This window comes from Nicotiana tomentosiformis, chromosome 8, assembly GCF_000390325.3.
Source record: "Nicotiana tomentosiformis chromosome 8, ASM39032v3, whole genome shotgun sequence".
Classification (NCBI taxonomy): Eukaryota; Viridiplantae; Streptophyta; class Magnoliopsida; order Solanales; family Solanaceae; genus Nicotiana; species Nicotiana tomentosiformis.
In genome coordinates, this window is record NC_090819.1 from 33334667 (window position 1) to 33406755 (window position 72089).

Sequence of the window (72089 nt, forward strand, 5' to 3'; positions counted from 1 at the left end):
TTCAAATTTTGCACACAAGTCATAATTGACTTAATGGATCTATTCCCATTTTCGGAATTGAAATACAACCTCATTATCAAAAATTCACCCTTCGGTCGGACTTTTCCAAAATCTTATATTTTTCAACTTTCGCCAAAATGTGTCGAATTGTCCTACAGACTTCCAAATCTAAATTCGAACATACGCCTAAGTCCGAAATCATCATACGAAGCTATTGCCATCCTCGAAATTCTATTCCGGGGTCGTTTGCTCAAAAGTCAACTCTTTCCATTTAAGCTTCTAAATAAGAATTGTTCTTTTAATTAAATTTCGAATCTTCAGTAAATCAAACTCGACCACACCCGCGGGTCATAATATATATTGCGAAGCTGTTCGAGACCTTAAGCCACTGAACGGGGCGTTAATTCTTAAAACGACAAGTCGGGTCGTTAAATTCTCCACCTCTTAAACAAACGTTCGTCCTCGAACTTTCTAAGAATTATTCTGAGGTTACTAAATTGATGATTTTACTTTTACACATACACTCACGGTTGATTCCACGCTACCGCATTTGAGATAAGCTCGACAACACCATCTCATTTGAGATTATTTTTTTTTCCATATTTGTAAACTTTAAGACTAATTTCTTACACTCTAAACCTTTTCAAAAGGCTTGATTTTCACAACAACGCATGGTTTTAGTTTCAACCGACTATAGCAACTCGTGCCTACGCACGCATCAGCTTTCTTGATAGTTTGGAAGTAATTCAAAATATTTCTAGGGTGTTACATTCTTCCCCGCTTAGTATCATTCGCCCTCAAACACATAACATAATTTATCTCTTCTTTCGCACATATCAATCTCCCAAATTTTGTTCTAACTCCCAAATTTTTAGAAATTACGGTAGAGTCTCCCCTGTAATTGGGCCTAACCACCTACTAGAGTAACACCAAAATAACTCCTACAACACATCTGTAACCCAACAAAATACCACAAGATATATATCAATAACACTAATCTCAACATTGCATTATCATAATGATATCAGGACATGAAGCACATCATATGTATGCTCATCACCATATCTCTGGTCTTAAATGCTGTTCATAATTAATTCCAGCATCATCAATTAATCTCATATTAGCCACCACCTCGTTTTGAATTTTCACAACACTGACAACAGAATGTGAGGCATGAAGACCTCATGATTACTTACTCGGATTAATGAGTCATATTTAATGCCACCTGGGCACTCACCTCATAGGCTCAAACTCAATGTTTACAACACAAAAATGGCTGAATATGAACAGAAAAATATACAAAAATTATCAAATAAGCCTAACAGGCATGACTCCCTATTAATACTATTGTACAAATTAAATTTCACAAAGGGAGAATTTAAACTCATAAATATTTCACCACAAGGACCTCATCCTTATATAACTTCCACCGCGGCTTGTAGCCCGATTTAAATATTTCACCTCATATAAAAATGCGAGGATCTCGTCCTCAACTCTGAATCACAAGTATTTTGCACATTGTGCCAACTGAAATTTCAATTTCCTTTCTTTCTTCTTTTAAATAAATTTCGTAAATATTTTTCATAACACATAATGAACCCTTATACCAGTAGGACATATAATTCATAAAATTGGAATCATTTATTCCGAAACACATCAAACCCACTGTAATGAATAATAAAAAGTTGCTTTTGGACTTATAGTCCTCAATGGTGCCCAAAAATAAAAATGACAGACACAGGATCACATCTTCAAATCTCCCAACATGGATAAACGTATAAGTGGGTCACAAAATTATGAAGTTCACCCATACGCAGAGCATAATAGGAGGACTCACCTAAATATTCAAAACCGAATCAAATTAAGGGAAAATATCTTCTTTTTTTAACAAAATCAGGATCGTACCTGTAACGTCACCATCTGGTGTATTGGCCTCGGCCAAATCATAGCGATTATATCAACGGGTCGGGTCTCCACCTCTTAGGTGCCTACTACCCGCATGTCCTCCACCTCTAGTTGACTGTGCACGTGGAGTATCAACTGGAATAAAGCTTGTAGCTGGAGTGTTCTGATGAAATCCACCCCTCCCATGTCTGGGACAACCTCTCATGATGTGCCTAGTATCACCACACTCATAACAACCCCTCTGAGGTTGTGGTTTCTTGTACTGAGTCTGTGACGGATAATTGGAATAACCATTATAGGAATCCCATGCCGGTGGTGCATCATAAGAACTTACAGGAGCACTCCGAGTAATCTGATGTGCGGACTGAGCTGGCCGACTGCTCGAGCCTCCGCTATAATGGGTCCTAGCTGAAGAGTAAAACCCACTAAACCCTCCAGATCTTCGAGACCTTTTGGCCTCCTTAGACTCCATTTCCTCGACTAAAACACCCTTAATCTTTCTCGCAATCTCCACTACTTGTTGAAATGGAGTATCAGTTTGCAACTCTCGAGCCATGCATATTTTAATATCATAATCGAGCCCCTCAATGAATCTGCGGACCCGCTCTCTGATTGTAGGAACCAAGATAGGTGTACGACGGGCTAACTCACTGAACCTGATAGCATATTTTGACACTGTCATAGTGCCCTGACACAACCATTCAAACTTTGTGCGCCACGCATCTCGGAGAGTATGGGGAACAAACTCTTTCAAGAATATTTCTAAACATTGAGCCCAAGTTGGTGGTGTTGCATCGGCTGGTCTACCTTTTTCATAGATTTTCCACCACCGATATGATGCGCCTGACAGTTGAAATGTAGTATAGGCAACTCCGCTCACTTCCACAATACCTATGATGCGGAGAATACAGTGATAATTTTCTAGAAATCCTTGGGCATCCTCTGTAGCTGTGCCACTGAATGTAGGTGGACTATACATCTTAAACCTTTCAAGTCTCTTTTGTTCTTCTTCTGATGCCTCTGGCCTGACCTCAGGCCGAACCGGAATAACAAGTTGTACTGGTACTACACCCGAAACCTGACCAACGTGAACCTGCTGCTCTGGAGTTGTGGTAGGAGTCTGAGCTACTCCCCCAATCTGCGAAATATTTGGTGCAACAGAGATCAATCCCACCTGAGTTAATGTACCAAACATACTCAGGAACTGTGCCAAAGTCTCCTGAAGCCCGGGAGTAACAACAGGTGCTTCTGGTACCTGTCCCCCAACTGGAGTTAATGTACCAAACATACTCAGGAACTGTGCCAAAGTCTCCTGAAGTCCAGGAGTAACAACAGGTGCTTCTGGTACCTGTTCCCCAACTGGAGCAACTGGCGGCTCCTCAACTATTGTTCTGACAGGTGCTCGAGTCGCGGCACGTGCCCTTCCTCGACCTCTGCATTGGCCTCTACCTCGGCCCCAACCTCTTGCAGCCTTAACAGTATGTGCGGATGCCTGCTCAGCTAACCTGGTAGTACGCGTTCTCACCATCTGTGAGAGAATAGAGATACAAAAGCTCAAATCCCACAATCAACAAATCCGCACGACAGGAATGAAAGAAGTGGAAATTTTCTAACAGTTCTGTAGCCTCTCGAAGATAAATACAGACATCTCCATACCGATCTGCAAGACTCGTTCGTAACTCGTAGAACCTATGAACCTAGAGCTCTGATACCAACTGTCACGACCCAAAATCCTACCACAAGCGTCGCGATGGCACCTAGTCTCTAAGACTAGGTAAGCCGATTACAATTACATTTCAAGCCATTTTTTTTATAAACCAACAGCGAAAATAATTACAAATATAACAGCCTCCCAAGACTGGTAGTACTGAGTCACGAACTCTAACCGAATACATAGAATGATCACGAGGACCGAATATACAGTACCGTTTGATTAAAAATTAACAGTACAATGAATTGAAAAGACTCCAAGGGACTGCGATGACCAAGCAGATCTACCTTGAATCCTTGCGATCCTACTCTAACTCTGTCCGAGTCTGATACCTCTAATACCTAGCTCTACACAAAAATGTGCAGAAGTGTAGTATGAGTACACTACGGTCGGTACCCAGTAAGTATCAAGACTAACCTCAGTGGAGTAGAGACGAGGTACAGTCAAGACACTCACTAGTCTAATAACATGTGCAATATAGTATACAAAATAATAGAAAACAAATAACAATAAGGGAAACATAAAACAACCAGTGATGTGCACAGTAAGACAATAAAATCACCATTAATATCGCTCAACAATTGATAAATATAATTACACTCAGTTAAATCAAGTTCTTCAATTAAATATCTTTCACACATAACTCTTAAAAATAAAACTCTTTTCCAAACATAATTTCCTCAAATAAACATCTTTCGAATATAAAATTCTTTCAATAAATCTCTTCTAATATAATTTTCTCAAATAAATATATTTCAATTACAATTTTTTCATATAATTCTTTTTGAATAAAAATCCTTCCAAATAAATATTTTGAATATAATTCTTTCAATTAAAAAGGTCACCACGTGACACCTCATTTCATAGTCATAAAAATACGGGTCTCAGCCCATTTTCATATTTTTCGTAAACACGAGTCTCAGCCCATTTTTCATATTTCCATGGCATTTCGTGCCCATAATCAAATCATATTATTTCCCCGGCACCTCGTGCCCTCATTTCATATCACAACTGCACGGACAATTCACGTGCCAATATCCTCATTATTTACTCACGACACCTCGTGCCCACATTTTATTTTATAATCTGCCTGAAAATAGCCACATGCTCCCAATTTTAACATAAATCAGATTATTATCAATTTACCAACAACAAGACAAATTGCACAAAGCATAAAAATAAACACAAGAAAATCACAACATCATATGAAAATCACCAACACCACAACTCCACATCGTTACATATCGTTCCTGACAATAGTCACCCTTATCGCTTCTATTGCTACCCTTATCGCTCCTATAGCCACCCTTATCGCTCCGCCCAGACAATATCAATAGCCACCCTTATCGCTCCGCCCAGACCATATTCCAACAAACATAATCACAGTAAAATACCACCCTTATGCCCATATAATATCAACGGTGAAATGCCACCCTTATATCCTCAAAATAATAATTAACACAACACAATAATTTACACGAAAAATTATCACAGCAACATTACAAAATTAATTCATATCACAATTTGCCCAATGGCCACAACCAAATTCCAAAGCTACAACTAAGTCAATTAATTTCACAACAAATAGCCAAAAGCTTCACACAATGTGTACGACACCCAAAAACAATCAATAGAGATAGAAATTACTTAACATAAAATAAAGTTTTCATTAAATTCAAATTTTCAATAATTATATAAACACCTCTTCTTAAGCTCATTTAATTAATTATTTGCAGAGGAAAAATCCATAATGAAATTAAATTCCAATAATTATCAAACCACCAAATTCACGGAATTACATAAATAATCAAGTAACAATCACATCAAATTGTCATATAACAACAGATTCAACAACAACAAAGATTTAGGGACGACAAATAGATGATTAAATATGTACCAACAATTATTAAATTTACCACATAATATGCTCAAGACTTTAACTCAATAAAATTTACACATATAAGCCGAGTACGTACTCGTCACCTCGCGTACACGGCTTTTCACATTTCATAAAAGGCACATAAGACTCGATGCCTAAGGGGTAATTCCCCCACTCGAGGTTAAGCAAGACACTTACCTTTTTGAAGTTATGCCGATATTCCAAAATCTTCTTCTTTCTTGAATTGACCTCCGGACCGCTTAAATCTATCCAAATTAATTGCATAACTTCATTAAAATTCATCGAAAATAATTCCGGATAATAATACGTCGACTTAAAATTTTATTCCAAAAAGTCAACACGAGGCCCGCCTCTCGGAACCTGACATAATTTTACGAAATACGAACACCCATTCCGATACGAGTTTAACCATACCAATTTTATCGAATTCCAATAACAACTGGACCTCCAAATCTTAAATTTTTCGTTTTTGAAAGATTTTGCAAAAAACTTAATTTTCTCCATTTAAATTCGAATTAAATGATGAATAATCATGGATTCATGAAATATAAACACTTTAGGATATAGAACACTTACCAAAGTCAAAGTCGTGAAGAACTCCTCCAAAATCGCCCAAAAACCGAGTTCCAAAATCTCAATCGAAAATGACAAAGTGACTGATTTTTGGTCCTTATGTTGCTGCCCAGTTTCGCACCTGTGGTACTGTTCATGCACCTGCTGGACTGTTCACGCACCGGCGGCACTGTTCACGCACCTGCGAAAAAAACAGCAACTGCCTAGAAATTCCAGCAGCTTTTTTTCAAGTCCGAATTGATCCGTTAACCTTCCGAAATCTACCTGAGGCCCTCGGAACCTCAACCAAATATACCAACACGTCCCAAAATACAATACGAACTTAGTCGAAACTTCAAACCACGTCAAACAATGCCAAAATTACGAATTGCGCATCGAATCGAATTATAAGTTTTCAAATCTTCCAACTTCTATATTTTGCACCGAAACGTATCAAATCAATCCGGAATGACTTCAAATTTTGCACACAAGTCATAATTGACTTAATGGAGTTATTTCCATTTCCGGAATTGAAATCCGACCTCCTTATCAAAAATTCACCCTTCGGTCGGATTTTTTCAAAATCTTATATTTTTCAACTTTCGCCAAAATGTGTCGAATTGTCCTACGAACTTCCAAATCTAAATTCGAACATACGCCTAAGTCCGAAATTATCATACGAAGCTATTGCCATCCTCGAAATTCTATTCCGGGGTCGTTTGCTCAAAAGTCAACTCTCCGATCAATTCTTTCCATTTAAGCTTCTAAATAAGAATTGTTCTTTTAATTAAATTCCGAATCTTCAGTAAATCAAACTCGACCACACCCGCGGGTCATAATACATATTGCGAAGCTGTTCGAGACCTTAAACCACTGAACGGGGCGTTAATTCTTAAAACGACAAGTCGGGTCGTTACACCAACCCATTTAAAATCAAGAGAAGTGCTTTCTTAATATAAGCACATTTTTTTTGCTTTCCACTACCAATATGGAATATTTTCTCTTTCCAAAGCATAAGGTAACAACTCACTTTCCCTTCATATTTCTTCCCTCCATTTTCCATTCACCAACTTCCAATTCCAACATGGTGGATTGTGGGTGGTGGTAGTATGGTGGTTGTGATTGAGGAAGGTGATGGTGGGTGGAGGTAATGGTGGGCGGTGCTGGCTATGATTGTTGATGGTGATTGGGTGGTTAGTTGAGGTAGTTGAGGTGAGTGAGTGTGTGATTGTGGCTTAGGATGATGGTAGTGTGGGTGGTGGGTGGGGGTAGTGGTGACGACTATGATTGATGATGGTGGTGGTGGTAATGGTTGAGTATGGTGGCGGTGCTAATTGATTATGGTAGACGGTGGCGCTAGTTAGTGATGAATGTGGATGATAGCATCTTGATGAAATTAAGTATACATTATAGATCTTAATTATACAGACCTATTCAGACCCATTAAGTGGATGTGAAGTAAAAAAACAAACACACTTAATAATTAAGATCTCAATGATTAAGATTCCAACTTTAAAAATAAACACACTTAATGTCTGAGATCTGAATAATTAATATTTAGACCTCTATTAAGTGCAAACAAATGAGGTCGAAGTTTTTGTTATATATCTTAATCATACATACTTATTCAGACCCATTAAGCAGTTCTGAAATAAAAAAAAAAACACACTTAATGATTAAGATGTGAGTGATTAAAATACAGACTTTAAAAACAAACACATTTAATATTTGAGATCTGAATAATTAAGATTCAAATCTCCATTAACTACAAACAAATGAGGCTTAAGTCAAGCGTAATACGGGAGTCCCGGGGGAAATGAAACATCTAATAGTTAGCGATTTTTGTTGAGTATAGTCGAAAATACAATGCTCCATTAAATGCTGCAAAGAAACAAGTCCATCAAAGGCCATTGGTGGCCCAGAAGCGTTTTGCAAGAATTTCAATAAATTAATTTTAAAAGTTTTTTTTATCCCCCCTAACAAAAACTCTCATCTTTATTTTCTGGAGTTCGAAACCGTCGATATGATTTAGAGTGCGTCAGCTCTTATTCGGGCCCACTTCACAGAAAGATGTGAAAAGGATTCCAGAAATTATTTGATAGAATAGTATGATTATACCACTAACTAACTAGGAAAGAAAAAAGGGAGAACCGATGGGAACTAACACACAGGGTCGCCGGCTCAATAAATATGAAGGTCTAAAGCAAAAATTTAACGATAGCTCTTTTTTTATATAAAATAAAAAATTTATATATAATTTCATTTAAATTCTATATTTCATTCTATATTTCTAGTTTTTCATATGCAAAGTTATTTCTAATTTTATCTAATCCATTTAATTTCTCTTGAGATATACACGTTGTGAGACTGTATTAAAGTTTTAACCTTTTTTGAGTTATGAATTAATAATCGAATCTTTTCTCAATTTATGGTTTAGAGAGTGATTTTCAAAAAGATATTTTTTCTCAATTTATGATCAATAATTTAATCCTAATTTTTTACTATAAAAATTTGTACTTTCTCATTTAAAGCATTAAATATTCTTCTAAAAATAAATTAATATATAACCTATTAGAAAAATTTGAGGCCCCAAAAATTATGAGGCCCAAAGCAGCTGCTTTAGCAGCCTTACCCTTGGGCCGGCACTGGCTACACAAACTGTTGAGAACAGTTCTAGAGCTGGTCCAAAACTAACAACGATATCAAATATATTACGATCATTGAATTCAAGATTGGTAAAATGACAAAGAACCTCCGCAAATCTGAACCGTTACTAAATTATTATAGTGGCAGTAATTCCAGTGGTTGCACAAATTCTCCGCAAAATATTTAAGGATGCACCGATTTTAAACTAATGTGCATGATTTTTTTTGTGGTAGTTGAAACTGTCGCTAAACCTATCTTTAGCTGCCGCTATTGGCAATATTTTTTTATTGTAATTAAGTTGTGGTCTTTTGTTTCGGTTTGTGATTTTTAAGAATATATTGGCGATTTGATTTTTAACTGCCGCTTCTTCGTTTTTCTTGTCTATTTCCTTTTATTTTGTCACGGCTTCTTATAGGCTTTTTTTTCTTCAGCTTTTTTTCTCCTTTTCCACCTTTTTATAAACACTTTCGGTGCTTTATTTTTTTTGTTTTTATCTTTCACAGTTTGTTAATTTATTTAATTGGAAACCTTATTCAGTTCATTAATTTGTTCAATTTAGTGCTATTCTTGATAAATTTAACAATTAGTAGACAGGTTATTAAAGCAAAGAATCTAAGAAATTGAAAGACATTGAATTTTAAAGCATAAAAATTAAAGACTACGCACGCAACGACTACTGCCAAAGTACCGACACTAAAAAAATTGTGTCTATTAATACTTGGATTACTCAGAAGTTGGTATGGACACGTAAAAGATGGTAAAAGAAAAGGTTCACTCATCTGTTTATAACTGTTATTAATCGTAGAATGGTGTGTAATTTTTAAGTGGTAAATTCTTAATTTCACCACTATTTATTTACGAAATTGATAGTAATCTGAAAGAGATTTCAGTTGTTTAGTTCTTCAAACAAATAGATATGTACTCTTTGGTGAAGGATTATGATCGTAATGCCTGTACAATGATGGTACCGAGGCAGCTGGTTAACAAGTTAATTGTTTTGCCCAATTTTAGGAAATGCTTTGTGTGTGATGTAGCTTTGTTAGAACTTAATCCCCAAATTGGTTCATCACGTCTTTTTGTAACAAAAATGAGATGTTTGAACTTATAGTCACATATGTTATTGTTGGGATTTGTTTATGACGATGGCTTTCGGGCCATCTTATACACATCTTAGCCGTTGACAAAGACTTATACAATGTTTTAAGAAGCTTTGGAGGTTAATGTACAATGTTTTAGATTTTCATTGCTTAGTAATTTTAATTTTTTACACTGAGTAAAAGGTAAGAAATAATTTCATACATTTTGAATAATTCAAATATGAAGTAAAAGATTACCTAATACATGTTTTGTTTTTGAATTCTCATTGTCTATTGATCTAACTTTTTACCACTAAGCAGAAAGTTAATTTATACATTTGAATAGTATCTAGTTTGAAATGAAAAAAGAGATTTGCTATAGTGCCATGACTAGAAGGGAAAAATGGAGGTATGAAAGACGCTAATGCAGGATTTTCACTTAAAGAAAATCTATAGTTCGTCCTCTACCTAAAGACTAACTTTAGCATAAGAAGGAGAAGCATCCATTTTGAACATCAAGGACGAACATATAGTAATGGATACGTCGGAGCCACCGATTCTTAACTTAAATTGCAAAAATTCTTAAGAGCGTATTATACGTATTCAGTTTTGAACTCATATTTTTTTAAGCAATACGCATGAATAAGCTGCTTCCGAAGCGAAGCAACCTTACTAATAAATTCTGAAGAATCATGCTTGTAGATATATGATATAACGGGTTAACTTCACATGGAATACATTCTAACCCACAAGCACAAAAACTAATGTCTCTCGGCATGGAATATAATATTGTAGGATCAGAAGAACTTAAAAAAATAAACGTGTTTACCCATAAATATTAGGGTCCCATTTCACTAACATTCCATGTGACCTTTTTCTAGGGGCAAATGAAGTCATTGCCTTAGCCCCCAAAATATTAAGTGTAACGATACGACCGATCGTTTTGAGGTCTAGCGCGTCGTTCGGCGGTTTGAGGCCTTGAGTAGTTTCACTTCAGGTATTATGACTTACACGTATGGTCGGAATTGAATTTCGGGAAGTTCGGAGTAGTTTGGAAAGAAAATTCTAATTTAGGAAGCTTTAAGTTGGAAGAATTGACTAAGATTTGATTTTTGAGTAAACGACCTCGGAATCAGGATTGGAAGGTTCCAACAGGTTCGTATGGTGATTTTGGACTTGGACGTATGTTCGGATCAGATTTTGGATGACTCGGGAGCGTTCCGGCGCCTATTGTGGAAGGTTGGCATTTTGGAAGAATTTCATAAATTTGGGTTGAAGTGCATTTTAATATTATTGATGTCCGTTTGGGGTTCCGAGTCTAGAATAGCTCCGTATGGTGATTCTGGTATTGGGAGCGCGTCCGGATGTGAATTTGGAGGTCCGTAGGTCATTTCGGGATCATTTGGCAAAAGTTAGAAATTTGAAGGTTTTTGAGAAGTTTGAGCGGGAGTGGACTTTTTGATATCGGGGTTGGATTTTGATTCCGGAAGTTGAAGTAGGTCCGTAATGTTGAATGTGACTTGTGTGAAAAATTTGAGGTCAATCGGACTTGATTTGATAGGTCTCGGCGTCGAATATAGAAGTCTGAAGTTCTAAAGTTCATTAAGCTTGAATTGGGATGCGATTCATGGTTTTGGCGTTGTTTAATGTGATTTGAAGGTTCGACTAAGTTCATATTGTGTTTTAAGACTTGTTGGTAGGTTTGGTTGAGGTCCCGGTGGGCCTCGGTGGATTCCGGATGGTAAAAGGATCGAGTTTGGATTTGGAAGAATGCTGGAGCTGCTGTCATCTGGTGTAATCGTACCTGCGAGATTTTGGCAGCAGGTGCGGAGCCGCAAAAGAGGCCAGGGGGTCTCAGAAGCGGTAGCTGGGCTGAGGGGGAAGGCCGCAGAAGCGACATATATGTGCGCATAAGTGCATGCACAGAAGCGCTTGTGGCCCGCAGAAGCGGGCCCAGGTGCGCTACCTTGGGCGCAGAAGCGGGGGACTGTTGAGCCGAGCTGGAGCCGCAGAAACGGCTATTGGACCGCAGGTGCGAAGATCGGGCTGGGCAGTGTGCTTCTTTAAAATGAGGGTTTGACTTAATTTCACTTCATTTCGTCCATGGGAGCCGATTTTGGAGCACTTTTGGAGTGCCATCTTCATCAACTATAATGGGGTAAGTGCTTTCTTCACATTGTGAGTTAAATACATGATTTATATACGGATTTAAGCATGAAAATTAGTAAAAATTCAGAATTTTAATAGAAACCTAAAAATTAGTATTTTTTGATTTTGACCACGAAATTGGGCATGGAGTTGAGAATAAATTATATATTTGAGTTTGTGATGTTACAGGTGATGGTTATCTTCGAATATTTTTGGAATCCGGGCATGTGGGCCCGAGAGTTGCTTTATCGACTTTTCAAACGGAGTTGGAAATTTATTTAAATTGATTTGTTATGAGTATTAGAGTATATATTTATGGGTTTGTACATTATTTGACTAGTTTTGGAGCGACGGGCATTGGTTTAGGATGTTAGAGTGGCGTTGGAGCCGGATTATGAAACGTCGGAGCGAGATAAGTCTCCTGTGTAACTCTGTGAGGGGGAAATTACCCCTAGGTGTTGTATATTGATGTGTGCCACTTGTTGTGGGGGCTACGTACGTGCGAGGTGACGAGATCCCGTACGAAGCTACATTCATGTTATTGTCCGGGTAGGCTTAGGTTCACATCATGCTATAACTGTATTGTTTGAGCAGTCTCTCGCCTATTAAATTTCTCTGTTTTACATTACTACTTGAGACTAGACTTGCTATTGTTGAGACTTCACGAGTTCATGATTAGTCTCCGAATAATTTTACTCCTCTTACGACATGTTTCCGTGATATATATGTTTCATTGAAAGGTTTTTGTTAAAGAAATTACAACTCACACGTTTATTCGTGAGTGAGGTCAAGCACCCGTCAAAGCTCCTTATTCTAATGGGATCGGGCCGATCGCCTCGGCAGGATTATGTACTTCTTATTCTAATAGGAACGGGCCGTTCGTCTCGGCAGGATTTATGTACCACACTCTAATGGGATCGGGCCGTCCGCCTCGGCAGGATTTATGTACCACACTCTAATGGGATCAGGTCATTCGCCTCGGCAGGATTTATGTACCATATTATCATGGGAGCGGGCTATTCACCTCGGCAGGTTAATAGATGCATCTATGGTTCGTGTCGTTCGACCCTCGGCAGTGCACAGATTATGATGGGATCGGGCCGTACGCCTCGGCATTTCTATAAAATATCCTCATGAAATCGTGCGTAACATTTGGCAAGAAACCAGTGTATCTGTGAGTTCTTCGTTATTTGAAGTATAACGACCCATTTTGGTGAGGTCCACTATATATTTATATATATGCTCCGGTTGAGGAGGAAATTTGCTAATTGAGAGCTTGAGCCTATTGTAAAGAGGGGAATTTGTACTACGTATTTTGTGCTTGTTTATTTTACTTATTTACTCTGCCTCATATTTATTTACCTCTTTACTGTACCTGATATTATTGGACCACTAGTGAGTGTCGATGTCGACCCCTCGTCACTACTCCTCCAGGGTTAGGCTAGATACTTACTGGGTACACGTGGATTTATATACTCATACTACACTTGCTGCACATTTTTGTGCAGGTATTTTTATGTCCGGTGGTCCTTTGGGCATGGAGGCACAAATGATGCGGGGACTTGCCGCGAGCTGCATTTCAGGTTACGATACGCAGCCAGCAGAGTCTCCTACAGGGTTATTTGTATTTTTTCTGTCTAATTTGTATTCCGGACAGATACTGTATTTTATTTTACTTCCTAGTTGATGCTCATGCACTTGTGACACCGGGTTTTGGGGGTACTTACGAGTTGTTCAGTATTGTAGTTGGGGAAACATTATCATTTACTCTGTAAATTTTATTCCTGATTATTTAATTGAAGGAAAATTTTGATTTCCAAATACTAAAATGAATAATCGAGTTAAACTTTTATTGTTGGCTTGCCTGACAGTAGTGTTAGGCGCCATCACGACCTTTAATGGATTTTGGGTCGTGACATTAAGGGCCCCAATTAGGGGTATTCGTCGGTCGGTACATTATTTAGATATTTCGATTCGGTATTTTCGGTATTCGATTTCTTAAAATACTATACCAATACCATACCTAATTAAATTCGGTATGGTTCGATTTTTCTTCTTTCGGTTTCAGTTTATTCGGTTCGATAACTTCAGTGTATTCGGTTTGAATACTAACTGGTGCATAAAGTCATAGACTGTAATATTCTTAATTAAAGTACTCAAAAGTACAACACTAAAAATATTTGTTAACAAATATTTTGTCCAAAACCAGCAAATATCAACCCAGAGAGAGAATAATGTATATAAAGGAATATATTTGATCATTAAAAATGTCTTGTTACTTGCTTAGAGTTAATTGATAAATTTAGGGAATAAAGAAAAGTTAAATTTTAGATTTTTATATTTATGTTACAATTAATAATAGGTGTATTGTGTAATATAATATATATTTCGATACGATATTGGTATTTTGATATTTTATTTTAAAATACCAAATATCATACCTAATACCAGTTTTCTTGTTAAACTTAAACCAAATACCATACTGAATACCAAATACCAAAATGTTTGGTTTCGGTACGGTAATTCGGTATTTAACAAATTCTGCACAGCCTTAGCCCCAATTTTAAGTACTATGTGTCACATATATTTTATGTAATTATTATTAATAAGATATTTTAAAAGTTTTAATTAAAGTTATACAGTTAAGTGATAAATAACGATAAATTTTTCTCTCATTTAATTAAATGATGAACGTTATCAAATCTAATTTTTTTCTCCTCTACGTACACTCATATTTTTTTTATGTTTCTAATGATTTCACTTTCTAATTATAACTCAGTTTCTCTAAATTGGCTATTTCTTTTCACCATAGTTTATTGATCCTTCCATTAAAAAGCAATTATTTTTTGTTCATCTTTTCAAGAGAAATCCCCAAATGCAATAGGGTGCAAGGTTTGAAAGTCGACATATTATCGTCGTGCCCCCTCTACCTTCTTCCACTTAATTAATACCACATTTTCATTTACAACAGAGTTCTAAACTGTGACGTGCACCTAATTCATACATCACGCGTTGTACAGTTATCACTAGGCCAAAGTCCTAGGAGTTTTCTTTGTATCTCATTATTATATAAATTTTACAAAATAAATTTAAGGGCCTTTTAATATGTTTTGGCTTTAGGCTGCAAAATTTGTTGAGTCACTGTAACGACCCGACCTGTCGTCTTGATCTCTAGCGTATCGTTCGAAAATTTGAGGCCTTGAGCAGTTTCACTTTATGTATTATGACTTGTACGTGTGATCGGTTTCAATTTTCGGGAAGTTCGGGGTTGATTGGAAGAATAATTCTCAATGCTTTAAGTTGGAAGAGCTAACCAAGATTTGACTTTTGAGTAAACGATCTCGGAATTGGGATTTGAAGGTTTCAATAGGTTCGTATGATAATTTCGGACTTGGACATATATTCGTGTTGAGTATCGGGTAGTCCAGGAGCATTTCAGCGCTTATTGTGGAAAGTTGGCATTTAAAGGTTTGGAATTTTCCTAAGTCTGACCATGGTTTGACTTTAAGGCAATCGAGCTCGGATTATGGTTTCAAGACTTGGAATAGGTCTATTTCGTCATTTGGAACTTGTGTGAAAAATTTGGTGTCATTTGGAGTTGATTTGATATGGTTCGGACGTTTGGTTGCAATTCTATACATTTTTGAAGTTCATTGCGATTTTCATGCGTTTTGGCATCCGATTCATGATTCTAGAGATTATTTTATTCTTTTGATCGCGTGAGCGAGTTCGTGTTATGTATTTAGACTGGTCTGTGTGATTGGATATGGTCTCGGAGGCCTCATGTGTGTTCTGGATGTGTTTGGGTTGTGTCGCGCTCTCATTTGATGTTTCGGCATAGTTTTCTTGGATATTAAGGACACTATATTGAACAAACGACCTTTGATTTGTGATTTGATTGAACCATTAGATCCGTATCGTAATTATCGAGTCATAGCAACAAGAATCATCGAATTCCGAAGTCGTATGAGAGAGTTATGCATATTTTCCTGTCGGGAAAGATTGCTGGTGTTGCTGGTGCTCACGTATCGCAATTGCGAAAATTGTAGATTTTTGCCTTGCTTCGCAAAGCCTGTAGGTTTTTGCCTTGGTTAGCAATTACACAGCCTGTAAATTTTTGCTTTGGTTTGCAATTGCGAAACCTGTGGATTTTTCCTTGGATCGCAATTGCGAACACTTATTCTCAATTGCGAGTGTTCGCAAAGCAAATCCTGTGTCGCAAATGCTACAGTTGCACCTGGTAAAAGGGATGGAAGGCGGGATTTTGGAGTCATCCTCTCATTTTTGGAATCCAAGGCTCGGTAGAAGGCGATTTTGTAGAGGGATTTTCATCTACAATCTTTAGTTAAGTGAGTTTGTTCAATTTCCAATAATTTTTCATGATTATACATGAGATTTAACATCAAAAGTTTGATAATCAAAGTGAAATTTTGAGAAGCATTAGCTATGTTTTGAGAAATGAGAATTTGAGTGTTGAGAGTCGATTTGAACTCGGATTTTGAAACAAAATACATGTATGGACTCGTGAGTTTATGTGTAACAATTATTTACAAAAAATTCAGAATCTAGGCACGTGGGCCCGAGGGTTGACTTTGTTGACTTTTCGAGCGGAGTTGGGAATTTGTTATAGTTTGATTAATTATGAGTGTTGGAGTATGTTTTTATTAGTTTTCATGTTGTTTGGCTAGTTTCGGGTCCATTGGCATCGGTTTGAGCTGTTAGAGAGGCGTTGGAGTCGGTTATGGAACTTCGAAGTGAGGTAAGTCTCCTGTCTAACCTTGTAAGAGGGAAATTATCCCGTAGGTATTATATTTGTTATGTGCTACATATTTTGGAGCTACGCACGTATGAGGTGATGAGTGTCCGTGCGTATGCTAGAATTCCTGATTATGTCCGGGGAGACTTAGACTCACGTTATGCTTTAATTGTATTATTTGCGTTATTCTTGCTTGTTCATTGCTTTAATTCACATTATTACCTGAGACTAGAATCGCATAGCGTAATGGACTCGCTATTTTAGATGCTTGACGAGCTACTTGTTCAGCCGTAGAAATTGTACTTACCTTACTGATTTCTTTCGCGTTGTGCGTATCCATCAGAAAGTTTTCTTGAATCTCATAACTCACACGTATATTCGCGAGTGGGGTCAAAGACCCGTAAAAGCTTCATATTCTAATGGGATCGGGCCGTTCGCCTCAGCAACTTCATGAAATACTCTTATGGGATCGGGCTGTTTGCCTCGGCAGAATTGTGCGTAATATTTGTGTCACGAGCCACAATCCAACTAGTCGTAATGGCACCTAACCCAACCCACTAGATAATCCAACTTTCAATTATCCAATTTCAATAATTATTAAAGCAATTTAAGTGAATAAAGATCTTAATCTTATACAATCCCCAAGAAGTGGTAGTACAAATCATGAGCTTCTAAGAATAGAGTATACAAAGCGGAAATGAAATAAATACATAGTCTGTTTGAATAATACATAAATAGAGCTTTTATAAATCTAAGGCTACCCTGAACAAGAGGCAACTACAACAGGAACGCAGGTATATCTTCAAGTCCCGCAACCATCGAGCACAGCAACAACAACAGCCAATATCTGCACGCAATGTGCATAAGTGTAGTATCAGTACAACCGTCCCCATGTACTGAGTAAGTAATAAACCTAGCAGTAGGTTGAAAGTAGTGACGAGCTTTTACCAAGTTCGGGTCCATAACCAATAGTCCACAATAGTCCATAACAATATAAAGCAAATAATACCAGAAGTAACTCAGAGATATGCCAAATCATGATTTCAAAAATAATAGTTCTTCCTTTCAAATACATCAGTAAAAAACCCAAATCGTTTGCCGAAGTTTCCAAAAATATGAATAGTTTGAAAATAATAATTTCTCCCAAAATCTTTTCAATAATAAATAAGATGTTTCATTTTCCTTCCGGATAACCCGTGTAAAACAAATACATCACTATGCCCATCTGTAAAAATGTGTGAGAAATCATGAATGATGTGATGTTGTACAACATGAGAAAAATACATCTCTATGCATGTATGTCATGTGTGCATGCCAATGCGATGCAACTCAGTGATAGAATCATAAATAGCCCCTAGGGCAGAACATCACTCATATACAGCCCCTCGGGCAAACCTCACAGTCTTTCATGCCTCTCGGGCATACCTCACAGTTACTAATGCCACTCGGGCATACCTTACAATCACTCATGCCACTGTATGATACCTCATATCACTCATGCCTTCCAGTCACTCAGTACTCGTCACTCAGCACTTCTGCGCGCGTTGGGCTGCTTCTGCGCAAGCGTTTCTGCGCCCTGGCTTCCGCTTCTGTGATGCCTTCCCAGCCAGCACTCCCTCGCATCTGCGACTTGAGTGTCACTTCTGCGACCATCACACATGCGAGGCCATTTCCGCAGGTGCGAAGACACCAGCAACAGAAAAATTCTAGCCTTAGCCAAAACTTCCAAAATGCTCCGAACCTCATCCGAAACTTACCAGAGTCACTCGGGACCCCGTCCGAACATACCAACAAGTCCCATATCTTGAACTTTGAAACTTTAATATTTATATCTTGTGCCGAAACACATCAAATCACGTCCGATTGACTTAAACTTTTGCACACAAGTCACATTTCACATTATGGGCCTATTCCAATTTTCAGAATCAAATTCTGACCCCGATATCAAAAAGTCAAACCCCCGGTCAAACTTTTCAAAAATTCATGTTTCAGCATTTCAAGTCTAATTCCACTATGGACCTCCAAATAATTTTTCGGACACGCTCCTAAGTCCAAAATCACCATACGGAGCTATTGGAATCATCAAAACCTCATTCCGGGTTCGTTTATACATAAGTCAACATCCGATCACTATTTTAACTTAAGCTTTAAACCTTGGAACTAAATGGTCCAATTTATTCCAAAAGCTTACCGGACCTGAACTATTTACTCCAAAAATTCACACAACAACTGTGAAGTATAATTTGAGCAGTAAACAGGGTTATAATACTCAAAACGACCGGCCGGGTCGTTACAATTTGACAAGAAACCAGTGTATTCGTGAGCTTTCGTGACTTGAGTTGTGATGACCTATCTAGTGGGGACCATATTATATACTCCATTTGAGGAGGTGACCGATATTTGAGGACTTGTGTTTACTGTTTAGATGAGGATCGTACCATGTACCTATGTTTCTTTTCATTGTTTAATTACCATGCTTCATACTTGTTTACTTTCTATTGTACTTGATTTATTGGACCACTAGTAAGTATTGATGTCGACCCCTCGTCACTACTTTTTTCGGGGTTAGTCTAGATACTTACTGGGTATGCGTTGATTTACGTACTCATGCTACACTTCTACACTTATTGTGAAGGTATATATTTCTGATGGTCTTTTGGGAACAAAGGTGCAGCTATTGCAGGGACTTTACGGTGAGCTGCATCCCATGTTACGATCCGCATCATAGAGGTCTCCATCATAATTATTTGCATTATCTTGTCTATCTTGTATTCCAGACAGATGTTGTATTATTATTGTACTTCTTAGTAGATGCTCATGCACTCGTGACACCGGGGTTTGGGGTGTTCTAGAATTTATTTATGATTTTGCTTACCATTGAGACACTTTTACTTTATATTTTACTTAAATCATACGTATCTACGATTTTTGATGCATCGATCTCTCTATCTAATAAGATTCATGGTTTCAAAAATAAAAATACAATTAAGTTGGTAGTTCACCGTTTGCTTGCCTAACGACAACGTTGGACGCCATCACGACCTATAGTGAGTTTTGTGTCGTGATAATTTGGTATCAGATCCCAGTTCACTTAGCTCTCACGAGTCATGAGCAAGTCTAGTAGAGTCTTGCGGATAGGTACGGAGACATCTGTACTTATCTTCCAGAGTCTACATGGCTGTTAGGAGAACTCCTCTTCCTGGTCAACATGAGAAAATACATCTCTATGCCTGTATGTCATGTGTGCATGCCAATGCGATGCAACTCAGTGATAAAATCATAAACAGCCCCTCGGGCAGAACATCACTCATATACAGTCCCTCGGGCAAACCTCACAGTCACTCATGCCTCTCGTGCATACCTCATAGTCACTCATGCCACTCGGGCATACCTCACAATCACTCATGCCACTCGGGCATACCTCACAATCACTCATGCCTCCCAGTCACTCAGCACTGGGGGTGTGTACAGACTCCAGAGGGGCTGCTTCAGCCCAAGAGCTATAATCTGCACGGATAACTCACGTGCTGCACGGACAACTCACGTGCTATAATAATAAAGTATATAAAGCATGCTGCAGGAGGGCAGCTCCGATCCACATAATAATCCTCACAATCAGGCCCTCGGCCTCACTCGGTCATCAATCTCTCAAGTCTCCCGGGCTCACAATGTCATGAAAATAGCCCAAAATGATAATATGATGTATCAATAAATAACAACAGAGACTGAGATATGATATGCAATGAAATAAATATGACTGAGTATGAATTTTTAATTTAAAACAAATAATTCACAGCAATATGACCTTGTGAGTCCCAATAATACTGACACATAGCCTCAACATAATTTTTAATATGCTTTTTAGCTCAATTTCTTTAACTCATAAAACCACATGGAAAATGCCAAGATCATTTAACTACAAAATTTCACAGAAACAATTATGTCACAATTTCTATAGTGCACGTCCACACGCCCGTCATCTAGCATGTGTGTCAGCTCCCAACAATTCATGAAATACATATATTCAGGGTTCATACCCTCAACTCCAAGATTAGAAGATCTACTTACCTCGAACAAGCCGAATCCAATGTCGAGCAAGCTAAACAATACTTCAAAAAATCCCATTATGTGCGTATCAATTCCCGAAAGGATCGAATTTACCACAATTAATTTGATTCAGTCCACACAATTTATAAGAATTAATTCCATATCAAAATGCTAATATTTTTCACAAAATCCGAAATTACACCCCAAAATACCTGTGGGGCCCACATCTCGAAATTCGATGAAACTCACAAAATACGACAATCCATCCAATTACAAGTTTAACCATACTAATTTCACTTAAATCCGACTCCAAATCGGTATTCAAACTTGAAAATTTTGTTTTGTGACATTATAGAAATTTCCTTCTATTTCTCTTGAAGATTCAATAATCTTACACCAAAAATGAAGATTAATTCATGGAATATAATCACAAGAGAGTTAAGAACACATACCCCAAGTTATGTGAAAAATTTTCTCTCCAAAATCGCCCAACCCGAGCTCCAAAATCTGAAAATGGGTGAAAATGTCGAACCCTCGAATTTAAGGTTCTGTCCCAGCGATTTTCGCATTTGCGGACAAGGGGTCGCACCTGCGACCTTCGCTTCTTCGGGAAAAAAATCTCGTTTCTGTGAGAACAGCTTGGCCAGCCATAATCGCTTATGCGATGCCAAGGACCGCACCTGCGGTCGCTCTTCTGCGCGCGTTTGGCCGCTCCTGCGCAAGCGCTTCTACGATGCCTTCCCGGCCAGCACTCCCTCGCTTCTTCTACTTGAGTGTCACTTCTGCGACCATCGCACCTGCGAGCCCATTTCCGCAGGTGCGAAGACACTGGCAACAAAAAAATTCCAGCCTTAGCCAAAACTTCCAAAATGCTCCGAACCTCATTCGAAACTCACCTGAGTCACTCGAGACCCCGTCCGAACATACGAACAAGTCCCATAACATAACACTGATCTACTCGAGGCCTCAAAACACACATAACAACATCGAAACGACGAATCACACCTCAATTCAAAATCATTGAACTTTGAAACTTCAAATTCTATATCTTGTACACATCAAATCACGTCCGATTGACCTCACATTTTGCACACGAGTCACAATTCACATTACGGACCTATTCCAATTTCCAGAATCGGATTCTGACCCCGATATCAAAAAGTAAACACCCCGGTCAAACTTCTCAAAAATTTATCTTTCGGCATTTCAAGCCTAATTCCACTACGGACCTCCAAATAATTTTCCGGACACGCTCCTAAGTCCAAAATCACCATACAGAGCTATTGGAATCATCAAAACGCCATTCCGGGGTCGTTTACGCATAAGTCGACATCCGGTCACTATTTTAAATTAAGCTTTAAACCTTGGAACTAAATGGTCCAATTCATTCCAAAACCTCACCGAACCTGAACCATTTACCCCGGCAATTCATACAACAACTGTGAAGTATAATTTGAACAGTAAACGGGGTTGTAATACTCGAAATGACCGGTCGGGTCATTACATTCTCCTCCACTTAAACATACGTTCGTCCTCGAACGTGCCAAGAGTTGTTTCCAAGTCATCAAATCATTGTTGATAATAAAAGAAACACGCAAAATTTCATGACCACTTACCAGATCAACAAGTCACAGAGTTCTCTCGCCCAAACCAGAACCGTAATCACTTTCTGAGCCGACTTTAAATATTATACCCCCGAATATACCAAAATTAAACCTGATAGTACCCATTCCAGGTCCAATGACCTTATATTACTAAACATAACTGTTCCATAGACATACCACACCAATATAACTAAGAGCCACAACTCGTGCCATCCGTGCATCAATACGCAACCATTCAAATGTACTCAGTATTGAAAACAAAAATGACTCAAATGAGAGAATTGCCCCGCCAGATTAACAAGTACCGCCACAACGAAATACTGAAAATTCATCACACACCGTAGAACCATCACCCGATCCTAACACAAGGTTCATACCTTAACATAACTCTACTGCAGTGCGTGACCCCATCCAAACGCTGGTCCATAATATATACCTCGAGCCACCCCGCTCAAAATCAATAACCACAGAGAGGCAAATGACATAAATACCACACAAAACCTGAAAGAACATAACCATTACGCAATCGATCATGCAATACCCAAATACTCATCACACTCAAATTCCGATATAAAGTTCAAATAAAACCGCACCATCTGTGCACATAACCAATGAATCACAACTCCTCGTAGCATAAAGGAGTAACTCACAGATCATTTCAGAACACGAATAAGTTCAACATCAACTGAATGACACATCCCTTAATAATAGCAGTATGGAGCCAACCATTCTGGCTCGGTGTAGAATACACATCTTAATTGGGCCTACCTATGGACCCTCAAATCAACTCGGGTTACCCACAAATAGATAACAATCCCTCCGAAATTCCATAATGACTGAATCATAACACATTTTATCATCTGGCTAGTCCGTCCACAACTACACAGTCCACAACCATGAAACAATCTGCTCCTGAGAACTCCCAATCTCCAAATCCATAGAACACGTGAATCACCATATTTAATTCCATCTCCACCGCCCGAATGCCTAACACCTCTCTCATACACGATCATCCCAAGAGAAATACTTTAAAAGTTCTTCCATGCCACTTGGCAAAATTTGAATATCAGTAGTCGATCAACCAAGAAAATGCCGCAATACCTATGAGATATCCATAATTCAAAACGTAGTGCGCCTTTTGAAATGTACACTCTACTCACACAATACCAAATAGTTATAGCATTCATCTAAACATCGAAGATTATTCATGCCCTCTAAAAATATATGACCTCCCTTTCAAAGCTAAACCATGACCTTGCACACGCCAACCTTAATCCCACATAACACACCTCATCTATCATGCCATCATTTGAAAAATACGAGAACCTCATAATCATTCTGAGTCACAAGTAAAATACATATATGATAAGCCAGAAGCCTTATATTTGATCCCATCCGGTATAACATCACAATACTCAACATGCTCCTCAGGCCGGTAGGAAAATACCCATCTCAAACTGTGGTAGAAAACCTCGAGAATGCTTTGGAATCCATTTGCACCTAATCAGGCTATCAGAGTTGAATCTCTCTAAATCAACCAAGTCACGCTGGTCGCCAAGCCCAGGTGTATTGCCACAAAGCACCTGTAGAAAACCCTCACATCATAAGCACCCAAAGAACCGATCATATCCATTACCATACTGATCCAACCTACTACCCGTTTGTCTTATTTTCTCCGAGTTTCTTCTGAATCTGTCTTCAGATTAATACTTCTCCTTGCTAAAACGCCACGATCTTTAGCCATAGCTCACCCCACAAACCTAGCATAGAACCACAACTCCCTACGACCCATAAGCAATTATATTCTTCTTAAGCACCTTCAAAAATACCACAACCATAACACTCACTCTCAGAATATCTTATGTGAATTTGAAATTGTTCTTCTTACCTTCCTTATACAAAAATGTAGAATCCATAGTCATATAGAATTTCCGCAAGTCCACGCACCATCAAACGCAAATCTCGGATTTATCCATACACAAGTCCGGAAACATTCTCAATTGCTATATATAATTCTCAAACCCACTGAAATTTTCTCGGGTCACCCACTTTGCTCAAATCTAATTGCACCACCCAAATGGGCCAAAAGACACATGCCACATTAGCACAACAACACTCAAAGAAGTAACTCTACTTTAATACCACATATCAAATTCATACTTCGTGTGCACTACATCATTCACCAATAACAACTCACTCATCCCACGAATTTCATATACTCATACGTGCAATATAATCCTTAACCAAGAATTTTTTTATTCGATTCATCCTCGATCTCAACTTCTGCAAGTCATAGCTAACCCACAAGTATGCCTCAAACCAAAATTAAAATTTCACACGTAACCATGAAATTAAATTGTCACTAGCAGACTCCCCCACTTGGCTCAAAGCCATAGATTAAAACATTCCATAACTCACAATACCAATACTCTCTTACTGCCATAATACCACAGTCAGTCCAACGAAACTTCTTCCCAAGTTCATATAACGCCAACCATAAAAATACCTCAATCATCCACTAAGCTCGTATTCATCCTCTTAACATACAAGTCAACTTTCTCAACCAGATTCAGATTCAAATTTCCACCCATACACCCCGTCGGCAGAAAAGAAACTCTCTACTCACATCATAAGGAATACACCTGCGTAGATTACTCCGCAGGGGATAACCCACCTGCTTAGCCTCAAACTGGTATCTTGTTATACCGTTTCGCAGTCACAATTACTATGCAATCACTTAGTCTATCTAAGTCCAAACTCATTAACTAGACATGAGAGTTTGGTCTGTTCCAAAATTTAACAATGTGAAAGATCCTTCAAAATATTCATTACTCGAGACTGTTCGTCACATCAAATCGAAAATCAAGCACCCAATAGCCTTTCCTTTACATTTCAAGGAAACACTTCTCGTCATATTCAAATCGTCTTAACACATCCCGCGGTTACATCATACCCATCACACCGCCATTCCACCGCTTATTGAGCCACAAATTCCACTGTAGGGTCATTATCGGACATATAAGTTTAATTGTACGAGTTATAATTGAAGCTACCGAGCTTAAGCTGCGGTCTAAACCTGGCCTCAAGTCCTCCAGACTGTCCCATCAACAAAACATAGAATACTCATCTCGAACTTCGTTCATGGAATCATAAGCCGGTGATGCACTGCTGATACCGAGCGCTCATGTGCGCATATGAATACATGAAAGGAATTCAAAGAGTTATGTCTCAAGCTGAATCAATCCCGCAGGATAAGGAAAGAAAGATGGGAAGTATATATCCTAAATGCCCTGTAGCCTCTCGAACATAAGTATGGACGTCATCATACCGATCTGCAAGACTTTACTAGACACTTGCTGATGACTTGTAGAACGTATGAACCTAGGGCTATGATACCACCTTGTCACGACCCACAATCCAACTAGTCGTGATGGCACATAACCCAACCCTCTAGGTAATCCAACTTTCAATTATCCAATTCCAATAATAATTATTAAACCAATTTAAGTGAATAAAGATCTTAATCTTATACAATTCCCAAGAAGTGGTAGTACAAATCATGAGCTTCTAAGAATAGAGTATACAAAGCGAAAATGAAATAAATACATAGTCTGTTTGAATAATACATAAACAGAGCTTTTATAAATCTAAGGCTACCCTGAATAAGAGGCAGCTACAACGGGAACGCAGGTACATCTTCAAGTCCCGCAACCATCGAGCACAGCAACAACAACAGCCAACATCTGCACGCAATGTGCAGAAGTATAGTATCAGTACAACCGTCCCCATGTACTGAGTAAGTAATAAACCTAGCCGTAGGTTGAAAGTAGTGACGAGCTTCTACCAAGGTAGGGTCCATAACCAATAGTCCACAACAGTCCATAACAACATAAAGCAAATAATACCAGAAGTAACTCAGAGATAAAATGCTCAGCCAAATCATGATTTCAAAAATAATAGTTCTTCCTTTCAAATACATTAGTAAAAAACCCAAATCGTTTGCCGAAGTTGCCAAAAATATGAATAGTTTGAAAACAATAATTTCTCCCAAAATCTTTTCAATAATAAATAAGATATTTCATTTTCCTTCCGGATAACCCATGTAAAACAAATGCATCACTATGCCCATGTATAAAAATATGTGAGAAATCATGAATGATGTGATGTTGTACAACATGAGAAAAATACATCTCTATGCATGTATGTCATGTGTGCATACCAATGCGATGCAACTCAGTGATAGAATCATAAACAGCCCCTCGGGTAGAGCATCACTCATATACAGCCCCTCGGGCAAACCTCACAGTCACTCATGCCTCTCGGGCATACCTCACAGTCACTAATGACACTCGGGCATACCTCACAATCACTCATGCCACTGTATGATACCTCACATCACTTATACCTCCCAGTCACTAAGCACTCGTCACTCGGCACTTCTGCGTGCATTGGGCCGCTCCTGCGCAAGCGCTTCTGCGCCGTGGATTCTGCTTCTCTGATGCCTTCCCAGCCAACACTCCCTCTCTTCTGCGACTTGAGTTTCACTTCTGTGACCATAGCACATGCGAGCCCATTTCCGCAGGTGTGAAGACACCAGCAACAGAAAAATTCCAGGCTTAGCCAAAACTTCCAAAATGCTCCGAACCTCATCCGAAACTCACCAGAGTCACTCGGGACCCCGTCCGAACATACCAACAAGTCCTATAACATAACACGAACCTACTAGACGTCTCAAAACACACATAACAACATCGAAACGATGAATCACACCTCAATTCAAAATTATTAAACTTTGAAATTTCAAATTTTATATCTTGTGCCGAAACACATCAAATCACGTACGATTGACTTGAACTTTTTCACACAAGTCACATTTCACATTATGGATATATTCCAATTTCTAGAATCGTATTCTGACCCCGATATCAAAATGTCAACCCCCCGGTCAAACTTCCCAAAAATTCATCTTTCGGCATTTCAAGCCTAATTCCACTACGGACCTCCAAATAATTTTCCGGACACGCTCCTAAGTCCAAAATCACCATACGGAGCTATTGAAATTATCAAAACCTCATTCTGGGGTCGTTTATACATAAGTCGGCATCCGGTCACTATTTTAACTTAAGCTTTAAACCTTGAAACTAAACGGTCCAGTTCATTCCAAAACCTCACCGGACCTGAACCATTTACCCTGGAAATTCACACAACAACTGTGAAGTATAATTTGAGTAGTAAACGGGGTTGTAATACTCAAAACTACCGGCCGAGTCATTATAATTTTACAAGAAGCCAGTGTATTCATGAGCTTTCGTGACTTGAGTTATGATGACCTATCTAGTGGGGACCATATTATATACTCCATTTAAGGAGGTAACGGATATTTGAGGACTCGTGTTTACTGTTTAGATAAGGATCGTATCATGTACCTATGTTTGTTTTCATTGTTTAATTACTATTCTTCATACTTGTTTACTTTCTGTTGTACTTGATTTATTGGACCACTAGTAAGTATCGATGTCGACCCCTCGTCACTACTTCTCCGAGTTTAGGCTAGATACTTACTAGGTATGCGTTAATTTACGTACTCATACTACACTTCTGCACTTATTGTGCAGGTATATATTTCTGGTGGTCTTTTGGGCGCAAAGGTGCAGCTATTGCAGGGACTTTACGGTGAGCTGCAATCCATGTTACGATCCGCAACATAGAGGTCTCCATCATAATTATTTACATTATCTTGTCTATCTTGTATTCTAGACAGATGTTGTATTGTTATTGTACTTCCTAGTAGAGGCCCAGGCACTCGTGACATCGGGGTTTGGGGTGTTCTAGAATTTATTTATGATTTTTCTTACCATTGAGACACTTTTACTTTATAGTTTACTTAAATCATACGTATCTATGATTTTTGATACATCGATCTCTCTATATAATAAGATTCATGATTTCAAAAATAATAATATAATGAAGTTGGTAGTTCACCGTTTGCTTCCCTAACGGCAACATTGGGCGCCATCATGACCTATAGTGAGTTTTGGGTCCTGACAACTTGGTATTAGATCCCGGTTCACTTAACTCTCATGAGTCATGAGCAAATCTAATAGAGTCTTGCGGATAGGTACAGAGACGTCTGTACTTATCTTCCAGAGTCTACATGGCTGTTAGGAGAACTCCTCTTCCTTGATTCCTCATCGTGCGACTTGATTTTGTTGAAGCTTGTGCTTTCGGTTCCTTCCTACTTATTCGTACAAGACGTCAAGCATTTGTTGTTTTTGAGCACCGACGAGTTGTAAAGATGCTACAGATGTGGTGCGGGATGCTTTTTCCTGCGAATGCAGGCAGACCATTATTGTCGCCTTGTGGAGTAGTATTCTGTCATTTTAGCCCAGTGTTAGTATTGCCTACGGTCGATATTTAATATCTTCGAATTTGGTGGAATTCTTGTTAATATTTTGGTGTCGCCGTCCTTGATTGAACGCATTGAGGCTCATTGGCATGTTGGTCTTCATTTGTTTCCTTCTGGGCACGGTGGTGAGAGATGGTACTTAAGAAAAAGTTATCAGAGATGGCTGTGTGTTGCGGCTTCAAGATCGAATTGGTATCTCCAGTATTGATGGTTCAAGGGAGATGATCCCTGAGGTGCTCTTTGTGCTTAGGAATTTTGAATGCGACGTGAAGGTCTTGATTAAGATGTGAGAAAATATGAGTATTCGATCATTGTTTTGGATGCAATATGGCTTCGAGTTTCAAACCTACTACTAGGCCTTCGGGTGGTGTTAAAGAATGAAAGGATTCTACAGCCGACGGATCAGTGTGGACCAGGGAGATTAATTGATTTCATGATGGATGCGACTATAGTAATGACGTTGGAGGAGGTCGATATGAGGATTACACATGTGGGCTATCTCCGGTCAGCAGGTTAGCGGTTGCGTGGTTTTGATGAGGTTCCTATAAAGAGTTTTACTCTCTGCCCAACATGGGATGCATGTATTGCGATGTGAGCTTGGGTCATTTGAAGAAGACGGTATGACCCCAAGGATAATGAGTGTGCGAGGGTGGCTGATAATTCAGGATGTGTTATGATTGGTGCAATAAGAGCTTGCGAGAAGATGGCTGAGTAACGGTGTGGGATCATGGTAACTGGAAAGAAGAAGTCGTAATGGGGTTTGGATCTATGTGATTGTAGTGTAAAGCTAAGTGGGGGAGCCTAAAGTTTATGACTAGGTCACGTGGTTGTGTGCATACACAATTTCTGGTTGTCGGTGCATTGGTAGATTAATTATGACTAAGGAAAGGAAACATCAAGGGTAATTCGGACAAAGGACTTGAGAAATGTGTGCTACATATCGCCTTAACGATTCATGTGCAGGTGTTGGGATGACTCAAAGTTTATGCTTCTGGTGGATGTGATATACAAGAAAAAGAATTCATCCGGTTGCTTCTTTGGAAGTGTTCATGTGCTAACAGAGCACCGGTGTTTGGTTATGTACTTGGGACCAGGTCAGAGTGGGTGACTCTTAACAATGGTTCTAGTGGGTTCAAGAAGTAAAGTGTGGTGCCTAAGAATTTTCGAGTTCGTCGTGTGGCTAAGGAATTGGTTTTGCAGCGAAGTGTGAAAGAGACTTGGATTATTTCTATGAATGTCACTGGGTCTGCCGTGCGATGTTAGAGAGATGGAGGAAACAACTTCGGATTCGCAGGAGGTCTTTCATAATGTGTGTATCAATTGGAAATACTATTGAGTGCATGAGGAGGGTATGAGATGGATCATAGGTATGGAGACGAGGTAGTCTTGTGATTTGGGTCACTCGTGATGAGTGTTGTTTGAGGTACGTTATGTGTTTGAATGGAATTATTATTTCAAAGTCAAGTCAAGAGTAAATTGGAAGAAGTTGAGTCAGTTAGTAGTGGGTTGAATCAGCATGGTTAAGGGATAGGTCAGTTCCTTACGTGTGGTAAGACTATACATGTGATTTGTGGTAGTACGTGCGGGCTTGACAACCTCCATGATTTGATTGATTTGGAGGTATTTGATTCTGATGGTTATGTGATGTGTAAATGGATCCCAGAAGAGATATGGCAGTTTAGACTACGACCTGAGGCTTGTATTTTCTGTGGTTATGGGAATTTGGTTGCGTGTTGTAATTGTTCTTCTAAAATAAGTGTAGGTAAAGGGGTTCTAGCCGATGAGGTGTTTATTCTACTGGTGGTTTAGGGTTTATGATGAAATCCTTGGACTCTCGTGTAGAGGCATGATAGATGCAGTGAGCGGTATGGAAATTGGAAGTTGAGATCAAGGTTGCGGTTTGGTTTTGATAAGAATGTCACAAGCTCAGAGGAGCGGGGGAGGATTTCAGATGTTCAGAGTATGCTAGCACTATTTTCAGCCTGAGGATGGCCTGTTTTGGTGGAAGAGGTATTGGGTATTGAAATGCGGATGCTTGGCTAGCACTATAGAAATAACATGGTCGATGGCCATTAATGTTCAGATTTTACTACCTGGTGCGGAAGGTTGTGGGGTATATCCCAAGAAAAGATCGTATAAGTGTGACGTGTTAGTCATTCGATTATTAGAGATTTAAATAAGGTATGGAGATTTTGGTACTGTCGCCAATGGGAGAGGTTATGACTGAGAGGCGCTCTATTCCTTTGGTTGTGGACTGTGGAAGTTTGTTCCAAATTTGATGACTACTCGTATGTGTCATGAATAGGGTCATTGTGGATCCTTGAAAGGTTATTGGCTCAATATGGTATGATCGGAATCGGCTCCGTTGGTAGATCTAATGTGAATATATGCTCTACATCATGTCGTATGTGATCATTTAGTACATCATTGCTTATGGATGAGTCTTCAGGCGTTGGATGTTTTCCGTGTCGTCAATTAATCTATGTGATACTCTATTATGCCATGTGGGTTGTGATCCCATGTAGCTTGTGATATTATATGAGCAATATGGCTCTCGAGATGCAAGACATTTATTGCACCTTAGTCGTGCTTGGGACTTTGTAGCTAGAGTAATGTTATGCACTTGGCATACTTGTTATTGATATAAGTGTGATTCATGGGTACGAGCATTATGGCATGGTGGGTATTTCCTTATTGATTGTTATGTGTGAATCGGGTTGTACGCTGCAACAGTGAGATGTTCAGTACGATTTCTTACATTTATTTTGTGTGCCTTGTTTTTCATTATATGCGTTATGAGGTATATTACGGGCATCGACTTCGTGAATTTATAGCTATTGTGGTTCGCGGATGTTATTAAGGGCATAAGAATTATGCGGTGCATTGTGTGGTTTTAGCATGGGTGCATGATCATATTTGGTACAATGGGTTGAGATTGATATGGTGTTCATATGTTAGAATTTGGTCTCGTAGAGAATTCCGGATGTTAGAATTTGGTTCTAAGGCTTGTGGGACAAGGAAAAAGAAAGGATCCTCAGTCCGGCTCGAGCTAATGTGCTCACATCGGTTGTGGTGGCATGGGTAGGTGCACGAGGCGTAAAACAGTGGTTTGGGACAATTCCGGAGCAGTTCTTGGCACGTTCGAGGACGAACGTATGTTTAAGTGGGGGAGAATGTAAAGACACGACCGGTCATTTTGAGCTCTAGCGTATCGTTCGAAGGTTTGAGGCCTTGAGCAGCTTCACTTCATGTATTATGATTTGTACGTGTGGTCAGTTTTGATTTTTGGGAAGTTCGGGGTTGATTGGAAGAATAATTCTCAATTCGGAAGCTTTAAGTTGGAAGAGTTGACCAAGATATGACTTTTGAGTAAACGATCTAAGAATCGAGATTTGGAGGTTCCAATAGGTTCGTATGATGATTTCAGACTTGGGCGTATGTTCGGGTTGAGTATCGGGTAGTCCGGGAGTATTTCGGCGCTTATTGTGGAAAGTTGGCATTTAAAGGTTTGAAATTTTTTCAAGTTTGACCATGGTTTGACTTTAAGGATATCAGGATCGGATTTTGGTTTTGGAACTTGGAATAGGTCTGTTTCAACATTGGGAACTTGTCTGCAAAATTTGGTGTCATTTGGAGTTGATTTGATGTGGTTCGGGCGCTTGGTTGCAATTCTAGACATTCTTGAAGTTCATTGCGATTTTCATGCATTTTGGCGTTCGATTCGTGATTCTACTGATTATTTTTGTGTTTTTATCGCGCGAGCGAATTCGTGGTATGTATTTAGATTGGTTTGTGTAATTGGACTGGGTCTCAGGGGCATCGGGTATGTTTCAGATATGTTTAGGTTGTGTTGTGCTCTCATTTGATGTTTCAGCATCATTGTTTTGGGTATAAAGGATACTATATTAAACAAACGACCTTTGATTTGTGATTTTATTGAACCATTAGATCCGTATCATAATTACGGAGTCATAGCAATAAGAATCATTGAATTCCGATGGCGTATGAGAGAGTTATGCACATTTTCGTGTCAGGAAAGATTGCTGGTGTTGCTGTGCTCAGTTATCGCAATTACGAAATTCCCTTCGCAATTTCGAAGATTGTAGATTTTTGCCTTGGTTGGCAATTGCAAACATTTGTTCGCAGTTGCGAAGCCAGTAGATTTTTGCCTTGGTTCCCAATTGCAAACAATTGTTCACAATTGCGCAACCTGTAGATTTTTGTTTTGGTTTGCAATTGCGAAAACTATGGATTTTGCCTTGGTTCGCAAATGCAAACCCTGTGACGCAAATGCTACATTTGCACCTGGTAAAAGGGCTGGGAGACGAGATTTTGGACTCATTCTCTCATTTTTGGAACCCTAGGCTTGGTAGGGGCGATTTTGAAGAGAGATTTTCATCTACAATCTTTAGGTAAGTGATTTTGTTCAATTTCCAACTATTTTTCATGATTATACATGAGATTTAACATCAAAATTTTGAAAATCAAAGTGAAATTTTGAGAAACCTTAGCTATGTTTTGAGAAATGGGAATTTGAGTGTTGAGAATCGATTTGAACTCGGATTTTGAAACAAATAGCTTGTTTGGACTCGTGAGTTTATGGGTAATATTTATTTACAAAAAAATTCGGAATCCGGACACGTGAGCCCGAGGGTTGACTTTGTAGACTTTCCGAGCGGAGTTGGGAATTTGTTATAGATTGATTAATTATGAGTGTTGGAGTATGTTTTTTTTTAGTTTTCACGTTGTTTGACTAGATTTGGGTCGATGGGCATCGATTTGAGGTGTTAGAGAGACGTTGGAGCCGATTATGGAACTTCGCAGCGAGGTAAGTCTCTTGTCTAACCTTGTGAGGAGAAAATTACCCCGTATGTGTTATATTTGTTATGTGCTACATGTTATGGGAGCTACGCATGTATGAGGTGACGAGTGTCCGTGCGTATGCTAGAATTCCTGATTATGTCCAGGTATTTAGACTCACGTCATGATTTAATTATATTATTTGTGTTATTCTTGCATGTTCATTGCTTTAATTCGCATTATGACCTGGGACTAGAATCGCGTAGAGTAATTGACTCGCTATTTTAGATACTTGATGAGCTACTTGTTCAGTCGTAGAAATTGTACTTCCCTTACTAATTTCTTTCGCATTGTGCGTATCCATTTCTTAAATATTATAACTCACACGTATATTCGTGAGTGGGGTAAAAGACCCGTAAAAGCTTCATATTCTAATGGGATCGGGTCGTTCGCCTCGGCAATATCATGTAACACACTCTTATGGGATCGGGCCGTTCGCTTCGGCAATATCATGTAACACACTCTTATGGGATCGGGTCATTCGCCTCGGCAGTATCATGTATCACACTCCTATGGGATCCGGACGTTCGCCTTGGCAACTTCATGAAATACTCTTATGGGATCGGGATATTTGCCTCGGCAGAATCGTGCGTAATATTTGACCAGAATCTAGTGTATCCGTGAGTTTTTCTGACTTGAGTTGTGATGACCTATCTGGTGGGGACCATATTATATACTCTATTTGAGGAGATAACCGATATTTGAGGACTTGTGTTTACTGTTCAGATGAGGATCGTATCATGTACCTATATTATTTTTCATTGTTTAATTACCATGCTTCATACTTGTTTATTTTCTACTGTACTTGATTTATTGGACCACTAGTAAGTGTCGATGTCGACCTCTCTTCACTACTTCTCCGGGGTTAGGCTATATACTTACTGGGTACGCGTTGATTTACGTACTCATGCTACACTTTTGCACTTATTGTGCAAGTATATATTTCTGATGGTCTTTTGGGCCAAAGGCGCAACTATTGCGGGGACTTTACGGTGAGTTGAATCCCATATTACGATCCGCAATATACGGAGTCTCCATCATAATTGTTTACATTATCCTGTCTATCTTGTATTCCAGACAGATGTTGTATTGTTATTGTACTTCCTAGTAGATGCTCATGCACTTGTGACACCGAGGTTTGGTATGTTCTAGAATTTGTTTATGATTTTGCTTACCATTGAGACACTTTTACTTTATATTTTACTTAAATCATATGTATCTACGGTTTTTGATGCATCGATCTCTCTATTTAATAAGATTCATGATTTTAAAAATAATAAAATGAATAATTAAGTAGGTAGTTTACCGTTGGCTTGCCTAACGGCGACGTTGGGTATCATCACGACCTATAGTGGGTTTTGGGTCGTGACAGTCGCCCTGCCTTTTTCGCTCCAATAAGTAATTTTTGTGAGCCGAGCAGAACTTTATAGCTTTAAATTAAGACCGTATATGTGAAAAATAAGTTTAAATCGTATACTATATTTTAAAATTTGCAATCTCATCTAAAATTTATTATAACAACCAAGTCCTGGATCCGCCATTGCTAATGACTCTTAAACTTAGCACATTCATTGGTGTTCCGTCTTGTTTTGCTAATGACCTTCTTTTAGATATATATACATATATATTTTTTAAAAAGGTTGATCTTCTAATGCTTGTATTTTTTTTTTTTGGTTAACTTTCTTGGATGTGCCCAAAATTAGCTATGGTCCTTTCTTCTAGTGCCATAGGTTCTAGTTAAGATACCTCTCGTATAATTTAATAATTTTCCTCCTCTACGCTCATCTCATGGAATCCAAACTCCACTGTGTGGGATTGCACTCAATGTTTTATTGTTGTTGTTGTACACTCATCTCATGAAAAAATAAAAATATTATTACGCATTTCCCACACAAAGTACTTTTATTCTAGTGATAAGTTGATGATGCAAGTGGCAGTAACAGGAAATAATTCCCTCAAAAAGAAGATTTGGATGACAGTGGAGACCTAATGTTTTGTTGCTTGTCCACCTTTAAGATTTTTGTTAATTTTCAGGTTTAGAAAGACTTCTCTTTTTGAGAGAAAATTACATTAATTCCAAGTAAAGCTTTGCTTTTGAGAAAGAATATTCGATATGCTTTTATTAGCCTAGCTTTGTCAATTTTGGCAAATTTTGTTAGGACGATCAGCTCAGACCTACCATATTTTTGTTCCTATAGGCTATAGTTGCCAAAATAGGCTCAAAATAGAATAGTACTAAGTGAGATCATTCTTTAAAATTTCTCGTTCACTTATTCCTCCGATATTTCTAAGGTCAATTTTTCTTTGTTGAAAATTTCTAACTTTCTGTGAATCTAATTGTTGTGTGACTCCATTTTGAGAAGAACTCTATATCGGGAGGACCTGAAAAAATTCTCTCTCAAGATAACCTACTAGCTATGCAGGACTTTAAACAAGTTCATCTAATTCCTCATCCTAAACCTCCGGACATTGATACCAATCAAATAACTGATGGAGCAACACTGTCTATCCCTAGTTTTAAGGAAAAATTAGTAGAGGGTGATAAAGATGCTTCAATCAATATGATCATTGACACAAGTGTCCAATATACAACTTAATTACAAGACATTGGACAAGATGATCATTTGATCCACTCTACAATTGAACGACAAGTTCAACCATCTCAAGAAGATTTTCAGCGGATCTACCATCCATGGAAATACTCAACCATATTCAAGTTTCAAGGGAGAAGAATCCAACATCATCTTCTTAAAAAGAAGATACAAAAACTGTGGAAAATTACGGAGAATTTCCCGTTAATCGATTCAGGGTGTGACTACTACATCACTAAATTTAATAACGAGGAAAATATGTTAAGAGCCCTACATAATGGACCTTGATTCATTTCTGGGCATTTCTTGTCGGTTCAAAAATGGGAACCAAATTTTTTAGCTTCAGAAGCAAGGGTCTCTCAAACAGTTGTTTGGATTCGTCTTCCCCAATTACCAACAGAATTTTATGATGGTTTAATCCTGAAAAAAATTGGAAACAAAATTGGCAGGCTTTTGAAAATTGATGCATGTACATCCTCAACCTAAAGAGGAAGATATGCAAGATTATGTATAGAAATGCCTTTGGAAGTTCCAGTAATTCCGTTTATCTTCATTGGTCAACATAAGCAGGTTATTCTTTATGAGGGTAAAAATTTTCTATGTAAGAAATGTGGAAGGCTAGGTCATGCCCAGTCCAAATGTCAGTATAAAATTATAATTAATGCCCCTTCTCCTACTGTATTGGACTCTACTGCCAACTAATCTGAGGCACAAAAAGAACTCCTAGGCATTAAAGAAGATGCTTTACAGTCCATCAAGGAAGATGTTTGGCAAACGGTGAGCTTATCCAGAAGGAAGAAAGCCAATCACAGGCAACTATCCTTAAATAAAAAGTATTTAGATAAAATGCAGTCCATTAATGTAACCAATAAGGTTTCTTCTAGCAAATTTGTAATAAAAAATCCTAATCCAAAAATTTTCACTCCTACTAAAAACAAATTTGAGGCCTTGGTAGATCCGCTTGAGATGAAATGCATGGCTTTGGATGTGGCCCCATCTCCTAGCCTAGGAGGCCACGTGGCAACTACAAAAGAGGACCAATTAAATTACATGCATTGTAATAATCCACTACCTAGCTCCAATAATAACCTAATTAGCCCTACTAACACGCCTGAAACGTTTTCCAAAGACCTCCAAAACTCTTCTGCTAACTTAATTTCCTCCGTTAATGAAATTACTTCATGCATGAATAATAAAATACTAGATCAACACATGTCCCAAGATAACTACACTACCCCACAAATGGCCAATAAGAATGAACGCGTGCCAAGGGAAAAATCTCTCCAAAATCCTATTAAAACCACCTGCTCAAGTAACCTTCAAGACATACAAATAGAGGTAATAAGTAGTAAGCTTCCTAGGCCATTAAGTGACCTATTAACCCCAACAGAAGAATCCCAACACTCCCTCAATATAAACCAACTTTCTACCATTAACCATGCCAAGAATCCCAATATCTCAACGAAGGAGATATCGCCTAGTTCAAATCCTAAGACACCAACGTGCTCACACTATGTCCAACCCACCACTACCCCAGTCCTCACAAATGAGCAACTAAATTTTCTTTGTTCAACCCTCACTCCCTCAAGATCACCAACCCCTCTCATGGATAGAACAAGGTCTAATGGGCCATGCAATATCATTCAACATGATATTAGATGGATAGGAAACTGTGATAGTACTCCAAAACTCACACTTCCCAGCACAACTAGTGTCAGAAGGGATGCACATGGCAATGAGCAACTATCTCAACCATGTTTGGATGAACAATATATTACATCCACTAGCTCCCTCAATGAATTCAAACCTAGCTCAAACAAAGAGGAATCAATGGAGTCTTCCACCTCACTTCAACCCAATCCAAACTCAAAACATGCAAATGGATCTCCCATTCTTCCCTCCAGGTGAGATCTCGAGCATGAACCTAATATTCATGCCTTTGTCCACACCAACCAACAATGCAACGGCTCAGACGACCACTCAAATGCCAGCACCTTCCCATGCAAAACAGTGCTCCACTACATGCACCCCTAAATGTTCCTCCAAACGTACAACACAATGCTCCCCAACAACACCCTCTTCCCAATCCACCAGAACAAGAAGATCATCAAATAGAGGAGGCAGAGGAATTGAACCTGCTGGGGTCAGAATAAATCCTAGAGATTTCAAGTCTAAACGAGGTAAAAGTATATCTATTCAGGGAAATGCGAGAGAAGAGATATGTTCTCAACTGCCCCCTCCCCCGACACTCTATAAATTCTCGATGGATGTCAGACCCCCATAAGACCCAACTGTTGGGAGCCATACAATGATACGGGTTCCTTCGATAAGGAGGAATCCATTATCCCTTCCACAGAGAGTGAGGGAAAATGGCAACAATCACAACCCTAATCAAGTTAATATGATATTTCAACTAATCAATTTTATCATTTGGAACATAAGAGGGGGTAACAATGATGCTTTTAGAAGGAAATTTAGGGAAATGATTGACACACACAACCCTAGTATAGTCACCTTACTTGAGACTCATATGAAAAACCATATTTCCCTTCTCAATGATTTTCCTTTCACCCAAATGATCGAAGTCCCGGCAGAGGGGTAGTCTGGAGGGATGGTGATACTATGGAAATCTGAAGTTGTCACAGTGAATGACTTTGTTAGAAGGAATCAAGAGATCCATGAAAATATTGAGGTACGTCCGGTCAATACTTCTTAGCTATTTTCTTGTATTTACGCTAGTACTAAGATAGCTAATAGAAATACTCTTTGGAACAATATTGAAAGTATCTATGAAAACTACAAAGGACCATGGCTTCTAGGAGGTGATTTTAATGACACGTTTTGTGCTGACAATAAGCTTGGTGGTAACAAAATTAATCGTAGACATAGCTCGCATTTGTGGACTAGCGTTAATAACTGTAACCTCTTAGATCTTGGTTTTAAAGGATGTAAATACACTTGGTCTAACCATCGTAGGAAATCCAATAAATTAATCATAGAAAGACTTGATAGAATATTTGTTAATGACAAATGGATGAACATTTTTCCTAAGGCTGTTGTAATCCATCTTCCAAAGACCCACTCAGATCACAACCCTTTGTTACTCCAATTATTCCCTAGTAATACATATCATAATGGCAAACCTTTTAGACTTGAATCAATTTGGTGTAGGCATCCTAATTTTGTCAATATAGTTCAGGCTAGTTGGCAAACTAATGATCTTCATAAAGCTCATAAGATTTTAAAAGAAAAAATTATTCCCCGAAAAAACAGTACTTTTGGAGACATTTTTAAGAAGAAAAAAAGAATTCTGGCTAGTTTGCAAGGAATTCAAACTTCCCCTAACTATCATACTAGTTTATTCTTAATGAATCTAGAAATTACTCTCCAACAGGAATATAATGCTATTCTTAAAATGGAAGAAGATTTCTGGAAACTTCGTTCTCGTATATCTTGGTGCAATGAAGGGGATGTTAATACAAAATTCTTCCAAATTAGGGCTTCTAATAGAAAAAGCAATAACTCAATAATGTACTTTAAGGATGATAATGATAACTGGATCACCAACGCTAAATCCATTCTTGATCATACCTTTAACTTTTTTGAAAACTCCTACACGACTTCTAAAACTGTAAGCAGGAAGGCTATTACTAAAAATCATGACAATAATACTCATGTAATTAATTTAGAAATCCTGGATAGACCTCTAGCCTTGGAAGAGATCACAAATGTAATTTTTTCGTTTAAACCTTTCAAGGCACCTAATCCGGATGGAATTCATCCCTTTTTTACCAAAGGTATTGGAACATAGTTGGTGATTCTATTATTAAATTCTGTCATACGATTTTTGAATCTCAATCTCTTCATTTGGGTATTAATGACACTTACTTATGCCTCATACCCAAAATTAATAATGCTACTAATCTAAAAAAATTTAGGCCTATTGGTCTTTGTAACACGGCTTACAAAATAATTATCAAAATTATTGCCAATAGACTAAAACAGTTTCTTCCTAGCCTAATTAGTCCAACGCAAACTAGTTTTATAAAAAATAGGAGAGCTAGCAATAATGCTATTATTATTCAAGAACTTATCAACAATATACGCATCTCTAATAGCTCAAAATATGATATGTTATTAAAAATCGACCTTGAGAAGGCGTTTGACAAATTGGAAAGGGATTTTTTCCATAAAATCCTTATCTTCTTCAACTTTCCTCCAAAGATTTCCAAACTCATTATGCATTACATTTGCATAAGTCAGATTGAAATTCTAGTTAATGGAACCAAGACCAAGTACTTCTGTCCTAGTAGAGGAATTCGCCAAGAAGATCCTATGTCTCCTTATATATTTATATTATGTATGAAACTTATGTCTAGACTAATAGAAAATCAAGTAGATACCATGCTTTGGGATCCTGTTAGAATTAGCCCTAGGGGACCCTCCTTCTCTCATCTATTCTTTGCGGATGATCTAACCCTAGTTGGTAAAGCTAATCAAAAAACGGGTAACTGTATTAAGCGTTGCCTAAATCTGTTTATAGAAGAAACTAGCTTGTCTATTAACTATGCTAAATCCAGGCTTGTCTTCCCAAAAAAATATCCTCTAGACATTACTTCCTATTTTGTAAACTTATTCAATATGATATTAAGTTTTGAGTTTGGAAAATACCTTGGATTTTCCATTTTAAATCTAAAACCAAAGCCCAAGGATTTCCAATTTGTCATTGATAAAATGCGTAATAAACTCTCTCTCTTGAAATCTAATCTTCTAAACATAGCTGGTAGATCAATATTAGCAACCTCCACTCTTAGTTCCATATCTTCTTGTCACGACCCAAACCGATAGGCCGTGACGAGTGCCCGAGTTCTACCTATCGAACACCCATAAGCATTCGTCTAAGATATAAATATGAAATAAGTGTAGGTCATGCATAACGTCTGAAAATAAACTATTAATTCATATACACAACCTACGTAGGAAAACAGGCCCAAAAGACATATATACATACATATATATACTGTAGGGAGAGCCGACAAGGCCACATACTATATAACTATGCATGACTGTCTACAGACCTCTAATAGAGTGTACAACTGTATAAAGGAAGAGACTGGGCCCCGTCGTACCCATATATATATGTAAACACACCGTACCAAAACTCAAAGCAGCTCCGGATCAAATGGAACACACCAACTCTCACTGATCAAGGATCCTAAGAAGGGGGACCGTCAGCCTGTCTACCTGCACCTGCGAGCATGAAATGCAGCGTCCCCAGGCAAAAAGAGACGTCAGTATGAATAATGTATTGAGTATGTAAAGCATGAAAATCAGTACATAAAAGACATAGATGAAACATGGGGTAAAGAATTCCACCTGTGAGTCTAAATAACTTTGTGAATCCTGAAACATTTATAATATCATGCACGTGCATGTAAATATCGTATCATACATAGGTATAGGTGTACATAACATTATCAAGCCTCTAAGGGCATCCCATCATATCATCTCGGCCACTGTGGGCAAAATTATCAACATATACCAGCTGATCAGGTGGTGGTGCGTATATAACGCCTTAACCTTTTTTCATATCCCATATACATATAATATACGCGTATATAACGCCTTCTGGTCATGGGTCAATGTACATGTATAAATACATGAAATGCAATAGAAATACGTTAATAAGATTTCTCGAATATCATAAAATCATTATGCCTTTCGGACAAACTTTATTAAATACGTATTTTTTTGAGACCCATCAACAGAGGATATATAAATAATAATTAACATGGGAAATCAATAATATAGACACCTCTAGTATTTCTATGAATTGAGTCATTTATGAGCGTGGCATATTTTGCTCGTTTCGTTTGTATCATTTGGATCATGTCAAAAAGAAAAAAAAGGGATAGCCTTAACATACCTCAAATCATCAATGCAACTCAACAATAAGCTTATGACAACTAGAGCGCCAACCCTATAGCAAAGAAATACGTGTAAAATTTAGATGGCGGTAGTATATTACGTATCTCAAACGATAACTCGATTCTAAAATAAAACGGGCAGCATTTCCCTTGATTTTACTGCTCCCTCAAGCCTACTATAGGCGAGATACAAACATAATACAATCAGCAATTCAAAACCAACCTAGTTACAATCCGGGACCTTCAATACAACAAAACCCCCAAATATACCATAATACACCTAATCAATAAATTATCAATTAGCCTGCAACTACAACGACGAGCGACCAACCTACAACCCTACCACATGTGGCATTTCTCCACGCCATTTTTATCCTTCCAAACTCCATAAATCAGCAGCACAATAGACAGTTCAAAAGCAACACAAAACAGCCCACAAAACAGTCTACTTCCGATCACCGTCCCGAGAGGTCTAACTATTAGGAAACAAATTTATCAACTTTTTTTGATATTTTAAAGCTTAAATACAGAAATTATAAATTTTTATTAACTAATAAATACATTCCAAAACTCAAACTATAAAGAAAAAGAGAGGTGATATAGTGATACTTACGTCATATGGATCGTTCTGATGTTATCGCTTCTCGATTTCGTACGCGGGATGTTAGTATTATTTGAAGATATTAGAGAGCTCAAGGACCGTTCTTTTATGGTGTCTCTGGTCAGATTCTATGTAAAATGAAGAGAGAGAGAGAGAGAGAGAGAGAGAGAGAGAGAGAGAGAGAGAGAGAGAGACGAGTTAAAAAATATTTATCAAACTTTTGAAAAGTCAAAAGGTTCTAGCTTGGCATCCTCTAATTTGCCCATTTTCCAATGCTTATATCTTTTTATCCGGATATCGTATGAATGAACGGTTAATATCATTGGAAACTACATTCCAAGACCTTCAATTTGGTATATAATATGTCCCAAAAGGACCTCATATATCATACGAAATATATTTCTCAAAAAGCTCTATTATTGGGCAAATTCTTAGTCGGTTTTTTCGCAACTTTAATCCGATTTTCCCCAAACTTTATGTGTTTTGTCCAACCATCAAATATAGTCATATTATGACTTTAAAATCATTTAAATCATGATTAAAAAGTCTCATATTCATTATACGTCACCTTCGGACGTATAGGGTGTAACAATCTTCCTCCCTTAGAAACATTCATCCTCGAATATTAAACTCCTAGAGATTTATAGAAATTTTGGCAGAGTCTCCTCTGTAATGGTATCACTACCAACCTGTCAGACAGAAACCCAATAATATAAAGCCACACAGGACCACAATCATTAATAACACCAATGGTCTCACACAACCAATGACAATAACTAACATAAGAATCAAATACCATATACGTACCTAAGGCTGTGATGTCTCAGTCCGATCCTCCTTCGAAAGCAGAAAAAAGTGAGGATACCTAGACTTCATGTCTTCTTCAGCTTCCCAAGTCATCTCCTCCACATTATTGTTCCTCTAAAGTACTTTAACCGAAGATACGTCTTTAGTTCTCAATCTCCGAACTTGTCTATCTAGTATAGCAATGGGAGCTTCCTCATATGATAGATGCTCTGTGACCTGAATATTGTCAACTGGAACGACTCTAGAAATATCTCCAATACACTTGCGGAGCATAGACACGTGAAAAACTAGATGTACTGACTCCAAGTTGGAAGGCAAGTCTAACTCATATGCTACCTGGCCTACTCTGCGTATGATCTTATAAGGTCCAATGTACCGAGGGCTAAGCTTTCCTTTCTTACCAAATCTCATAACGCCTTTCATCGGTGATACCTTTAGGAATACCCAGTCATTTACCTGAGACTCCAAGTCTCGTCGTCGATTATCTGTATATGACTTCTGACGACTCTGAGCTGCTAATAGCCTTTCCCGTATAAGCTTAATCTTCTCAACTGCATATTGTACCAACTCTGGTCCTACTAACTTAGTTTCCCCAACCTCGAACGATCCGATAGGTGACCTACACTTTCGTCCGTAAAGAGCTTCGTATGAAGCCATATGAATGCTAGAATGATAACTATTATTATATGCGAAATCAATAAGTGGAAGATGATCATCCCAGTTACCCCTGAAGTCCATCACACAAGCCCGTAGCATATCCTCCAGTGTCTGAATAGTACGCTCAGCCTGACCGTCTGTTTGGGGATGAAATGTTGTACTAAGACTTATTTGAGTCCCCAATCCTTTTTGGAAGGACCTCCAGTAATTAGCTATAAATTGAGCACCTCTATCTGAGATAATAGATATAGGGACACCATGAAGTCGTACTATCTCCTTAATGTAAATCCTTGGCTGAATGCGTAGTCCTGACAGGCAGAAAATGGGCTGATTTTGTAAGTCTATCAATAATAACCCATATAGAATTGAACTTACGTTGGGTACGAGGCAAGCCTATGATGAAATCCATGTTAATCACTTCCCATTTCCAAGCAGGAATCTCTATAGCCTGCAATAATCCACCGGGTTTCTGATGCTCAATCTTAACCTGTTGACAATTTAGGCACTGAGCAACAAACTCTGCTATATCCTTTTTCATTCCGTCCCACCAGTATATTTCCCTGATATCATGAGACATCTTCGTCACTCCTGGATGAATGGAATAATGAGAATAGTGAGCTTCTCCCATAACCTGCTGGCGCAACCCTGCTACATTAGGAACGCATAATCGATCTCGATATCTGAGGACTCCACCTCCTGCAATCTCCAATGGTGTCTTCTCCTTTTGAGGGGTTGTATCTCTGTAGTGAGCTAGCACAGGATCTTCATATTGGCATTCCTTCACTTCAATTACTAGAGAGGATGTTGTCGTGTCCTGAATAGTAACTCCGGTACCACCTGAATCTAATAATCGAACTCCAAGATTAGCTAGTTGATGAATCTCATAAGTTATCTCACTCTTCTCTGGCTGTAAATATGATAAGCTACCCATAGATCTACGACTGAGGGCGTCGGCTGCTATATTCGCCTTTCCTGGATGGTATAAAATATCAACATCATAGTCTTTTAGTAGCTCCAACCATCGCCTCTGACGTAAATTCAATTCCTTTTGGTTGAATATATACTGAAGGCTCTTATGGTCCGTATAGATATCAACATGAATGCCATACAAATAGTGCCTCCACATCTTTAGTGCATGAATCACTGCGGCTAACTCTAAATCATGGGTGGGGTAATTCTTCTCGTGGTTTCTTAGTTGTCTAGAAGAATAAGCAATAACCTTACCATGCTGCATCAATAAACAACCCAATCCAACGCCTGAAGCGTCATAATAGATAGCATAACCATCGGTCCCTTCTGGAAGTGTCAGAACTGATGATGAAGTCAATCTGTCTTTCAATGCCTGGAAACTCCGCTCACAAGCATCAGTCTACTGAAACTTGGTTGCCTTCTGAGTCAACTTTGTCAATAGTGCTGAAAGGGAAGAAAACCCCTCTACAAATCTCCTGTAATAACCTGCCAAACCCAGGAAGCTACGAACCTCTGTCGGTGTCGTGGGTCTACGCCAAGTCTTCACTGCCTCAATCTTCTGTGTATCGACCCGGATACCCTCACCCGAAATAATATGACCAAGGAAGGCTACGAAATTCAACCAGAATTCACATTTAGAGAACTTTGCATACAACTTCCTTTCTTGTAGACCTCTGAGCACAATACGCAAATGATCTGAATGCTCAACCTCTGAACGAGAATAAACTAAAATATCATCTATAAATACAATCACGAACAGATCTAGAAAGGGTCTGAACACACGGTTCATCAAGTCCATGAATACCATTGGGGCATTAGTCAAACCGAATGACATAACACGAAACTCAAAGTGTCCGTATCTGGTCCTGAATGCTGTCTTCGGAATATCCTTCTCTCTAACCCTTACCTGATGGTACCCCCGACCTCAAGTCTATCTTTGAGAAACACCTGGCACCCTGCAACTGATCAAATAAATCATCAATCCTCGGGAGTGGGTACTTATTCTTGATCGTCGCCTTATTCAACTGTCTGTAATCAATACACATCCGCAAGGAACCACCTTTCTTTCTCACAAATAACACAGGTGCTCCCCACAGTGATGTACTAGGTCTGATAAAGCCTTTTTCAAGCAAATCCCTCAGTTGTTCTTTCAACTCTCTCAGCTCTGCAGGTGCCATTCTATAAGGAGGAATAGATATCGGCTGAGTATCTGGTAATATGTCAATAGCAAACTCAATCTCCCGCTCTGGCGGAAGGCCTGAAAGCTCATCGGGAAAAACATCGGGAAACTCATTAACCACCAGAATAGATTGAAGGGTCGGTGATTCTGCTTTTACATCCTGTACCCGAACTAAGTGATAAATATAGCCCTTTCTGATCATCTTCCTTGCCTTGAGATAGGAAATAAACCTACCTCTCGGCGATGCAGTTTTGCCTTTCCACTCTAGAACTGGCTCCCCTGAAAACTTGAACCGAACCATCTTTGATCTACAATCAACATTAGCATAACAAGAAGCCAACCAATACATACCCATTATAACATCAAATTCTACCATATCTAGCTCAATCAGGTCCGCTACTGTAGAACGACTAAGAACTCCTACTATACAATCTCTATATACCCGTCTAGCTATCACTAGATCCCCAACAGGTGTAGACACCTCAAAAGGTTTAATTAACTCAGGTTCTATCCTAAACTTGCTAGCAACCAACGGAGTGACATACGATAAAGTGGAACCTGGATCAATCAATGTATATACATTATATGAAGAGACTGATAATATACCTGTAACAACATTAGGTGATGACTCCTGATCCTGTTGACCTGTTAATGCATAAATGCGGTTCTGAGGACCGCTCGAGCTAGATGCTCCACTTCTGCCTCTACCATGACCGACTGGTGCCTATGATCCTTGCCTAGGGGGGCGTACTGATGATGACGAACCAACTATAGATCCTGTTGACTGAACTATACCTGCACCACCTCTCGTCGGACAATCTCTCATAACGTGGTCTGGATAACCACAAGTATAACAAACACCCAACCCCACGAGACACTGCCCAACATGATGCTTACCACACTGAGCACATCATGGCAAGGGTGGCCTCATCTGACTTGACTCACCCTTATACTGAGAATGAGAGGCGCTGGAACTCTGACTGGGCCCTGTGGAACGATCAAATCTCCTACCGAAAAACTGAGTGGATGAACTAGCTGATGGCTGAGCTGGATACCTCGGGTACTGATGTCTCTAACCACTTCAAAACTCACCAGAAGGACCTGAATATCTCGCTCTCTTACTCTGGCCCCTATCATGCTCACGATCGGCCCTCTGCTTCTGCTTACGCTCCTCTACACCCTGAGCGTATGCCTGAATACGAGAAATATTAATGCCTGGATGAAGTGAGACCGACATATAGTCATTGAGCAGGTGTGGCTCTAACCCCATCACGAACCGGTGAACCCGATCCTCCATCTTAGCTACAATAGTGGGAGCATACCTCGCTAAAGAATCAAACTGAAGGTTGTACTCCCGAACACTCATATTACCCTGTCGAAGGGTCAAGAACCTATCAACTCTGGCCTGTCTAAGCTCTGGTGGAAAATAATGATGAAGAAAAGCCTCTGTAAAATCCTGCCATACTGCTGGAAGGGTATCATCGCCTCTGGACAACTCCTAAGACTCGTACCAATTAATTGCAACATCCCGAAGTCTATAGGAAGCTAGATCAACTGACTCAGTCGCATTGGCCTTCAATACCCTCAAAGTTTTCTGCATCCTATCGATAAATACCTAAGGGTCCTCGTTTGGATCTGCTCCAGTAAATATCGGAGGGTCCAAATTAATGAAATCACGAACCCTCGCGCTAATGGCCCTATCTGCATGACCAATACCAACCTCCTGACGTCGAGCTTGTGCGACCACTAATCGAGTCAATAACTGAATAGCATCTCTCATCTCCTGACCCGGTGCATCTGGATGAGGAGCTGGGGGTACTGGAGCAAGTGCTGGAGCTGGTGCCCCTCGGATCTCCTCTGGAAAGGGCAGGGTATGTGAAGTCTGAGATGGAGTCGCACTATGCGACTCTCCCCGAGACCTGGTAACTCGTGGCGCTCTACTTGTAGTCTCATCATCCACGGACTTGCCCTTCTGGGCGACTGTAGCCTTCTTAGGCAGCGCTGAAAATATAACATGTCGTTAGGAAAATGAATTCTTATATCGCACGATCTAAGATAAGAAAGAAAAGTAACCATCCTAAATATCTTGTAGCCTCATGTCTATAAGTGTGGTGCACAACACACCCATAAATAAGACTCTACTAGACACGGTCTGTAGACAACCCTAGGACAGAACTGCTCTGATACCACTTTTGTCACGACCCAAACCGATAGACCGTGACGAGTGACCGAGTTCTACCTATCGAACACCCATAAGCATTAGTCTAAGAAATAAACATGAAATAAGTGTAGGTCATGCATAACGTCTGGAAATAAACTATTAATTCATATGAACAACCTACGTAGGAAAACAGGCCCAAAAGACATATATACATACATATATATACTGTAGGTCGAGCCGACAAGGCCACATACTATATAACTATACATGACTGTCTACAGACCTCTAATAGAGTGTATAACTGTATAAAGGAAGAGACTGGGCCCCGTCGTACCCATATATATATATGTAAACACACCGTACCAAAACTCAAAGCAACTCCGGATCAAATGGAACACACCAACTCTCACTGATCAAGGATCCTAAGAAGGGGGACCGTCATCCTGTCTACCTGCACCTGCGGGCATGAAACGTAGCATCCCTAGGCAAAAAGGGACGTCAGTACGAATAATGTACTGAGTATGTAAAGCATGAATTGAAAATCAGTACATAAAAGACATAGATGAAATATAAGGTAAAGAATTTCACCTGTGAGTCTAAATAACTTTGTGAATCCTGAAACATTTATAATATCATGCACGTGCATGTAAATATCGTATCATGCATAGGTATAGGTGTGCATAACATCATCAAGCCTCTGAGGGCATCCCATCATATCATCTCGGCCACTGTGGGCAAAATCATCAACATATACTAGCTGATCAGGTGATGGTGCGTATATAACGCTTTAACCTTTTCCCATATCCCATATATATATAATACACGCGTATATAATGCCTTCTGGTCATGGGTCAATGTACATGTATAAATGCATAAAATGCAATAGAAATACGTTAATAAGATTTCTTGAATATCATAAAATCAATATGCCTTTCGGACAAACTTTATCAAATATTTATTTTTCTGAGACCCATGAACAGAGGATATATAAATAATAATTTACATGAGGAATCAATAATATAGACACCTCTAGTATTTCTATGAATAGAGTCATTTATGAACGTTGCATATTTTGCTCGTTTCGTTTGTATCATTTGGATCATGCCAAAAAGAAAAAAAAGAATAGCCTTAACATACCTCAAGTCGTCAATGCAACTCAACAACAAGCTTATGACAACTAGAGCGCCAACCCTATAGCAAAGAAATACGTGTAAAATTTAGATGGCGGTAATATATTACGTATCTCAAACGATAACTCGATTCTAAAATAAAACGGGCAGCATTTTCCTTGATTTTACTGCTCCCTCAAGCCTACTATAGGCGAGATACAAACATAATACAATCAGCAACTCAAAACCAACCTACTTACAATCTGGGACTTTCAATACAACAAAAACCCCAAATATACCATAATACACTCAATCAACAAATTATCAATTAGCCTGCAACTACAACGACGAGCGACCAACCTACTACCCTACCACATGTGACTTTTTTCCACGCCATTTTTATCCTTCCAAACTCCATAAATCAGCATCACAATAGACAGCTCAAAAGCAACACAAAATAGCCCACAAAATAGTCCACTTCCGATTACCGTCCCGTGAGGTCTAACTATTAGAAAATAAATTTATCAACTTTTCTTGATATTTTAAAGCTTAAATATAGAAATTAATTTTTTTTATTAACTAATAAATACATTCCAAAACTCAAACTATAAAGAAAAAGAGAGGTGATATATGATATAGTGATACTTACGTCGTATGGATTGTTCTGATGTTATCGCTTCTCGATTTCGTACGCGGGATGTTAGTATTATTTGAAGCTATTAGAAAGCTCAAGGACCGTTCTTTTATAGTGTCTCTGGTCAGATTCTATGTAAAATGAATAGAGAGAGAGAGAGACGAGTTAAAACATATTTATCAAACTTTTGAAAAGTCAAAAGGTGCTAGCTTGGCACCCTCATTCGCCCATTTTGCCAATGCTTATATCTTTTTATCCGGATATTGTATGAATGAACGGTTAAGAGCGTTGGAAACTACATTCCAAGACCTTCAATTTGGTATATAATATGTCCCAAAAAGACCTCATATAACATACAAAATTTATTTCTCAAAAAGCTCTATTTTAGGGCAAATTCTTAGTCTGTTTTTCCGCAACTTTAATCCGATTTTTCCCAAACTTTATGTGTTTTGTCCAACCATCAAATATAGTCATATTATAATTTTAAAATTATTTAAATCATTATTAACAAGTCTCATATTCATTATACGACACCTTCGGACGTACAGGGTGTAACACTTCTCATCTAATGCAATATATCATGCTCCCTAAAAAAAAATCTTTGAGTCAAATAGATAAGATCCAAAGAGATTTTTTATGGGGTACCACTAATACTAAGAAAAAACTTCACTTAGTAAATTAGAAGATTGTCACTAAAGATAAATTAGAAGGAGGGCTAGGGATCCGCTCAGATTTCAAAAAAAAAAATGATTATGCTCACCAGCCTAACATGAAAACTTATTAATTATCCGAATACTCCTTGGGCTCAATTAATTTCTAGTAAATATGCTAAAAACGATAATAAATTCTTCGTTTATTTGGGCAGCCCTAGTGAAAGGTTGGAAAATCTACATGCAAGGGACCTTGTGGCACCCTAGCAGAAAATCTAACATTAATGTTTGGATCTCTAGATAGATCCACAATGCCCCTAGCCTTAGAAATAGTATTGAAGGCCCCCTCCACCTATCGGATTATAGTGTCTCTCTACAATACCTCATAATTGGTGATAACTGGGATTTTTCAAAAATCTCCTTTGATCTCACCAGCTCCTTAATCAAAAAACTTAGTGCCACTCCTATCCCTAGCCACTTAAAATGGTAAGGATATATAACTTGGGATATAATTAGCAGTAGTTTGTTTACCTCAAAGTCGTGTTATAAGCTCCTACAAGAAAATTACTCGATCAATCCGGAAAAGAAGCTTGATTACAATTGGATTTGAAATCTCCAATGCCCTAATAAAATTAAGTTCTTTATCTGGCAGTGCATGCACAATAAAATACCATGTAGAGCCTACCTCTACCATATTGGAATCAATATCGATACCAAATTCCCCGTTTGCAAAGAATGGCCAGAAGATGCTACTCATATCTTCATTAAGTGTCCTATAGCTACTCGTTTCTGGTTAAATCTTGGATTAATTCTTAAACAAACTGATGATGATACTCACTGGCTAATTACCCTAAAGAACTCTAACCTACAAGGCAGTAACCAACATTGTCAATGGGTAAATATTTTTCCTTTTGCTATTTGGAACCTTTGGAAAAATAGAAATAATAATAATGTGAACAACCTTGATCAAGATCTTAATGTGAATCTAGTTCTCTATCAAACATGGGAATACAACTTCTTCACTGAAAAAAATTTCCTCCAACAATCAAAAATCAAAATAGACATTCGTTGGTCAAAACCCCCTCAAAACACTATCAAGCTCAATATTGATGGTGCGTTTTTAAGGACAAATTTACATGCAGGTATAGGAGGAGCCTTTCGTAATAACTATGGCAACTGGATTATGGGATTTTACAAATCTTGTTATGCAACACGTCTGTTGCAGGCAGAGTTACTAGCACTGGAGCAAGGCCTTAAAATAGCTTTGGATATGTCATTCCCTACACTCGAAATTGAATCAGATTCCTCAGACATGATAAAAACGATTAATGAAGACAATGCCCTTACTAACAATACTTTACTTAATTGCAGGTTATTGATGCACCGGTTAAAAATATCAATGATCAGGCATAACTTCAGGGAAGGCAATGCAGTAGCGGATCGACTAGCAAAGGAAGCTATCAAGCACTTCAACCCTAATAGATGTTTTTACCCTGCTCGTCCACCTCTTTTTGTTGAAACTGTTTTGGAAAAGGACATGCAAGGTCTTTGTTTTGGATCAAGACTTTTAAGTACCAATGTTTGTAATAGCCTAGTAGCTTTGAACAATAGTAATGTCCTTAGGGACTATATAGTAACTATGTAAGTCTTTTGCTTTATTATTAATATAAGCTTCCATATCGTTAAAAAAAAAAATTGTTGTGTGACTCCGAACAAGCCTTAAAAAATCAGTTATTAGCGAACAAGCCTTAAAAAATCTGTTATTACTTGTTTTTTTTTAAAACAAAAAATTTAGTACATGTATAAAAACATTATGTCCTGTTGATTTTTATTTGGTATATGATGAAAAATTAATACTCAAGTCTAAAAGCATGCTCATACGATAGGTATTGCATTGACGAAAATTATATAAATATTCACTCATTTTCTAAATCATACGAGACAATCTAACAATATAGTTTGGAGCAATTGCGAGAGAAAAAGGGAAAAAGAATGAATGAAGAGGACTAAAGAACCACTCCAAAAACTCAATGGAAACAAACAATTCCCTATATTTCGGTTTTACTCTCCTTTTTCATTTTATGAAGAAAATAATGGTAACTAATTTGTGTGATAACTAAAAAAACACTATGTCGTCGTTGTTCGTTAATGCATATATCTTAAGGTTCTCATTTATATTCACAAACAATTTAAATATTTTTTGGATTATCACTATATTTTTAACTTGTTTTAGCATATAACCTATCTTATTTATTGTATATGGGTGAAACCGGACCCATGAGACGGCCCGATTTTTGATAAAATAAATCAAGTAAGGGACGTGATGACAAGGAACCGGAATCGAGGTAAGGGACTCATCGAGATAGGTTCCGGGGGCACGATGCCCGTCCTCGAGAATATCGGGGTCGCGACCCTGGTATCGGTCCAAATCTTAAAAGACTTTAGAGAGCATTATCGGGCGACCGAACATGATTAACAGGAGGCTGTGATATCCATGACCGATCGGGTATCGTGGCGTGGATCTCGGCACGTACCGGCGAAAATCCGATAATTTGTTAAACGGAATTTTTTTTACTTTTTATGGAATTGTACCTAGAGCAGGACACCCCTACTATATAAATGGGGGGTCTAATTATTCATTAAGGACATTGTGACATGCATACCAAGGCAATATATTATTATTTTTCTGTTATTCAAAGCTCTTACGTTTGTTGATCAGTGTTTCATTGTCAGAAGCCCGAGATCGAAGACGGATACCTCATTGAGGCTGCCTTCGAGTCCAGAATCATCCCCTTCCTTTTATTTTCAAGCGATTTGATAATTTATTACATCTCTTATCTGTTTATTCTAGCAATTTTTACCGTTTGTATTGAATAAATCCACGTATCCTTAAAACCACTAACAAATTTAATTGTTATCCATTTTTTAGGGTAAACAGTTTGGCGCCCACCGTGGGGCTAAGGATAATAGTGACAATTTGATACAAATTTTCATAACGCACCCTATTTTACACTTGTTCTTTGAAGTGTCTTTAATTTCAGGTCAAAGTTTAAAATGTCGAACTCCCAATCTGTCCCTCTAAATGTGGATGCTGAGTCCGGTCACCATGGAGAGAACAACAATATTGTACCCAGTAACGAGGTGCCCCCTGTCAAACCCAACGGAGTTCTGGCCGCGGACCCTATCGACGATAACTCAATGTGGCCATCAACGCGAATTTGCCTACCGATCTTGAGAACAACGTCCGCGGGGGAGTCCGATCGGTAGCCCAAAATACGCACGATGATGAAGGTGATTGGATCAACTTGCGGGTGATCTTCGAAATGCTACTGGCTTAACAAGCAGCGATAGCCCAGCTACAGAACCAAGGCCGCGCCCCCTGCAGAGTTGAGCCCGAGTCAGCCCGGGAAATCACTCGCAGAAACGAACCAGTCATGGAGAGGCCGAATGAAGTTGAACCTGGGACTAACCTCGAGATCATAAAGATGCTCGAGGAGCTGACAAAACGGGTAGAATCGGGAGAAAAGAAAATCGAAGTCAATGACAAAAAGGTGGAAACCTACAATTCTAGGGTCGACCAAATCCTAGGAGCACCACCGATATTGAAAGGCTTGGATTCTAAGAAGTTTGTTCAAAAATCTTTTCCTCCGAGCGCAGCTCTGAAGCCAATCCCAAAGAAGTTTCGCATGCCCGAGATTTCTAAGTACAACGGAACAACTGACCCAAATGAGCATGTGACCTCCTATACGTGCGCCATCAAAGGGAACGACTTGGAGGATGATGAGATCGAGTCCGTCCTACTGAAAAAGTTAGGGAAAACTTTGTCAAAGGGAGTTATGATATGGTATCACAACTTACCCCTAATTCTATTGACTCGCTTGCTATGCTTGCAGACTCCTTCGTGAAAGCACACGCCGGGTCCATCAAGGTCGAGACCAGGAAGTCAGACCTTTTCAAAGTAAAATAGAGAGATAATAAGATGCTTAGGGAATTTGTGTCCTGATTTCAAATGGAACGAATGGACTTGCCTCCGGTCGCGAACGATTGGGCCATTCAGGCCTTCACCCAATGACGAAAGACTCGAAGCTCATTGGCTTTATAACAGTTGAAGCAAAATCTGATAGAATATCCAGGTGTAACTTGGCCGACGTACATAACCGGTATCAATCAAAAATTAGGGTCGAAGATGATCAACTTGGAGCCCCTTCCGGGTCCGTTTATTACGTCAGAGCTATTGACAGATCCAAAAGCGATATTGATCGTGAACTAAGATCAAATAGGGACCGGTATCAACCATACAATGAAGATGGAAGAGGTAATGGGTCTGGGCGAACCCTGTGAGAAGTGAAAGGAGAAGCGATCGAGGTCAAAATAACCGCGGACTCTTGAGAAAAAGCGATTTTGACAGGCCCACCGGGCCTAAGGAAGCATCAAAGTTATCGGAGTACAACTTCAACGTCGACGTTGCTACCATCGTATCTGCCATCGGACGCATCAAAGACACCAAGTGGCCTCGACCTTTACAGTCCGATCTAGCCCAAAGGGACTCCAACCTAATGTGTAAATATCATGGCACTCACGGCCACAAAACTGAAGATTGCCGACAACTGAGAGAAGAAGTAGCTCAGTTATTCAACAACGAACATCTCCGAGAGTTCCTGAGTGATCGAGCAAAAAACCATTTTAGGAATAGGGACTTTAATAAGCAAGTCGAGCAGAAAGAACCTCAGCACGTCATTAACATAATCATCGATGGAGTCGACATCCCCCAGGGGCCGATGTTAAAGCGCACCAAAGTATCCATCACAAGGGAAAAACGAACTCGAGATTACGTGCCAGAAAGAACCTTATCTTTCAACGATGAGGACGCTGAAGGCATCATGCAGCCACACAATGATGCACTGGTAATATCTGTACTCATAAATAAATCTCGAGTTAAGCGTGTGTTAATTGATCCAGGTAGCTCGGCTAATATCATCATATCGAGAGTCTTAGAGCAGCTGGGTCTACAAGACCAAATTGTGCATACAGTTTGAGTTGTAAACGAATTCAACATGGCATGTGAGGCCACTAAAGGGGAGATAACTCTACCGATGAACACCATTAGAACCATTTAAGAAGCAAAGTTCTACGTGATCGAAGGAGAAATGAGATATAATGCTCTGTTCGGGAGGCCGTGGATTCACAATATGAGGGAAGTGCCCTACACACTGCACCAAGTGTTGAAATTCCCAATGCAAGGAGGGATTAAAACAATTTACGCAGAATAACCGGCCACAAAAGAGATGTTCACGGTCGACGAGGTGGTCCCGATATCTGCACTTTCGATACCAAAGGGTCCGAGTTCGGTCACCAAGGAAGAGGCCAAATAGCAATCACCGACGCCGGCCCCGACTGAACCAAAAAGACAGGGGACGGGTGAGGATGACGACTACGGAGTTCCCAGGTCTTTCATAGCCCCCGACGATTCCGACACCACCAAATCAATGGTCGGAGAACTGGAGCAAGTCATATTGATCGAGCACCTGCCCGATCGCAAGGTATACCCGGGCACGGGGTTAAGTATCGAGCTCAGGAAAAAACTCATTAAGTTCCTTATAGCTAACATAGATTGTTTCACTTGGTCCCACCTTGACATGACAGGGATCCTGTCGAAAATAACTACTCACAAGTTGAGCCTGGATCCGAAGTTCCACCCGGTCAAACAGAAAAGGAGGCCTCAGTCCGAAGTCAAGCATGCATTCATCAATGACGAGGTATCGAAACTCCTTAAATAGGATCTATTCGGGAGGTTAAGTACCCGGATTGGTTGGCAAACGTAGTGGTAGTCCCTAAAAAGGGGAATAAATTAAGAATGTGTGTGGACTACAAAGACTTGAATAAGGCATGCCCCAAGGACTCTTTCCCCTTGCCCAATATCGATCGCATGATTGATGCCACGGCCGGCCACGAGATCCTCAGTTTTCTCGATGCCTATTCCAGGTACAACCAAATTCGAATGGACCCGGGCGACCAGGAAAAAAACGTCCTTCATCACTAAGTACGACACCTATTGTTATAACATAATGCCATTCGGACTAAAAAACATCGGTGCTACTTACCAAAGCCTAGTAAATCAGATGCTCGAAGAGTAAATAGGAAAATTAATGGAGGTTTACATTGACGATATATTAGTTAAGTCCCTGCGAGCAGAAGACCATTTGAAACATTTGCAGGAAACCTTCAACATATTGAAGAAATACAATATGAAGCTGAACCCTAAGAAATGCGCATTCAGAGTCGGGTCCGGGAAATTTCTCGGATTTATGGTCTCTAACCGAGGAATCAAAATTAATCCCTATAAAATCAAGGCCATAGAGGACATTACTATGGTGGACAATGTCAAGGCCGTTCAAAGGTTAACCAGGCGCATAGCCGCTTTGGGCCGATTCATTTCAAGGTAAGAGCCATCGGTTCTTCTCGTTATTGAATAAGAAGAATAATTTCTCATAGACCCCGGAGTGTCAACAAGCTTTGGAAGAACTCAAGTGGTACCTTTTGACCGCGCCTTTGCTTCATACTGCGAAGACAGATGAACAGTTGTACCTGTACTTAGCGGTATCCGAGATAGCGGTAAGTGGAATCCTAGTTCGGGAAGAGAAAGGGATGCAATTTCCTATCTACTATGTTAGAAGGACTCTAGGCGAGTCCAAAACTAGGTATCCTCACCTGAAAAAATTGGCGCTCGCTTTGCTAAGCGCCTCTAGGAAGTTATAACCGTATTTTCAATGCCATCGCATATGTGTCGTTACTACTTACCCGTTGAGGAACATAATGCATAAGCCCGAGATCTCGGGACGATTGGCCAAATGGTCCATGGAAATCAGCGGGTACGATATCGAATATCGACCCCGAACTGCCATCAAATCTCAAATTTTGGCGGACTTCGTGGTCGACTTCATGCCGGCCCTAATACCCGAGGTCGAGAAGGAATTGTTGTTAAACTCGAGGACCTTCTCCGGAATCTGGACCCTCTTTATGGACAGTGCATCGAATGCAAAGGGGTCTGGACTTGACATCGTGTTGAAGCCACCGATGGGTAATGTAGTTAGGCAATCTATTAGAACTATAAAATTGACTAACAACGAGGCCGAGTATGAGGCCATGATTGCAGGTCTCGAACTGGCTAAAATCCTGGGGGTCGAGGTGATTAAAGCTAAGTGTGATTCCCTCTTTGTGGTGAACCAATTCAATGGAACGTTCGAAGTCAAAGAAGAACGAATGTGAAGGAACCTCGATAAACTATAGGTGAAGTTATATCGGTTCAAGGAATGGACTTTGCAACATGTACCTCGGGATCAAAACAGCGAAGCCGATGCTCTTGCTAACTTAGGATCGTCTGTTGATGACGATGAATTCAACTCGGGAATAGTCATACAACTTATGAAATCAGTAGTAGAAGAAGGCCACGCCGAGATAAACTCGACAAGCTTAACCTGGGACTGGAGAAACAAGCATATAGATTACCTGAAGACCGTAAAACTGCCCTCGGATCTTAAAGAATCGAGAGCTCTGCGCACAAAGGCGGCTAGGTTCAGCTTGTCCGAAGACAACACCCTATTCAGGAGAACGTTCGATGGCCTGCTCGCCATATGTCTGGGACCGGGAGATACCGAATATGTTTATAGGGAAGTTCACGAAGGCACATGCGGGAACCATTCGGGTGCCGAATCGTTGGTTCGTAAGATAATCAGGGCCGGCTACTACTGGATAGACATGGATAAAGACGCAAAAGAGTTCATGTGAAAATACGACTGATGTCAGAGGCATGCACCGATGATTCATCAGCCCGAGGAGCTACTGCATTTAGTCCTGTCACCCTGGTCATTCATGAAATGGGGAATGGACATCATTGGTCCCTTGCCATGGTCACCTGGTAAGGCTCAATTTATATTATTTATAACTGACTATTTTTCTAAATGGGTGGAAGCCTAGGCATTTGAAAAAGTCTGGAAGAAAGAAGTTATTGACTTCATTTGGGACCACATAATATGCCGGTTCAGAATGCCGACCGAGATCGTGTGTGACAATGGTAAGAAGTTCATCGGCAGTAAAATGAGTAAATTTTTCGAGGACCAAAAGATCAAAAGGATCTTATCGACACCCTATCAACCTAATGGGAATGGGCAGGTGGAATTTACGAAGAAAACCATACTCCAAAATCTTAAGAAGAGGTTGACCGACGCCAAAGAAAAATGGAAATTTGTTTTGCCCGAAGTCCTGTGGGCATATCGTACGACCTCAAAATCTAGTACCGGGGCCACCCCGTTCTCGTTGGTCTATGGTGCTGAAGCGCTAATATCGGTCGAAGTAGGAGAACCGAGTCTTAGGTTCCGATATGCGACTGAAGAGTAAAACGATGAGGCAATGAGCACGAGCCTGGAACTATTGGACGAGAGGCGCGAGGCCGCCCTCGTCCGGTTGGCCACCCAAAAATAATGGATCGAAAGGTATTACAACCGGAGAGCCAACCTCCGACACTTCAATATCGAGGGCTTGGTGTTAAGAAAAGTGACACTAAGCACTCGGAACCCGAACGAAGGTAAGCTGGGATCGAATTGGGAAGGTCCGTATTGAATTATCGAGATCACCGGCAAAGGATCATACAAACTTGAAGTAGGGAAAAGTGAGCGACTACCGAACAACTGGAACGTGACCCACTTAAAACGGTACTACTGCTAAGATATGACCCCCATTCATTCTTTTCTTTACATATATTATGAATTGAACTAACACTTGCAGGCAACGGCCAAAGAATGATGGAGTTATTAGGCCTGAAAGCACGCGTTGCACTCTTTTTCCCTTGTACCGATTTTGTCCCAAATGGATTTTTCGGTAAGGTTTTTAACAAGGCAACACTAGATCGTGCTAACTTAGAATTAAAGACCAGCTATGAACCGGAGTTGAGGGTCGCATTAACAATATCTGATCCCTCTCTACGATCGGCCTCGAATATTGGGGGTCGTCACCCTCAGATAATGATTCTAGCAAGGAAAGAAACTTTGTGCTCAAACAATCTGGGCTCGGTGGATAGAATTTATTGTAAGGGCCAAACGGTCAAATGAACCGTTCCCACATAGACCACTTAAGCCATAACATAAAACTTGTACACATTTGTAATCTTGTATGTTGCGCACAGAAATGAAAGAAAGTTTCTACCTTGCAAATACATATTTTGTCTCCTAAAAACTACTACATTTTGTTCCTTAAGGACATCGAGCCCAAGGGCCACCTCTATCCGGATCCAAGAAATCACCCCCACTCGGGGACTCTCGTTCAAGACAAACTGGGATGACTCGGGCTATCGAAGCCCGGGGGCACAAAAACCTATTAGGCAGTTCCCGAACATTAAAGGCTACGGCCACCCCCACTCGGGGACTGTCATCCTAGGCAAGCCCGGACGCCTCGGGTATCAAAGCCAGAGGTAGTAAGCCTATTGGGCAATACCCGAACTTAAAAGGCTACGTCCATCCTAGAAATGATTCGGAGACGTCCAAAACCCGTAACCAAAACATAAGGCCTTCAAAAATTCCAAACTGGTTCAAAGGCTACCCTCGGCAAAAATATAATCTAAAAACTCCTAAGTAAGCGCTTTGGGGAAAGCTTCCGGTCATACCAAGCCCCCACGAGTTTTAAGCAAAATTACATCGAGAACAAGCCTTGTTCGAACCTCCGAACAAGACCTTATTACTATGTGCTAAGGCATTTGAAATCTTTGCAATCGTAAACAGAAACCCAAACTTGAAAATTGCCAAAGGGAAAAAAGAAAAGCCTTGTATATATATATATATATATATATATAAAGATCTTTACAAACGCCAAACAACCTCAACAGAATATACAAAAATACAAAAACAAAGAAAAGCTACAAGGCACCTAAGCCTCATCTTCTCCAGAGCCTCGTTATCGGGACCATCGGGGTCCTCTCCGCCCTCAGATTTGTCGGAACCCTCAGAGCCTTCCTCGTCCTCGGGATCTGCCAACTTCTTGGCCTTGGCCTCGAGCCTCTAAGCATTTTTGATCTCGGCCGATAGGTCGATATCCCGGGCATAGACTTCCTCGAGAGCCTCTATTTGGGACTTCCACTTCATGTATTCGACAGTGACTTTTAGGCGATCCTGGGCTGCCTCAGTGTCATCTCTGTACTGGGCCACCATCTCTTCAGCATCGACACTGGTTATTTTCGCCGCTGACTTGGCTATTTTAAGCTCCTTGTCAAGGGTATCCCGTTCAGCAACGGCCGAGCCCAGTTGAGACTGGAGGTCTTCGATTTTTTAGGACCGGGCCTCAGCTTTCTCCCTCATCGCTCGAAGTTGGACTCCAGCCGAGGCCAGCTACTCCCGGTTAGTCTCCTTTTCCAAAGCCAATGGGTCCATTTTGCCCTTCCACTCTTCGGCCAAGGCCTTGACCTCGTCCATCTCGGCTCGAAGCTGGTCGATCCGATCAAGCTTCTGCTGGACCTACGGGTTTTGACAGTTAGTCTCCATACATAACTCATCGTCACTAACTTCAAAGATATTTACCTGTTCCACCAGGGCGGCATGTTCTTTCTGAGCCGCATCCAACTCAGCCCAGAGATTCCTGACTTCTCTTTCACATTGCTCGCTGAGAAGCTTATACATGTCTCTCTTCTCAGCAAGCTCTTTGACCTCGGCCTCGAGTTGGCTAAGATCATCCCGGTACCGGAGAAAGGTTTCATGGTGGAGCAACGAGGCCTGCAAAATGTGAAAAAGGCATTAGAGTCATCAAAAACTAAATTCGAAGATAAAAGAGTGTGATAACACATTACCCGGTTCAGCGCCTGTTGTGCTTCATTGAACAAGCATGGCGCATCCACCTCGTTCGTTTTTGCCTGGTCTTCTTCGGTTACCAGGCACCAGGAGGTAGCTAGCTACCCCGACAGGGGCAGAAAGAACCCGAGCATCCTCCGGGATGGTGATAATAACTGATCGCTTTAGGCCAGGATCCGTGCTCGAAGCGGGGAACCGGTTGATCAACCTCGGGCTCGAGTTCGGCCCACCGACCTATGATGATAGACTTTTCCTCGGCACCTCTAAGTCATCCAACCCGGAGAAGTCTTCCAGGGAGGTTGAGTCTACACCATCAAAGAAGTATCGGAGGGGATCGTCCGCTCCATGAGCCCCTTCATTGAATCGCTCCTTCGTCGCTCGGGCTTCATCGAACATGAACTCTGTGAACGAGGGCAATCCTAAAATTTCTATAACACCGAGCGGGGCGAAGCCGGCGACTCGAGAGGTCTCGACCCTCACCTCTGTACCAGCCTCGTGAACTTGAGGGGGATTATCCTCCGTTATTTCCCCCTCATATGCCACCTGTTCCTCTGGAACGGATGGCTCGCGGGCCATAAAAAGATCGTCCTCCTCGGGCTCGTCCTTGAGCCAGAAGAGTGAATCTGAGTCAGGCACTCGGGAGATGAAACTTTCCTTTGGCTTACTAGCTAACCTTCTCCTTGGTTTCCTTTGCTCCGAGCTTGGGGAACTCAGAGCCCTCCTCATTTTCCTCTCTCCTGCTGTGGCTCCGGGCTGCTCCGAAATAGAAGGATCACCGGGCAGGTCCTCGCCCCCTACCAGGGGCCTAAGCTCGATGGTCTTAGGCAATTCTGCAAAAAAGAAGAGAAGCAATGAGGACATAACGTTGAAAAAGAAAGTCTAGTGCTACTTATTCGGAGAGAGGAATCTTACCGTGAGAACGGGCCTTCGAGCGGCCCTTTGAAAGTTCGACCCACGAGCGCTCGACATAAGGCATCTGTGAACAAATGCCTCAGATCCACTCCTTGAGCCGAGGAATAGCGTTTGAGACTCGAGCGAGGGATGCACCACAACGAATACCGATGAGAAAAAGAAAGATAAGACATAAAGTCAACATTTAAAAGGAAGATATACTTGCGTGCTACGTTCCACTTCTCGGGGAATGGTCTCCACTCGGTAGGGATCAAGTCTGCGGTCCTCACCTGGACAAAGCGTCCCTGCCAGCCTCGATCCCGGTCCTCGTCGATACTTGAAAATGGGGCTTTGCTAGCCCGGCGTACAAGCTTTATCAGTCCCCCCGGAAGATTCGGGGACTGTACAAGCGGAGTAGATGATCGATGGTGAATGTACATGAGTCGATTTTGTTCACAAAGAATCAGAGGAGGATCACGATCCTCCACAGTGATGAGTGGATTTTTCCGAGGCATTCGTACCTCTTGCAAAAGTCCAAGATGACCGGGTCCACCGGGCCCAATGTAAAGGGATAAGTGTAAACACTCAAATATCCCTCAACATGGGTAGTGATGTCATCATTGGGCCCGGGAATCACTACATCATTATCCGCCCGACCACAGTCCTTTCGAACTGCAGGAAGAACGACCTCGGTAATGGAGCAGATATACCGTGACACCGCCTCGCATCGGCCTTGAATCGAAGAGGGCTTTTCGACCTTGAAGTCATCATTAACCAAACACACCCCGAGGATGAACATTTTTAAGGGGGGCTCGGCTGCTGGTTCATCAGTGGCCGCGCCCGGAGCAGACCTCTCAAGGACGACCATATCAGGGGCGATCTCCTTGACCTCAGTGGTCGGCTGCGTAGAAGAAGGAGCATCTTTTTGGGAAACGGTCTTAGAAGTCTTTGCCATTTTTTATTTGGATAAAAAGGTTTGAAGGTATGAAGGAGAATGGGAAGATGAATGGTGAGAACTTGCTAAGAAAATCAAGCACACTGGCTTAAGTGAGAGGTAAAGAAAGGTTGCAATTTGACGAACAAAGGTAAGGATATTGAAGAATGAAGGCAGGCAGTGATATCTTGAAGGATCGAAGGTGGAAGCTTGGTCAAAAGTAATAATTGAACGAAGGAAGGGGTATTTATAGGTGCTTCGCGCCGTTTTGCATCCAGGAGCGGCCTACCGACGACTGACATGCGTTGGGGTCATTATGACGCGACTGACGGGACGTTTCGGTTTCTTTGTCGTTTTGTGTCGTAGCGTGTTCGAAGAAAGATCGAAGAACTCATGTCGTTACTTGTCGTTTTCGTAAACCTTACTCTCGAGAAATGAGGGGACTATCTGTATACGGGTGAAACCGGACCCATGAGACGACCCGGTTTCGATAAAATAAATCGAATAAGGGACGTGATGATAATGTGCCGGAATCGAGGTAAGGGACTCATCGAGACAGGTTTCGGGGGCATGACGCCCGTCCTCGAGAATATCGGGGCCGTGACCCCGGTATCGATCCAAATCTTAAAAGAATTCAGAGAGTATTATCGGGCGACCGGACATGATTAACAGGAGGCCGTGATATCCGTGACCGGCCAGGTATCGCAGCGTGGATCTCGGCACGTACCGGCAAAAATTTGGTGATTAGTTAAACGTAAGATTTTTTACCTTTTATGAAATTGTACCTAGATTAGGACTCCCCTACTATATAAAGGGGGTGTGATTATTTATTAAGGATATTGTAACACGCATACCAAGGTAATATACTATTATTTTTCTGTTATTCAAAGCTCTTACGTTTGTTGATTAGTGTTTCATTATCAGAAGCTCGGGATCGAAGACGGATACCTCATTGAGGCTGCCCTCGAGTCGAGAATCAGCCCTCTTCCCTTTATTTTCAAGCGGTTTGATAATTTATTACATCTCTTATTTGTTTATTCTAGCAATCTTTACCGTTTGTATTGAATAAATCCATGTATTATTAAAATTACTTACAAATTGAATTGTTATCCATTTTTTAGGGTAAACATTTATCAATTTCTAATTCCATTAAGTTAATGATTCGATAATTCGAAAATTATTTTACACAGCGGACGTAATAGTTGAAACTTTTTACTTAAAAATCTTTCCTCCAATAACGGACAAGAAGGCCGCCCAACTCAACAAACTGCTTATATCACTCTCAACCCCCACCCCGTTCGCTACCCCCAACGTCCCTCCCTTTTTTTTTTCGTTCTCATTTTCCCTGATTGCTAGGGCGAAATATCTACGAACGAGAATTTCGTATCAAGAATCTCTCAAAATATACACGCACACACAGAACTGCTAGCTCCTAGCTGGCCGTAAATACTTCATATATATATATATATATATATATATATATATATATATATTAAAAAGAAACTTTTCATTGGGTGGAAGCCGAATCTTAAAGCAGATATTTTTCTTGCGTGCGCCTTTCATTCTTATAGCAGATCTTGCGGCTTTGATGAAGGAATCTTCCATTTCTATTCAAGAAACCGAATCCATTTTTATCCATTTTTGTTCAGTTCCAGAAAAGGAAGTGTCCGCATTGACTTCGAGACAGTGATCGTTTGAATTTAGTGTTAGCATTGAAATTTGAGTTCATTGGTAAAAATGGACGATAGAGGAGAATCGTTCGTAGCAGTTAGGAGGATATCACAAGGATTTGAAAGAGGAAATAGTACTACTTGCCATTCTACTTCTTCTGGTATATATTCCTGTTTTTTACTTTTACAACGCAAACACATGTTCCTTTTTTTTTCTCTCCACCTCTATTACCGTACTGCTTTCATTATCTGAGTTTCTATCTGTGGATTGAAATTAGGTTTACTCATGCGTGCTAACATTGACATTTGTGGTGAGTTTGCGTCCGTTGCTTACTTTTTCCGCAATTTTGTTTTTTCGTGCCCTAGTTTTGTGTTGAGATAGATGCATGAATTTGTGTGCACTAAATACTATACACGTGCACATAGGACATATTAGTATATGATTTGGGAAATGGATTCATTTGTTTATGTAATTGAGTTATTTGTTCGGTACAGTTTGAGGAATGACTTTTGATTCAATGGATTACTATTAGTTAAGCTGCTACTGGAAAAGAATGGCAGTAGCTACAGAGCTGTCTACTTGGCAGAGGCGGATCTATGATTTGAACTTTATGGACTCATGTTCGCAATTCTATCACGGGCCATTTGATTTACTGGGTTTGAAATCTATTATTTTTATTTATTTAGTGAATCTTATAACCTATATATAGCGTTTGAGCCAAACTACTAGGTTCGGATTAACCAATAACATTAACACTACATCTGCCCCTGCTATTTGGTTCTCTTAAAAAAAAAATACTTTCACCAACATTTTTTTTCAGATAAGGAGCTTTCACTAACAATATTTGGAAATTGTTATGCATGATCTAACTACTGTTGTTTCATAGTAGTTTTGCTTTGTAGGTTAAAATTAATGCCTGCTGTTGACCTTTTCAATAAGGAAATGTGCGGAGTATAGCTTTTATTGACTCAAACTATTCCTGATAATTCTAGATTGGACAGGAACACTAGAAATGAATGCTTGTGAATGTACTAGGTCATTGAGTTTAGCTTTTGGTAGTGGTACTGGCTGCATATGCATAACTATTAAACACCGTGATTAGCTAACCAGACTGTTAGAAGTAATAGCTGTTGATTGAGGGGTAGCACTTTATCAGAAAGCAGGATTGTTTATTGAGCTGCTCTATAGAATACTGTGATCAGTTAATTTAAACAGCTGTGACAGAGCTTTTTTCCCCCTCTTCTTTGAGGAATTTACATCACACAATTACATCTGATTTTAGCTTTCAAATGGTGAAATTATTTTTTGTGAAACAACTGTAAAAGGCAATTTTGCTGGTAAAATTGTGTGAATGTGGTTCTTGCCTTGTGCTCCATGTTGGGAGGTGATTTCTTTTTTCTTGTTGTGCTTAAAGAAGGCTATTTCATAAATGTTAAGACACTTGAATGGCATATTTATGATCAAGGTTTCCTGCTGTTTTTGTACATTTGTAACAGCACTCTCTTGGTACTTATCTCTCATTATCAATACATTTCCTTGGTTAAACAATGTAAAAGAAAAAAAAGTATGCTCTTGTTCTCACTACTCAATGACCAATTTTGGGAGGTAAGATTTCTACTATCTAGCTGAGTAGTGTAGCCCATGATGTTCGTATTGTAACGTCATGTTGGTACCTATGTGTGTATTGTGATCTAATTATGGTAATATCCTGATTACAAAATTGAACCTCGTCATAGTTGCTGAATTGTTGCATTCTTGAGTTAGTTATGAAACTTTGCTTATATGATTTAGAGTTGTCTTCTCTCTGTGTCAAGAAAGATACACTTCTTTTCCTTGTCACAAAAAAAGGATACTTCTCTTCTTGTGTCTAAATCTTCTTTTGTTTCATAATACTAGAAGCATGTCGTTATTGAAAACTCTAGAGCTCCCATTTTCCTTAGATTATCTTTTCCTTCTGTCACTACAGAGGTTGTGGCAGGATCAGCAGCATGGCTTGGCAGAGGTCTTTCATGTGTTTGTGCCCAGACAAGAGATATTGATGCTCGTCCATCATTTGATTTGACACCAGTCCAGGTATTAGTCTAGTGTAGGTTTCTATGAAGTTTAAGCTTCCTGCTAGGTAAATTTTAAGAGTGTCATAAAACGCAATGCAGTATTATGTTCTTTTGATCCTCTCTTATTGAAAGTTGGTATTCTGGATAGGATTTCTTAGAGGTACTGCCAATTTGCAACACAAATTTGTTTTCTAGTTCTGATTGTTTTCTCCAAGATTATACACTTTACCTTTTCCAACGAAAAGGGAATATGCCGAGTGTTGCGAGTGGTAGTGAATTTTATCTGGTTCCGTATGCTGAGTGTTATGAGTGGTAGTGAATTTTATTTTGTTTCTTATCCAGTCTGCGAATTGAGCTTATGTTGAGGTTTGCATATGCTTTAACTATCTCTTAAATTATGCCAAGTCTCAGGCATGAATATCTTATATCTAATTTCTTATTCAGTCTGCCGATTGAGCTCATTGTAGGTTCGCATATGCTTTAACTATCTTTTAAATTGTGCCAAGTCTCAGGCATGAATATCTTATATCTATTTTCTTATTCAGTTTGCCAATTGAGCTCATGTTGAGGTTCGCCTATGCTTTAACTATCTTTTAAATTGTGCCAAGTCTCAGGCATGAATATCTTATACTCCCTCTGTTTGAATTTAGATGACACACTTTCCTTATTAGTCTGTTCCAAAAAGAATGACACATTTCTACAATTGGAAATAGTTCAACTTTAAACTCTTCATTTTACCCATTTTACCCTTAAATTGAAGCTTTTATAACCACACAAATGTCATGGTCCCACAAAGCTTTTACCCCTTAAGCTTTTAAGATCACAAATTTCAAAAGTCTTTTTTTTTCTTAAACTCTGTGCCGAGTCAAAGTACCTCATCTAAATTGAAACAGAGGGAGTATCTAATTTCTTATTCAGTCTGCCAATTGAGCTCATGTTGAGGTTCGCATATGCTTTAACTATCTTTTAAATTGTGCCAAGTCTCAGGCATGAATATCTTATATCTAATTTCTTATTCAGTCTGCCAATTGAGCTCATGTTGAGGTTCACATATGCTTTAACAATCTTTTATATTGTGCCAATTCTCAGACATGAATATCTTATAGCTCTGATTTGATTGCCAATATAACTTTCTATTTTCAATTTCCCACTTCGTCAATTATCCAGTTTTATTCTTAGAGATTATGTTATTCAGATTGATAAGCTTCACAGCACTGTGAGGAAGTATGGAATATCTTTGGCACATTGGCGCTTATTGGTGTTATCTTCCACTTTGTTAATGTCAGGAGGAATGCTTGCTAAGGCTACAAAACCGTATAGATGTTGCATATGATAGTTCAATTCCAGAACATCAGGTATCCTATTTGAAATCTTAGCTGTTTCCTGATGAACTTATGAGATAACATCTTTAAGGCTTTTAAACATTACATTAAGGTTAAAATTTACATTTCTTACTGTTCATCTTCGTCTCTCCCTACCCAAAAGGAAGCTTTAAGAGCATTGTGGAAAGCTGCCTTCCCTGAGGAAGAACTCCATGGTTTAGTATCTGAGCAGTGGAAAGAAATGGGTTGGCAAGGGAAAGATCCATCTACTGACTTTAGGTACATCATCATCATTCCACACCCCCCCCCCCAAAAAACCGATCCCCCTATCTTGCATATTTACTTTGGGATTACAAACGTATTTTGGGAGTTCTCCCCCCCCCCCCCAAGTTAAAAAATGAGTGGAGCGAGGGGCCTTAGAGGGAAAAAAGGGGGGGCGAGCTTTAATTGAACCACACCCATCCTTCTGGTCTTGGTTCACCACTAACATATCTGATTGGTTTTGATAGGGGTGCCGGATTCATATCACTGGAGAACCTGTTATATTTCGTGAGAAATTTCCCGGTGCGTCCTCCTTTTGACTTCTCTTTATGGAGGAATGACATAGTGACATGTAAACCTTCTATGCTTATAATGAAAAGCTAATCTTTAGTATCAACATGTGCTATGGTTTGGTGATCATTTGGCAACCTAACAGCTATTTTTCTTCTTAAACTGGTCTTATGACTTTGTCGCCTGATATTGTAGTTTTTATTCATATTGTTGTGTCACATCTGTATGTTCTCACAGTTTCTTATGCACCTCTTTCTTTCATGCTATTGTCAGAATATGATTCTATTTGATTGCTTAACTTAGAAAACATAATAGTAGTTGGGAGGGTATTGGTTATGGGCATCTTAAAGGATGGTTCAGTTAATCTCTGCCATTCCCTGCTACTGTTGAACAGAAAAGAATAGCAGACACCCTTTAGTTTTCTTTGCGCCTAGCTTCTAAATTTTTTTGAAACAATTGGGTAAGTGTTTCTCTCAGTAATTTTATTTAAAGGTAGGTGAATTTCTTTTTTTCCTTTTGTTTTGGGATAAGTTGGTAGATTGGTGTAGATCTCGGTTGACCACGAATAAATAGAAAAGCTTTACCATTCACAGCACGATTTCAACTGACTTGTAAAATCAAATAAATTTGTTGGATGGACTATAGAATACGAAGCTGCTAATTGACATGTGCAGATCTAGTTTGTTAAGCATTTTGGACCCATTTAGGCTACAAAACCAATAGAATTGTAAGAAGTCTATGTGAAGCAGTTTACATCATCAAAAAAAGTCTATGTGAAGCAGTTTATGTGCCATCCCCAACTTTTAACATTTGGCACAATTATATCTCATTAAATTAACTAAGATATTTGAGGCCCTGGAAATTTAACATGAAGAAAGGCCTGAAAAGATAACAATATACTTCTAAGGTTGGTAGATTTTAGTGTGATCAGATCTAGTGGCACATGTTATATATTTCCGCCTAGGAAAAAATTAGATCCAGGAGAAGCTACATGGATTTGTCATTTTCATAAAAGTTGAGATTTCATCAATTAATATGCTCTATGGTAAATTACTTATCGATAAAAAAAATGCTATATGGTAAGCAAAGAGAGGTAGAAGATACGGCTGCATTTGATTATGCATTCCATAATCCCACCATATACAACAACAACAACAACAACAACAATAACAACAACAACAACATATCGAGTATAATCCCACATTTGGGGTCTGGGTAGGGTAGTGTGTACGTAGACCTTACCCCTGTCTTGTGGAGGTAGAGAGGCTATTTCCAAAGACCCTCTGCCCAAGGACAACAATATTGGAACTGTCACAATACTAATTCTAGAGAACCAATATGGTCAGCAACTTCTTCTTTTTCTATTTTTTTTTATAACCGTGGTGTTCATGCCAACTTGCGTGCACCTCCACTCAATCCCGCCATATCAGTACAAGTACCCAACTATACTATGGTCGAAATTTCAATTACACACCGATTCTTTGAGGGGGTCCTATTATCCCCCGAACCTTTTTAAATGGAATTAATAACACCTTGAAATAACACTGCCACATTTGTGCTCAGTAGTGAAATGCACACGCCTACTGTGTATTTCCCACTAAAATAGTTTATTTTTATCCGATCTTCTTTCCCCAACTTTCCACCATTAAAACCATCTTCTCTTCTCCCTCACTCCATCTTTCCAGCACATGCACGGGATACAAATAGCTACGAGATTAAGCAGTTTAATTTAACGAAACCCAAGAAATAATTTGAATACAGAGGCGAATATGAAAATGAAAACTAAAATAGCTCAGTGCATATCTTAAAATTCAGTTTCAACATAAGAAACTTTTTCCGTGTGAGAAAATCAAAGGGATGGGAAGCATTTTCCGGCGACGCCGACAATTTACTCTCAGTCTCTGTCAAAAGGGGTATTAGGGGTATTAGTAATGACTCTATATCTTGAGGCAAAGGATGAGCCGGTAAACGACGACATCACGGGTCTATTGTGTGGGTGGTGAACTGATGAAGGAAACTTTCGTGGGCTTCTTCTGTGTTAAATCGGAAATTGATTTTTGAGACTTAGATTTTTCAATTTCTGCCAGTGAGAAGCAATTGTTATTAGAAGTTTAAAAATGATGAGTAGAGATAGAGATTAGAAATGGCAGTAATCCTCCATACTGGTGCAGTTGTGGCATGAGATAGAGAGAAGGAAATCTGGAGAGAAAAAGAATGAAACCCATTACACCATCTTGTCGGAGAATATGGAGGCCGCCGGAAGCCACGGAACTATTTTCCAGCCAAGTCTTATAAGCAATGAACGTGGAGGAAAGAATAGAAAAAGCAAAGAAAGAAAGAGAAAGGAAAAAATAAAAAGAAAAAAAAGGAAAATTGTATATTTAATAAAAAGAAATGTTATAATTTTTTTTTAAAAACATTTTCTCCTTTCTCACTCTCTCAAAGAGGGTGACATACACTCTCTTCTGCCACATCAGCTCTAAGGGGATAATAATTAGTTCAGGGGGGTAATAGGACCCCCGCAAAGAATAGGTGTGTAATTAGAAATTCGGCCATAGTACAAGGGGTTACTTTTGCCTTTTCCATATTTTTTGGAGGGTAGCCCATTTTTGGCAGAACTTTCTCCGCACGAATTGACGATGACAATGCATGAATTTAGCCACATCAAAGTATTACATATTCATCTGATGTTTTAGGAGTGCCTGGATTGCATTAAATCCCTGGTATAAGATGTTTGATAGAGTTTTCAAAATAATTACCGCCAATTTTGCAGATGTGTTCTATTGGAATGATTGCCTGTTGATCACTGACATTTATGTTTGTATACTAAATCAGAAAGCATTTCTTTTATTTAGCACATGAATGAAATACAAGAAATCTTGTCTGTAATCTCCCTCCCAGCTAAACCCAAAACAAAAGACATTATCTACCTTGTTTTA

At 39.5% G+C, this 72089-nt stretch overlaps 3 protein-coding genes across 6 annotated transcripts in view; all 3 read left to right on the forward strand.

Moving 5' to 3' along the window:
- The first annotated feature begins 37807 nt into the window (after positions 1-37807).
- Positions 37808-40013, forward strand: LOC138897283 (uncharacterized). Its single transcript, XM_070183247.1, has 2 exons — positions 37808-38106; positions 38942-40013. The coding sequence occupies exons 1-2, from the start codon at positions 37808-37810 to the stop codon at positions 40011-40013; spliced, it is 1371 nt and encodes a 456-aa protein (XP_070039348.1).
- Positions 40014-52080: 12067 nt separating this feature from the next.
- Positions 52081-52542, forward strand: LOC138897284 (uncharacterized). Its single transcript, XM_070183248.1, has one exon. It carries the CDS (start codon positions 52081-52083, stop codon positions 52540-52542), a length of 462 nt encoding a protein of 153 aa, XP_070039349.1.
- Positions 52543-64873: 12331 nt separating this feature from the next.
- Positions 64874-72089, forward strand: part of LOC104098770 (uncharacterized) — a 9705-nt gene continuing 2489 nt past the window's right edge. The window contains exons 1-6 of one of the 4 annotated variants that reach the window (XM_018771985.2): positions 64874-65382; positions 65500-65532; positions 67189-67295; positions 68563-68631; positions 68762-68877; positions 69108-69162. In XM_018771985.2, the coding sequence (XP_018627501.1) occupies positions 65289-65382; positions 65500-65532; positions 67189-67295; positions 68563-68631; positions 68762-68877; positions 69108-69162 (474 nt within the window). In that variant the 5' untranslated portion in view covers positions 64874-65288. The remainder of the gene's footprint in view (positions 65383-65499; positions 65533-67188; positions 67296-68562; positions 68632-68761; positions 68878-69107; positions 69163-72089) is intronic. The other 3 variants (XM_009605751.4, XM_009605620.3, XM_009605681.3) reach the window with 3 other exon arrangements.

Excerpts from the sequence above, each read along its gene's own strand:
- LOC138897284 (XM_070183248.1), top strand. The coding sequence starts at position 52,081 with ATGGGATTTTACAAATCTTGTTATGCAACACGTCTGTTGCAGGCAGAG.
- LOC138897283 (XM_070183247.1), top strand. The coding sequence starts at position 37,808 with ATGGATAGAACAAGGTCTAATGGGCCATGCAATATCATTCAACATGAT. Across the intron at positions 38,107-38,941 it reads TCTCCCATTCTTCCCTCCAG|TACTAAGATAGCTAATAGAA; the intron begins GTGAGATCTCGA and ends TATTTACGCTAG.